Source organism: Amia ocellicauda, chromosome 14, assembly GCF_036373705.1.
Source record: "Amia ocellicauda isolate fAmiCal2 chromosome 14, fAmiCal2.hap1, whole genome shotgun sequence".
NCBI lineage: Eukaryota > Metazoa > Chordata > Actinopteri > Amiiformes > Amiidae > Amia > Amia ocellicauda.
This window is the reverse complement of record NC_089863.1, coordinates 30,330,218-30,402,306: the sequence shown is the minus strand read 5'-3', so window position 1 is coordinate 30,402,306 and position 72,089 is coordinate 30,330,218. Positions and strand designations below refer to the sequence as shown.

Below are 72,089 nucleotides of genomic sequence, written 5' to 3'. Positions count from 1 at the left end.
GATAAACACATGAAATTGACCCCAGAAAAACCTATCAGCAAAATTTAAAAAATCACCAAATTCTGTTACATTATGTCACTTATGACAGCAAATATCTTCAGAACTATAGCCTAATGTACATAAATTGTCAGTGATTAAACTAGTAGAAAGATCTCTCAAAGTTGATGAAGCCAAGTTGATAGGACACAAAACCTGGCTCCTGTACACCAACCAAAATGACAGCTTCACATGTCAGCCACATCATGACATTCCTCATGTAGACCTCTACTTCCATCATGTGGCCAAACTTGGGAATTGCATTCTGCATCTTGAATGACACAATGAAAACTTCACATATATGCTAGAATTAAGTGAAAAATACAATGCTACCTTACATGATTGATGCATGCAATCAATAGATTAATATTATACTTCACTGAAATTGAAATACAATCTTCAAGTGACAAAAGACTGAAAACCTCAAATGTATACTACATTGGATTAGAATTGAAAATTACACATTTAATAACACATGCATTTAAACTACAAATGCTTGCTCAAATCTGAAACCTACTGATACAACATGGAAGCCTTAAAAGTTGCATGCAACTTCTAGTTTTAATGTTAAAATTCTGATGTTCTTTTTCAAAATAAATGTTGTGCCTCTCAATAATTGTTAAAGGTTTGCATCGGAGAAGGCATTTGGTTGCATGAAGAACAATGGAGATGGTTATCTAAATCAAGCAAAGATTTGATTTTTGCAAAGAGCTTGCTGTAGCAGTATGGGGTTCAGAAGTGCTAAAGGACCGGAACACAGAGGGCAAAATCTGCAGTAGATTTGAAAGTATGGGAGCAGTTGTAAAACCACCACTTACTCCAGTGAAATATCAGGCTGTAAAGAGTAAGTATTTAGCCAACTACAAATATTTTTACATTGTCTGTGGTGTCAGATGTTTATAGATTAATATGATTAATATTAATTTTTAATGTCAATTACCATGTAAGTATATTTGAACATAACTAAATATGCATAGTGTGTAACAAGTTGGAAACATCTGTATATAAATTCCACTTGAATTGAATTAAAATATGTATGAAGCATAAATATCTGTCTACAGAACAATGTGTGTGTAACATATTATATATTACATACTATTTGGAAAATAATGTGATAAGGCCCGTTACATCAGAAGAAATACAGTTCCACTGAAGACTCAGTCAACTGCTGTGCCCATAACCACAGGAGTTGCTGTTGTGCTGTGAGACTAGGATTACCCTGCAAATTTAAACCCTCCCTGCTTGGGGGGCTCAGCCACAATATAATGTTTGTATATTAAACATTGTGACCAAGTATCTTTTTGTTTGTTTGTTTTTCTCCCTTTCACCGGTGGCTAATAGAGAAATGCGTTGTTGAGGACAAGCTAAAAAAATGACACAGTAAAATAGGGCAATACATATCTGAAAAAATCATGGATATGATATGAAGATCAAGAAAAGGAATGATCATGACACAAAAGGATCTGAGCGACTTTGACAAGGGCCAAATTGTAATGGCTAGACGACTGGGTCTGAGCATCTCCAAAACTGCAGCTCTTGTGGGGTGTTCCCGGACAGTGGTCACTACCTATGAAAAGTGTTCCAAGGAAGCAAAAGCGGTGAACCGGTGACAGGGTCATGGGCGCCCAAGGCTCATTGATGCACATGGGGAGCGAAGGCTGGTCTGTGTGGTCCGATCCAACAGACGAGCTACTGTGGCTCAATTTGCTGAAAAAGTGAATGTTGGTTCTGATAGAAAGGTGTCAGAACACACAGTGCATCGCAGTTTGTTGCGTATGGGGCTGCATAGCCGAAGACCAGTCAGGGTGCCCATGCTGACCCCTGTCCACTGCCAAAAGTGCCTACAATGGGCACGTGAGAATCAGAACTGGACCACAGAGCAATGGAAGAAGGTGGCCTGGTCTGATGAATCACAAGTTCAAGGTATTGACTTGGCCTCCAAATTCCCCAGATCTGAATCCAATCGAGCATCTTTGGGATGAACTGGACAAACAAGTCCGATCCATGGAGGCCCCACCTCACAACTTACAGGAATGAAAGGATCTGCTGCTAATATAGGGTACTTTTTCGGAAGAAGGGCTGCGGGGGATTTGACCTTTGACCTGAACTTGAGTTGAACTCGGGGGGGTGGGGGGGGCGCGTTCCTAGGGGTGCGGGGGGGTGTTTGTACCGCGTCACAGAATAATTACCATATTGATGGATTCCAAAGGAATGTGCAGGGATGGTGGGGGTCTTCAACTGTTTTTCAAACCCACCAAAAGATTTGTCTTTAAGCCAGACTGATTCTTTAGTAAAATAGCTATTTTTCTCTATACGTGTGAAGCTCCAAAAGAGCGCTATGTACACCCTTCAGATTCTTTAGATAACATAGATATTTTTCCCTACGCGAGTGAAGCTCCAAAAGAGCTCTATTAAAGCCCTCCCGATTCTTTAGTAACATAGATACTTCTACTTAAGCGAGATCTGCAAGGCTGTCTCTTCAACAGGGCCACAGTGGTTACCTCTTTCAAATGGACAAGGGTTATGTCGGTCTGGAGCTTTTTGAGCTAGTGGGGGTGGCGAGGAGATGTCTACGTCTTTAGTAACCTCGGATCGGTGAAGAATTAGAATATTTGGGGGCGGAGTTGACAGGGCACTGAAGAAATAGCCTATCACGTTAGACTTTGGTTTGAAGAATTTAAATAGTTGGGGGCGGAGTTAACAGGGCACTGATGACAGGTGGGGTCTGTTTTCAATTTAAGAAGCGGCTCTGTTTACATTTGAGGCGATGGGCCCCCCTAGCTCCGGATAATGGAATGTGGCAAGAGATAGCGATCTGTAGAAGCGGTGGGGGCTGTGGGACAGCTTGAGAGACACAAGATGGACTGAACTTTAGAAAATCCTGAATATGAGCAAAATGAAAAGAAATGTAATACAGAAAATGTAAATTAAAACTTTCAGTAATCTTGCATTTCAGAATATATCAAACGTATTACTTAAAGAACAGATACAATGTAAAGGTTGAATAAATACAATTATGAAGTTTTAAAGGTGTGTGTGTGTGTGTGTGTATTCACAACAGCGTGCAATGTAAATGAAATGTAATGTTACTAAATTAAAAAATCCTTAAATATAGAAGAGTTATAGAATATATATGTTATATAAGAAGCATAGACTATATATGTAGAAACTGGGAAATTTCAATACAACTCAATAAAATCAGCATTTGTAATAATATTAGTAACCAAACATCAAATTATTTTAAATAAATATGTAATATAATCCATTCATAGGCCAGAGGGAGCAGCAACCTTAGAGACCACAGCAAAAGAAAAGCGCAGGGAGACACAGTCACACTAGAGTCACACCGGATCATGCGTGAATCCAGCAGGTCTGTAGTGAGATAGGGTTAACACAAAACAATCAGGCACAGAAAAGAGAGAATGGCTAGAAATAGAGAAAACCGATACAAAATAAATACATAATAACAGGGTGAGTTATAAAGACCAAACCGACACAGCTGAATATTTGAACATTTTATTAAGAATTTGCTTCACCAAAACAGTTTACACAGTCACTCCACTGATGCCCTGACAGGATCACACGGCAGTGGAGGGGCTTCACAAGCAGCACGTCCTGCTCTCAGGCACCGCGGTGGGGGTTTGCAGGGAGCTGTATGGTTATATCAACAACACAAAACTAGCCCCCCTAATAACTGAGAATTTATCACAAGAAAACCTGTACACATCCATCACATGTATCACATACTGATGTGATAGAGTTGACTATTTTGCTACAAACGTTAAAATTTGGGAAATGCTCTATTATTATTATTATTATTATTATTATTATTATTATTATTATTATTATTATTATTTTTTTTTTTTTTCGGTAGACGCCCTTATCCAGGGCAACTTACAACATCAGTGCAATATAAAATGTATTTTCTATATCAAAGTCAATTCCGGTTGTAACAAAGCACACATAGCAAACAGAAATAGTCTATACGTTATATTCAAAATACTTTGTGGGCTTATTGCATATATCAATTTTATTATTTTTATTACACATAGGTCTCCTCAAGAGGAGTTTAAGCGGCTCTGTATATGTTGGGTTGGGGGTCTGAGCTCAGGCATATCCAGAAGCCTTAATGTCCTGCTCTGTTTCAAGAGCCAAGTTTAGCCATTTGGCATTCCTTTTAAGTGTATGTAGTCTGGTGATAACATAAAGCTGTTTTGTTCTTTACACATGGTGACAGACTGACAGACAGACACAGCATCACCCTGAACAAACCTGTCAAATCAACAGCTAGGACCTAACAGCATATAGCTTAAGCATCTGGGGTTTAAAACGGCATCGCAGATTTTCATTCACCCGGCCAATAGTTCACTGATTATCTTTGAAACGTGAGCAGAAACAGGACCAGCGCAATTCAGATTAATATTCTATACATTGAGCTGATGTAGCATCATTTCCTTCCTTCCTTCCCACCTTGTGTATGTTATTAACAATAAAGAAGCATTTCATAAAATAGATACCTCTCTGATACTTATTTTGTACAAAAACATGTTCTTACCGGCTTGTGTCTCTCTCTACTAAATCTGATTTCGCTTTACTGTACAACTCGTACCCCAAATAACGTTCAAAATAAGTAAAGTAGTTAAAAAGACAAAAGTTACGCACATCAACGTGTTCGATGTGTCCCTTTATAAAAAATAAAATTGGTATTGTTTTAATCACCTCCTTGACTCCTGTACACTCAACCAACGTTTTGCTAAAAAGGGCTGATCTGACCGCGCTGGGGAGACAGCGGTGGGGGAGGAGAGTCCAGATAAGAAAACAAAAAAAAAGCTCCGGCCTCTGAGGAGAGCCGTCTGAAAAGCTGCGAGGAATGCGGCCCGTACATTCACAGTTCCTCTCTGATCTGAACCCCCTGACACAGATCCTCCAGAGCAGACCGGATAGCACAATGTCACATTACAGCGGTGCAAACGCAGGGTGTCTGTCTAGTTAGTTAGATAGTTGTATGAATTCTCAGCATTGACACTGTTAAGGCTGTACAGAAACGCATGAGAACTGCAAGGTCTTGATGTTTTTATTTTTCCTTACTAAGGTATTATCATTTCCAGACAGGATCAGTAAACTAAAGGAAAATAAAATGAAATGTTTGTGCTTTAAAATATTCATTTCACTTTACATTTGTATTGATTTGTATTACAATTAACTTCAATAATAACTAAACTGACCACCCACCACCGCCTGTCTGTAGAGCGCACTAAATACAAATTAAACTTTCCAAATAGTGACATTAAAAATACACTAACTTGAAAGTGTAAAGATTGCATCTAACAGGGGTTTAAAATTAAATGATTGAGATTTAACAGATTAGTAACTGTAAGAATAAGTAGCATCTTAATGGTTACCTTGAATTCAGGGCAACACAGTTAATGAACGGGCAGGGCTATTAAGCCTGGTTGAACATTATTCAAAATACAACACTAATGATCGTCTGGAGCGTTACACAAATTGGGGGACAGGATTTCTCAGGCTTTAAAGGGGTTGAACCACCGTCACACGTTCCACAGCATAGGACATTGACTGTCGTACCCCGTCATCTGTCTGCATTACCACTGAAATGAAAAGTACAGCCTCAACCGCATCAGTTTTTCTGGTCTGTCAAGAAGTATGGTGCCATGTGTATCGCCTTTTAACAGCATGTTTAATAAAATCTTATTGATTTGTTGTTTTATTCAGCACATGTATTTTAAATCACATGAACACAGTTTTTATACTGGTGGACATATTTGGCTTTTGGGCCCAATGTAAAAGGTATTTTTAAGCGGGGTTTGACTTATCAGTAAAATACAGGCTAAAGACAAAGGTTCATTTTAACAAAGATCAAGATTTTATTTTATTTTATTGTTTTGGATTTATTCAACCTTAATCAAATGCATTATTATAAATCACAATGCTGAATACAAACAGGGAGCCTATGACAAATACTCAGGGGGAATCTGCTTTAGATTAGTATGTAATTTCAAATAACTAGACCAAATACCTCAAACACATCAGAAATAATTGTTTACAAAGACTTTCCGTCTTTATGACATTTTTTGGCTGAAAAAGGTTTTCAAAGTAAGATAAGAGAAACAAATGTGTAACTTTAAATAATAAAACAACAACATTTTACTCATTTGTGACAATAAAGAAAACTAAGTTGAGGCCCTAAAACAGAGACCTAATAAATGCTTAGAAACAACAACACATTTGTGTCGTTCAAATAAGAAAACTGAATAGCGGGTGATCACAGCCCGGGTGGAAGGGATCTAACTGTGTCTCTGTGTTAAAAAGTCACGAAACATGATTGTGAAAACTCTGACTCATTACATAAGTTTGAATTACTATTTATTTATTTGTTTTCTATACAGTTTTCTTTCTGGTTGAGCATCCTGAAAAGAACTGCACATTCATATCAGATCAGGGGTTTGATATGAGAGAGCTGTGAACTCAGCGATCGGTAATAAGCATCAGTCACAGGCTAGGGGCCCCAACCAGGGGTGGAGCTGCTTATCAAAACCCCTGCAGGGGCAGAGCAGGCACCTCTAAGAGCTCCTCTGGTTGGTAGCACAGACCGAGGCCCTAGGTAGTAGGGGTGCTTTTTTGTTTAGTTGTATCATTGACTATATACCAAATTTTCTTTTACGGATATCGAGTGTCAAGATTTTTTAATAGACAAATATTCAAATAATAGAGGAAAGTCAGACAATAGAATTAATTGTAACATTTTGAATTGCCCAATAGGAGGTATTTATGAGGTGGATTATAGCCTTAAATAGATCAAATGAAAACATATATATATATATATATATATATATATACACTCACCTAAAGGATTATTAGGAACACCATACTAATACTGTGTTTGACCCCCTTTCGCCTTCAGAACTGCCTTAATTCTACGTGGCATTGATTCAACAAGGTGCTGAAAGCATTCTTTAGAAATGTTGGCCCATATTGATAGGATAGCATCTTGCAGTTGATGGAGATTTGTGGGATGCACATCCAGGGCACGAAGCTCCCGTTCCACCACATCCCAAAGATGCTCTATTGGGTTGAGATCTGGTGACTGTGGGGGCCAGTTTAGTACAGTGAACTCATTGTCATGTTCAAGAAACCAATTTGAAATGATTCGACCTTTGTGACATGGTGCATTATCCTGCTGGAAGTAGCCATCAGACAATGGGTACATGGTGGTCATAAAGGGATGGACATGGTCAGAAACAATGCTCAGGTAGGCCGTGGCATTTAAACGATGCCCAATTGGCACTAAGGGGCCTAAAGTGTGCCAAGAAAACATCCCCCACACCATTACACCACCACCACCAGCCTGCACAGTGGTAACAAGGCATGATGGATCCATGTTCTCATTCTGTTTACACCAAATTCTGACTCTACCATCTGAATGTCTCAACAGAAATCGAGACTCATCAGACCAGGCAACATTTTTCCAGTCTTCAACTGTCCAATTTTGGTGAGCTTGTGCAAATTGTAGCCTCTTTTTCCTATTTGTAGTGGAGATGAGTGGTATCCGGTGGGGTCTTCTGCTGTTGTAGCCCATCCGCCTCAAGGTTGTACGTGTTGTGGCTTCACAAATGCTTTGCTGCATACCTCGGTTGTAACAAGTGGTTATTTCAGTCAAAGCTGCTCTTCTATCAGCTTGAATCAGTCGGCCCATTCTCCTCTGACCTCTAGCATCAACAAGGCATTTTCGCCCACAGGACTGCCACATACTGGATGTTTTTCCCTTTTCACACCATTCTTTGTAAACCCTAGAAATGGTTGTGCGTGAAAATCCCAGTAACTGAGCAGATTGTGAAATACTCAGACCGGCCCGTCTGGCACCAACAACCATGCCACGCTCAAAATTGCTTAAATCACCTTTCTTTCCCATTCAGACATTCAGTTTGGAGTTCAGGAGATTGTCTTGACCAGGACCACACCCCTAAATGCATTGAAGCAACTGCCATGTGATTGGTTGGTTAGATAATTGCATTAATGAGAAATTGAACAGGTGTTCCTAATAATCCTTTAGATGAGTGTATATATATATGTTTATATTCCCATGTAATCTATATGTAAAAATGTTCCATTCTTAAACTTTTTATCGCCATATTTTGGAGCGTCTGTAAACATTTGGCACATCTCACCGGCTTTGTTTTTAAATGGAGTTATTATTGTGTACTTGATTAAAGCACAGGGATCCGGTGTATTGTGAGTCTACAAGGCTGTTTGTTTTGTCTTTCCACCTCTATACAAACAAAACATGTATTTAGTTATTTCACCTACAGGTGGCCCATTTATAGCATCAAACACCTTAAACATGATTACATATTTCAACGACCGTGTTTATATTGAGGTATTCACAGAGGGATCTAGCTTAGGCACTTTTATACCTTTGAACCTATAAACAGGTTCTGAAAACAAATAACACCGTACAATGTATTCCGATGCTTTCTGGATTTTAACCCCAAATAATAACATACACAAGGTGGGAAGGAAGGAAGGAAATCCAAGCAAAAACATTGTAGTTCTTTAACATTAATAAATAAACCCTATTTCACAGGATAAGACCATGAACATGTTTATTAACCAAGCAAAACGTGTCATTTGTATTTTATATCGGGGGATGAGGCTTCGGGGGTCCGCAGGTGTATTAAAGCCTGGAGCGTAGGCCCAGGGGCTAGCCGGGGAGGGAAGAGGTTCGCGGCCCCTGGCGGCCTCCGCGGTTTTTGGAGAAGACATTTTCTTTGTCTTCTGACCCGAGTCACGCCCCGCGGCGCTCTTAGAAGAGGACGTGACCGTACACGTCCACACGCCGCCAACCGCCTTCACATCTCTGCCGCACTTCACGGCGGAAGCACAGTCTCTTTTTAACAGATTCCAGCTCCACGCATTTCTTCAAGGCCTCAAAACCCTCATTAATTTCGCTTATGATCTCTTTCAACCCCGGCCAATCTGTTCCATCAAAATTAATGATGGTAACCTGTGTTACTTCCTCCTCTATCTCTTGAAACACAGGCTCCCCTCCTCTATAACAGGCGATAGGTTGTGTAATCCGGGCCCTCTTGAACACAATTAGGTTGTCATCGGACATAGTTAGACTCATCACAGCTCTTCCAAACCTCTGGAGTAGCGCACTGTCCCAGTCATGACTTTCAAATTTCATAGCCTTAGGCGGGATATCAGGGTCTCTTTTCCTGTATTTCAGCGCTTCTAGAGTCTTATCCATATAGCTGCTGTCTCTCCAATCAACCACATTCCACCAATCCTCGTAAGGGTATTCAATTCTGGGTAAAAAAGGTGTAGACATATCATCATGATCTCCTAGTCCATAAAGCTCCACACCGATACATCCCTTGTCCCTTTTAAAGCGATAACCCCGTCTTGCACCACCAATCAACTCCCAGATCCGTTCGAGCTTCAAATCGCAGAGCGAAGGACCCCTTAACCCGGGTTTTCTTCCCACAGGTTCTGTCTTTTTTTTATACAGGGACACATCGAACAGGTTGATGTGCATAACTTTTGTCTTTTTAACTACTTTACTTATTTTGAACGTTATTTGGGGTACGAGTTGTACAGTAAAGTGAAATCAGATTTAGTAGAGAGAGACACAAGCTGGTAAGAACATGTTTTTGTACAAAATAAGTATCAGAGAGGTATATATCTTATGAAATGCTTCTTTATTGTTAATAACATACACAAGGTGAGAAGGAAGGAAGGAAATGATGCTACATCAGCTCAATGTATAGAATATTAATCTGAATTGCGCTGGTCCTGTTTCTGTTCACGTTTCAAAGATAATCAGTGAACTATTGGCCGGGTAAATGAGAATCTGCGATGCCGTTTTAAACCCCAGATGCTTAAGCTATATGCTGTTAGGTCCTAGCTGTTGATTTGACAGGTTTGTTCAGGGTGATGCTGTGTCTGTCTGTCAGTCTGTCACCATGTGTAAACAAAAAAACAGCTTTATGTTATCACCAGACTACATACACTTAAAAGGAATGCCAAATGGCTAAACAGAGCAGGACATTAAGGCTTCTGGATATGCCTGAGCTCAGACCCCCACCCCAACCCATACAGAGCCGCTTTGTTACAACCGGAATTGACTTTGATATAGAAAATACATTTTATATTGCACTGATGTTGTAAGTTGCCCTGGATAAGGGCGTCTACCGAAAAATAATAATAATAATAATAATAATAATAATAATAATAATAATAATAATAATAATAATAGAGCATTTCCCAAATTTTAACGTTTGTAGCAAAATAGTCAACTCTATCACATCAGTATGTGATACATGTGATGGATGTGTACAGGTTTTCTTGTGATAAATTCTCAGTCATTAGGGGGGCTAGTTTTGTGTTGTTGATATAACCATACAGCTCCCTGCAAACCCCCACCGCGGTGCTGAGAGCAGGACGTGCTGCTTGTGAAGCCCCTCCACTGCAGTGTGATCCTGTCAGGGCATCAGTGGAGTGACTGTGTAAACTGTTTTGGTGAAGCAAATTCTTAATAAAACGTTCAAATATTCAACTGTGTCGGTTTGGTCTTTATAACTCACCCTGTTATTATGGTTATTTATTTATTTATGTATGTATGTATTTATTTTGTATCGGTTTTCTCTATTTCTAGCCATTCTCTCTTTTCTGTGCCTGATTGTTTTGTGTTAACCCTATCTCACTACAGACCTGCTGGATCCACGCATGATCCGGTGTGACTCTAGTGTGACTGTGTCTCCCTGCGCTTTTCTTTTGCTGTGGTCTCTAAGGTTGCTGCTCCCTCTGGCCTATGAATGGATTATATTGCATATTTATTTAAAATAATTTGATGTTTGGTTACTAATATTATTACAAATGCTGATTTTATTGAGTTGTATTGAAATTTCCCAGTTTCTACATATATAGTCTATGCTTCTTATATAACATATGTATTCTAAAAATCTTCTATATTTAAGGATTTCTTAATTTAGTAACATTACATTTCATTTACATTGCACGCTGTTGTGAATACACACACACACACACACCTTTAAAACTTCATAATTGTATTTATTCAATCTTTACATTGTATCTGTTCTTTAAGTAATACGTTTGATATATTCTGAAATGCAAGATTACTGAAAGTTTTAATTTACATTTTCTGTATTACATTTCTTTTCATTTTGCTCATATTCAGGATTTTCTAAAGTTCAGTCCATCTTGTGTCTCTCAAGCTGTCCCACAGCCCCCACCGCTTCTACAGATCGCTATCTCTTGCCACATTCCATTATCCGGGGCTAGGGGGGCCCATCGCCTCAAATGTAAACAGAGCCGCTTCTTAAATTGAAAACAGACCCCACCTGTCATCAGTGCCCTGTTAACTCCGCCCCCAACTATTTAAATTCTTCAAACCAAAGTCTAACGTGATAGGCTATTTCTTCAGTGCCTTGTCAACTCCACCCCCAAATATTCTAATTCTTCACCGATCCGAGGTTACTAAAGACGTAGACATCTCCTCACCACCCCCACTAGCTCAAAAAGCTCCAGACCGACATAACCCTTGTCCATTTGAAAGAGGTAACCACTTTGGCCCTGTTGAAGAGACAGCCTTGCAGATCTCGCTTAAGTAGAAGTAGGGCTTTAATAGAGCTCTTTTGGAGCTTCACTCGCGTAGGGAAAAATAGCTATTCTACTAAATAAATCGGGAGGAATTAAATACAACTCTTTTGGAGCTTCACTAGCGCAGGGAAAAATATCTATGTTTTCTAAAGAAACTGAAGGGTATACATAGCGCTCTTTTGGAGCTTCACACGTATAGAGAAAAATAGCTATTTTACTAAAGAATCAGTCTGGCTTAAAGACAAATCTTTTGGAGGGTTTGAAAAACAGTTGAAGAAACAAACCTCCCCCCCCCCCGCACCCCTATGAAGCCCCCCCCCCACCCCCCCGAGTTAAACTCAAGTTCAAGGTCAAAAGGTCAAATCCCCCTTAACCCCCCCTAGGAAGGGCCCCCCCACCCCCTAGGAAGTTCAACTCAAGATCAGGTCAAAGGTCAAATCCCCCGCAGCCCCCCTTCCGATAAAGTGCCCTATATTACTACTGCCAGATACCACAGCACAGCTTCAGAGGTCTATTGGAGTCCATGCCACGATGGGTCAGGGCTGTTTTGGTGGCAAAAGGGGGACCTACACAATATTAGGCAGGTCATAATGTTGTGGCTGTTTGGTGTGTATAGTTTTAAATAGTTTTAACTTTTGCTCCAATCTTACTTTAATTATAATAGCAGTAAAAAATAATCAATAAAATAATAAAAAATAAATCCTATTACATTTTCAATTGTTTTGATGAAGCAATTGAAAACAATATTGTATTTAATGTTCTACCAGTAAAATATTGCCAATATGGCAAAAAACAAATACAGTTGTGAGTAAAATTATTCAACCCCCATTGCAAATCAGGTTTATGGTCAAAATGTACAGACTGTCAGCTGTTTGCAATGAACAAATCAAACAAAACCAATTAAAATAGCTCAACACAACGAATGCTTCAAATGGTTTCCGCAAATTCAACTGGAAATGCAACTTCTCCAGTCTCAAAATTATTCAACCCCCTGAATATAATACCTCACAACTGTCATGGTCTCCTTGCGCTCCCCCTCTATCCCCACCAGGGGCCGCCATTTCCCTGCCTTCTCCCTGCTTTCTTCACTCTGTCAATTAACATTCCGGTCACCCATGTGCACTCCTGTTCTATCCCTCTGTTCACATTCACCCTGCACCTCCCAAGCCTGGTTCCTGCTCCCCTTTATAATCCCCTCACTTCCCTCAGTCGGGGCGAAGTTTTGTCAGTTCCATCTGCATTACCTAGCCTATTCCCTGTGCCTGTTCCAGTTCCAGTCTTGTTCCTCCGAGCCTTTGTTCCCTCGAGCCCCGTATCTATCTTGCTCCTGCCTGTCTTCACTACCACGACTCCGTCTCGCCTTTGCCTGCTCTGTTCGCCCGATTGCCTGACCATTGCCTGTTCCCACGACCACCCCTTGTTTGCCCGGATCCGCCGGTACCCAACCCACGCTTGTCCGACCATCCCGCGATCCAGCACTGCATTTGGGTCCCCTGTTCCCGAGCCCCTGAGGCAAATGTGACAACAACAGCACAAATATGTAAAACAGGTGTTGTCTCAAGCACACGTGATGCAACTAATCAAGGGCTTCATTAGTTGCACCAGGTATGCTTGAGCTAGAACACATGAAATACCTGAACTGGCTAGGGGTTTTTTGAGTGTCACGTTTGACTGCATGTTAGAAATATAAGTTAAAAGACTTAAGATCCAAAAACTTAAGAGAAGAGATCATCGCCCTTCAAAAACAAGGAACAGGAAAAAAAAAAGATACAATAGCGAAGGCATTGAATGTTCCTAGAGACACCATTGGAAGCATAGTTCACAAGTTCAAAGTGAAAGGAACAGTGGTTACACTACCTGGACGGGGCAGAAAAAGGAAGCTATCAACAGCTGCAAGCAGATGGCTGAAAAACCCTCAAGTGCCTGCAAAAGACCTGCACCAAGACTTGGTGGCAACAAGCACTGAGGTTTCAGTGAACAGTAAGGCGTGTACGAAACGCAGAAGGTTTCCATGGCAGAATTCCAAGACGTACACCACTACTGACTGAAAAGCACAAGAAAAGTCGCCTCCAATATGCTCAAAATCATATAAATAAGCCACAGAAGTTTTGGGATTCTGTTCTGTGGAGCGATGAAACAAAACCGGAACTTTTCGTCACGATGGATCAGCGGTATGTCTGGAGGAAGAAGAATGAAGCATACACTGAAAAGAACACTCTGCCCACAGTTAAGCATGGTGGCTTGGTGATGCTCTGTGGCTACTTTGCATCCTCTGGCACTGGAAACCTGCAGCGTGTGGAAGGCAAGATGGATTAATTGAAGTATCATGAAATCCTATGAGAAAACGTCATGACGTCTGTGAGGAAGCTGAAGCTTGGACGTCATTGGACCTTCCAACAGGACAATGATCCAAAGCATACCTCAAATTCCACCAAGGCTTGGTTGCAGAAGAAGTCCTGGAAGATTCTGCAGTGGCCATCACAGTCACCTGACTTGAATCCCATAGAAAATATCTGGTGGGATTTGAAGAAGGCGGTTGCAGCACGCAAACCCAAGAATATTACTGAACTGGAGGCCATTGCTCATGAAGAATGGGCTAAGATTCCTCTGGAACACTGCCAGAAGCTGGTGTCTGGCTATGCATCTTGTTTGCAGCAAATCATAACAGCAAAAGGGTGCTCTACTAAGTACTAAAGATGCTTGCATGAAGGGGTTGAATAATTTTGAGACTGGAGAAGACATTATAAGTTGCATTTTCAGTTGAATTTGTGGAAACCACTTTCATTGTATTGAGCTTTTTTAATTGCTTTTGTTTGATCTTTTCATTGCAAACAGCTGACAGTCTGTACATTTTTACAATAAACCTGATTTGCAATGGGGGTTGAATAATTTTGCTCACAACTGTACAAGATTTATATTCCATAACTTCTGTATCTTATATCTGTTATTGTTAATAGTTTTTATTTTATTCCACTAAATAAAAGTAATACCTCAAATAAAAATATTAATATGTCAATCCAGAGTTGTAAAATTTCTTATTTCTTCTCACCCACTGTCAGAACCAGAACTAGTAGAGACCAACTAGAACTAGTAGAGAACTACTGGGAGGCCAATATAAGTAAACCAAGAGAGGGAAACTAGTTGCAGTATCGACAAACCAATAGCTCCTGGGAGACTATTACCAGTACTTTATTATTATTATTATTGTTATTGTTATTGTAGGGGTACTGGGAGATCAGTACCAGTAGAGACCAGTAGATCTACCGGATGACACTAAAATAACAAGCACATACTAAAATAGCATTGTTCCTACAGTACTTAACATTTACCACCAGATTGCATCAATTTGCCATCTTACACAGATAACAGTTTCCATCCATTATTAGTTTTGAAGCCAATACGCAATTGCCGCTGGGAAATTAAGTTTAAAAATTAAACATGTGCAGCATTGCGTAGAAACCTAAGAGACGTAATGGCAAGGGAGCTGGGAACTTATGTATGGTCAGAAACTATTGTATTCTACATCCATATAGTCTCTCCCAGAGGACCTTTAATATTAGTGCTTCTTACGTTTCACTTTGAAAAGCAGTGAATCCTTACATCCGATGTCTTTGTTTAAGAGGATTAATCAGGATTGTGAACAATGTGAAGAGCACGTGAGGCTCGTTTATATGGGCAGGTGGAGAAGAGCCCCCCTATAAGATGAATGCACCTAAAAACATAGTTCTTTCTCATAAACTCATTATCCACATCAATACATCATAAGTAATACATCATTTAGTAATAAATATACACATATATACAGTGTGTGTGTATATCATGGCCAGCGCTGACAAATGTGACACCCTAGGAAAGATTTTAGCTGGTGCCCCTTGCATCGCAAGCCAATTCCACCACTGAAACTGCATAGCTTCATGTCTTTGAGATTTTCTTTATTTTAGAAACAACAACAAATCCCCACAAAGTAAAAACAGTATTAAAGAAACAAGTGACATAAAACGAATAATAAATACAATATAAATAAGAGTATTGCACAAAAAAACTATATTACAGAAACCTTAATGAAATATGCATAATATAGCATTGTTCTACAGCCTTAGTCGCCTTGCCTTTCTTGCAGCAAACAAATTACATAAAACAAATTATAGATAAGTGGATGGTTCGTGCAGCGCACTTGAAAGAAAAAAGTGTATTTCTCAAAATTATGTCATAGGTTAGGTTATTCCCCAAACACCTGAATAGTCTTTCCAACATTCCCTAATGAATTTAAGGTCAGCCCTTCCATTTGAATTCAAATGAATGAATTAATGAATGATTGAATTAATAATAAAAATAATAATAATAATAATAATAATAATAATAATAATAATAATAATAATAATAATAATAAACTTTATTTGTACAGCATGAATGGGGCTGGAGAAAAGTAGATTAACACAAAAAATCTGTTGTAATTCATAGATGTTTTAGCTACAGATTATACATTTATCAACATAGTGGATACATCCTAGATTTGTGAGCTACTAATTGCAGATGAGATGTGAAGCATAATTAAGAGCTATAGGGAAAGGGACATAGGGGCAATCAATATAAACAACATGAGTACTAGCAATGTAAAAGCAAGTTTTACTATGAAAACTATAGATATAAATTGCAATTTAACAGGAGAGTTGAGGGAAGAGGGAATCAGCTGCATTAAAATGTAAAGAGAAACCATGGGATATGATGAGGGGGCCCAGGTAGTGTGTGTAGAGAGAGAACAGGAGCGGGCCCAGGGCGGAGCCTTGAGGTATGCCTGTGAGGAGAGGTTGAGGAGTGGATGAAGAACCTCCCCATGTCATTGAGGTTCCAGAGATTCCAAGGTCAGCGAGGCAGGAGAGGAGGATGGAGTGATTGACTGCAGATAGATCAAGGAGGATGAGGACTGTGGAAAGGGAGGCGCATGAGCACAGTTGAGGGAATCAGTGAGCTTGTGTGGAAGCCAGATTGCAGAGGAAATATTTGGCTTATTATTTGCTACTCAGACATTGTGTGATCAGTGATAAATGTAGCTGCCTCTGCTTTTGTGTTGAATCTGAAGTCTTTACACTCAGCCCCATTTTCGCCTGTTTTTAACTTTTGAACTTCTTATACGTCGAAGTTTTTAATGTGGACATTATAAGGAATACAGTTTTGTGACACCAAGCATATGGAAATATGTACCAGAATGTACCAGAAGTGTACAGCTTTGAATACAATGAACGAAATTCAGAATTTATCAAAGATGCATCTTTGATAAATTCTGCATTTCGTTCATTGTATTCAAAGCTGTATACTGATACACTATCTGGCATCTAGTATTTGTAATAGAACAAATATTAGCAAGGCTTTAAGGTGACTCGATCTACTGACGTTAAAATAATAATTCTGCCAAGCTCTATGGATAAAGAAATCTGCACGCCATCTTAGTAAGATATAGCTCCTTTCATGTAATATCTGAAAAAGGTTTCAGAGGTTGATTTCTTTAGAATGTGTCCAAGAAGGGCAAGTTTGGATTCCAGCTCCAAAATTTTGCACACATGGGATTTATTCAGATTAGAGGCGAATAGAGTAGTAGAAGTCCTAATAAAGCCTTTTACTGCATCACATAAATTACGAGGGTCACTTACTGAACCGCGATTAAAGACGAACAATTAAATCTAATTGGGACTGAAGTGAAATGAGATTCATTATTCAATAACGTGGTGTTTTGTCTCCACCGTGTGGCCTTTTTCGGGATATCTGGGAATGTTACAATTGCACAGACGGTGCTTTGATCTGATAAACTCAGCGGTAGAAAAGCACAGAATCCTATAATGCGAACTCGACCTGTGGCAGCAGCTCACAGAGACACCGAAAGAGAAGAAAATATAAATACCCTTTACTCAGCCTGCTTCACCTGAAGCAGTCTTCCCTCAAGGGACACGAATACAACAAGTCCTTTCTTTCACCTTCGCTCTCCTATTTACTGAGAGGAGGAGGAGCCGCCAGCTCTACTGAAAAAAACCCCAGCTTAAACCAGCTAAGACATCGAATGCTGTTTTAGCTGGTGACCAGTAGATTAACACAAAAAATCTGTTGTAATTCATAGATGTTTTAGCTACAGATTATACATTTATCAACATAGTGGATACATCCTAGATTTGTGAGCTACTAATTGCAGATGAGATGTGAAGCATAATTAAGAGCTATAGGGAAAGGGACATAGGGGCAATCAATATAAACAACATGAGTACTAGCAATGTAAAAGCAAGTTTTACTATGAAAACTATAGATATAAATTGCAATTTAACAGGAGAGTTGAGGGAAGAGGGAATCAGCTGCATTAAAATGTAAAGAGAAACCATGGGATATGATGAGGGGGCCCAGGTAGTGTGTGTAGAGAGAGAACAGGAGCGGGCCCAGGGCGGAGCCTTGAGGTATGCCTGTGAGGAGAGGTTGAGGAGTGGATGAAGAACCTCCCCATGTCATTGAGGTTCCAGAGATTCCAAGGTCAGCGAGGCAGGAGAGGAGGATGGAGTGATTGACTGCAGATAGATCAAGGAGGATGAGGACTGTGGAAAGGGAGGCGCATGAGCACAGTTGAGGGAATCAGTGAGCTTGTGTGGAAGCCAGATTGCAGAGGAAATATTTGGCGTATTATTTGCTACTCAGACATTGTGTGATCAGTGATAAATGTAGCTGCCTCTGCTTTTGTGTTGAATCTGAAGTCTTTACACTCAGCCCCATTTTCGCCTGTTTTTAACTTTTGAACTTCTTATACGTCGAAGTTTTTAATGTGGACATTATAAGGAATACAGTTTTGTGACACCAAGCATATGGAAATATGTACCAGAATGTACCAGAAGTGTACAGCTTTGAATACAATGAACGAAATTCAGAATTTATCAAAGATGCATCTTTGATAAATTCTGCATTTCGTTCATTGTATTCAAAGCTGTATACTGATACACTATCTGGCATCTAGTATTTGTAATAGAACAAATATTAGCAATGCTTTAAGGTGACTCGATCTACTGACGTTAAAATAATAATTCTGCCAAGCTCTATGGATAAAGAAATCTGCACGCCATCTTAGTAAGATATAGCTCCTTTCATGTAATATCTGAAAAAGGTTTCAGAGGTTGATTTCTTTAGAATGTGTCCAAGAAGGGCAAGTTTGGATTCCAGCTCCAAAATTTTGCACACATGGGATTTATTCAGATTAGAGGCGAATAGAGTAGTAGAAGTCCTAATAAAGCCTTTTACTGCATCACATAAATTACGAGGGTCACTTACTGAACCGCGATTAAAGACGAACAATTAAATCTAATTGGGACTGAAGTGAAATGAGATTCATTATTCAATAACGTGGTGTTTTGTCTCCACCGTGTGGCCTTTTTCGGGATATCTGGGAATGTTACAATTGCACAGACGGTGCTTTGATCTGATAAACTCAGCGGTAGAAAAGCACAGAATCCTATAATGCGAACTCGACCTGTGGCAGCAGCTCACAGAGACACCGAAAGAGAAGAAAATATAAATACCCTTTACTCAGCCTGCTTCACCTGAAGCAGTCTTCCCTCAAGGGACACGAATACAACAAGTCCTTTCTTTCACCTTCGCTCTCCTATTTACTGAGAGGAGGAGGAGCCGCCAGCTCTACTGAAAAAAACCCCAGCTTAAACCAGCTAAGACATCGAATGCTGTTTTAGCTGGTGACCAGTAGATTAACACAAAAAATCTGTTGTAATTCATAGATGTTTTAGCTACAGATTATACATTTATCAACATAGTGGATACATCCTAGATTTGTGAGCTACTAATTGCAGATGAGATGTGAAGCATAATTAAGAGCTATAGGGAAAGGGACATAGGGGCAATCAATATAAACAACATGAGTACTAGCAATGTAAAAGCAAGTTTTACTATGAAAACTATAGATATAAATTGCAATTTAACAGGAGAGTTGAGGGAAGAGGGAATCAGCTGCATTAAAATGTAAAGAGAAACCATGGGATATGATGAGGGGGCCCAGGTAGTGTGTGTAGAGAGAGAACAGGAGCGGGCCCAGGGCGGAGCCTTGAGGTATGCCTGTGAGGAGAGGTTGAGGAGTGGATGAAGAACCTCCCCATGTCATTGAGGTTCCAGAGATTCCAAGGTCAGCGAGGCAGGAGAGGAGGATGGAGTGATTGACTGCAGATAGATCAAGGAGGATGAGGACTGTGGAAAGGGAGGCGCATGAGCACAGTTGAGGGAATCAGTGAGCTTGTGTGGAAGCCAGATTGCAGAGGAAATATTTGGCGTATTATTTGCTACTCAGACATTGTGTGATCAGTGATAAATGTAGCTGCCTCTGCTTTTGTGTTGAATCTGAAGTCTTTACACTCAGCCCCATTTTCGCCTGTTTTTAACTTTTGAACTTCTTATACGTCGAAGTTTTTAATGTGGACATTATAAGGAATACAGTTTTGTGACACCAAGCATATGGAAATATGTACCAGAATGTACCAGAAGTGTACAGCTTTGAATACAATGAACGAAATTCAGAATTTATCAAAGATGCATCTTTGATAAATTCTGCATTTCGTTCATTGTATTCAAAGCTGTATACTGATACACTATCTGGCATCTAGTATTTGTAATAGAACAAATATTAGCAAGGCTTTAAGGTGACTCGATCTACTGACGTTAAAATAATAATTCTGCCAAGCTCTATGGATAAAGAAATCTGCACGCCATCTTAGTAAGATATAGCTCCTTTCATGTAATATCTGAAAAAGGTTTCAGAGGTTGATTTCTTTAGAATGTGTCCAAGAAGGGCAAGTTTGGATTCCAGCTCCAAAATTTTGCACACATGGGATTTATTCAGATTAGAGGCGAATAGAGTAGTAGAAGTCCTAATAAAGCCTTTTACTGCATCACATAAATTACGAGGGTCACTTACTGAACCGCGATTAAAGACGAACAATTAAATCTAATTGGGACTGAAGTGAAATGAGATTCATTATTCAATAACGTGGTGTTTTGTCTCCACCGTGTGGCCTTTTTCGGGATATCTGGGAATGTTACAATTGCACAGACGGTGCTTTGATCTGATAAACTCAGCGGTAGAAAAGCACAGAATCCTATAATGCGAACTCGACCTGTGGCAGCAGCTCACAGAGACACCGAAAGAGAAGAAAATATAAATACCCTTTACTCAGCCTGCTTCACCTGAAGCAGTCTTCCCTCAAGGGACACGAATACAACAAGTCCTTTCTTTCACCTTCGCTCTCCTATTTACTGAGAGGAGGAGGAGCCGCCAGCTCTACTGAAAAAAACCCCAGCTTAAACCAGCTAAGACATCGAATGCTGTTTTAGCTGGTGACCAGTAGATTAACACAAAAAATCTGTTGTAATTCATAGATGTTTTAGCTACAGATTATACATTTATCAACATAGTGGATACATCCTAGATTTGTGAGCTACTAATTGCAGATGAGATGTGAAGCATAATTAAGAGCTATAGGGAAAGGGACATAGGGGCAATCAATATAAACAACATGAGTACTAGCAATGTAAAAGCAAGTTTTACTATGAAAACTATAGATATAAATTGCAATTTAACAGGAGAGTTGAGGGAAGAGGGAATCAGCTGCATTAAAATGTAAAGAGAAACCATGGGATATGATGAGGGGGCCCAGGTAGTGTGTGTAGAGAGAGAACAGGAGCGGGCCCAGGGCGGAGCCTTGAGGTATGCCTGTGAGGAGAGGTTGAGGAGTGGATGAAGAACCTCCCCATGTCATTGAGGTTCCAGAGATTCCAAGGTCAGCGAGGCAGGAGAGGAGGATGGAGTGATTGACTGCAGATAGATCAAGGAGGATGAGGACTGTGGAAAGGGAGGCGCATGAGCACAGTTGAGGGAATCAGTGAGCTTGTGTGGAAGCCAGATTGCAGAGGAAATATTTGGCGTATTATTTGCTACTCAGACATTGTGTGATCAGTGATAAATGTAGCTGCCTCTGCTTTTGTGTTGAATCTGAAGTCTTTACACTCAGCCCCATTTTCGCCTGTTTTTAACTTTTGAACTTCTTATACGTCGAAGTTTTTAATGTGGACATTATAAGGAATACAGTTTTGTGACACCAAGCATATGGAAATATGTACCAGAATGTACCAGAAGTGTACAGCTTTGAATACAATGAACGAAATTCAGAATTTATCAAAGATGCATCTTTGATAAATTCTGCATTTCGTTCATTGTATTCAAAGCTGTATACTGATACACTATCTGGCATCTAGTATTTGTAATAGAACAAATATTAGCAAGGCTTTAAGGTGACTCGATCTACTGACGTTAAAATAATAATTCTGCCAAGCTCTATGGATAAAGAAATCTGCACGCCATCTTAGTAAGATATAGCTCCTTTCATGTAATATCTGAAAAAGGTTTCAGAGGTTGATTTCTTTAGAATGTGTCCAAGAAGGGCAAGTTTGGATTCCAGCTCCAAAATTTTGCACACATGGGATTTATTCAGATTAGAGGCGAATAGAGTAGTAGAAGTCCTAATAAAGCCTTTTACTGCATCACATAAATTACGAGGGTCACTTACTGAACCGCGATTAAAGACGAACAATTAAATCTAATTGGGACTGAAGTGAAATGAGATTCATTATTCAATAACGTGGTGTTTTGTCTCCACCGTGTGGCCTTTTTCGGGATATCTGGGAATGTTACAATTGCACAGACGGTGCTTTGATCTGATAAACTCAGCGGTAGAAAAGCACAGAATCCTATAATGCGAACTCGACCTGTGGCAGCAGCTCACAGAGACACCGAAAGAGAAGAAAATATAAATACCCTTTACTCAGCCTGCTTCACCTGAAGCAGTCTTCCCTCAAGGGACACGAATACAACAAGTCCTTTCTTTCACCTTCGCTCTCCTATTTACTGAGAGGAGGAGGAGCCGCCAGCTCTACTGAAAAAAACCCCAGCTTAAACCAGCTAAGACATCGAATGCTGTTTTAGCTGGTGACCAGTAGATTAACACAAAAAATCTGTTGTAATTCATAGATGTTTTAGCTACAGATTATACATTTATCAACATAGTGGATACATCCTAGATTTGTGAGCTACTAATTGCAGATGAGATGTGAAGCATAATTAAGAGCTATAGGGAAAGGGACATAGGGGCAATCAATATAAACAACATGAGTACTAGCAATGTAAAAGCAAGTTTTACTATGAAAACTATAGATATAAATTGCAATTTAACAGGAGAGTTGAGGGAAGAGGGAATCAGCTGCATTAAAATGTAAAGAGAAACCATGGGATATGATGAGGGGGCCCAGGTAGTGTGTGTAGAGAGAGAACAGGAGCGGGCCCAGGGCGGAGCCTTGAGGTATGCCTGTGAGGAGAGGTTGAGGAGTGGATGAAGAACCTCCCCATGTCATTGAGGTTCCAGAGATTCCAAGGTCAGCGAGGCAGGAGAGGAGGATGGAGTGATTGACTGCAGATAGATCAAGGAGGATGAGGACTGTGGAAAGGGAGGCGCATGAGCACAGTTGAGGGAATCAGTGAGCTTGTGTGGAAGCCAGATTGCAGAGGAAATATTTGGCGTATTATTTGCTACTCAGACATTGTGTGATCAGTGATAAATGTAGCTGCCTCTGCTTTTGTGTTGAATCTGAAGTCTTTACACTCAGCCCCATTTTCGCCTGTTTTTAACTTTTGAACTTCTTATACGTCGAAGTTTTTAATGTGGACATTATAAGGAATACAGTTTTGTGACACCAAGCATATGGAAATATGTACCAGAATGTACCAGAAGTGTACAGCTTTGAATACAATGAACGAAATTCAGAATTTATCAAAGATGCATCTTTGATAAATTCTGCATTTCGTTCATTGTATTCAAAGCTGTATACTGATACACTATCTGGCATCTAGTATTTGTAATAGAACAAATATTAGCAAGGCTTTAAGGTGACTCGATCTACTGACGTTAAAATAATAATTCTGCCAAGCTCTATGGATAAAGAAATCTGCACGCCATCTTAGTAAGATATAGCTCCTTTCATGTAATATCTGAAAAAGGTTTCAGAGGTTGATTTCTTTAGAATGTGTCCAAGAAGGGCAAGTTTGGATTCCAGCTCCAAAATTTTGCACACATGGGATTTATTCAGATTAGAGGCGAATAGAGTAGTAGAAGTCCTAATAAAGCCTTTTACTGCATCACATAAATTACGAGGGTCACTTACTGAACCGCGATTAAAGACGAACAATTAAATCTAATTGGGACTGAAGTGAAATGAGATTCATTATTCAATAACGTGGTGTTTTGTCTCCACCGTGTGGCCTTTTTCGGGATATCTGGGAATGTTACAATTGCACAGACGGTGCTTTGATCTGATAAACTCAGCGGTAGAAAAGCACAGAATCCTATAATGCGAACTCGACCTGTGGCAGCAGCTCACAGAGACACCGAAAGAGAAGAAAATATAAATACCCTTTACTCAGCCTGCTTCACCTGAAGCAGTCTTCCCTCAAGGGACACGAATACAACAAGTCCTTTCTTTCACCTTCGCTCTCCTATTTACTGAGAGGAGGAGGAGCCGCCAGCTCTACTGAAAAAAACCCCAGCTTAAACCAGCTAAGACATCGAATGCTGTTTTAGCTGGTGACCAGTTATGGTAAAAATCAATCAATAAAACCAGACAAAATGTAGGCAACAAATGCAAAACTAAAATTAACATTAATTGCAATTACATCTTATTACATTGATGAATAACACACACACGTGCCCAATCACTTATTTCGCTTGCAAATGTCCATTATTTTTTGTGAAAAATAGTGTCCTACTTGCATCGTTATTTTTAAAATGTCTGCTTCCTGCACTTTCTGCTCCTGTAGCCAACACATGCAGTCCTGGGGACAGCGGTGAATCTGTCTGCTGGTCAATTGCTGTCGTCTCTGGAGATGTAGATGCAGCAGCAGCAACTATAGTCTATAGGAAACAAGCTGTACTATATAAACCTTATATTCTAATTCGTCAGATATGTATTATTATTAATATTATTATTATTATTATTATTATTATTATTATTATTATTATTATTATTATTTGTAGAAGGTATGAATCACAATAGGCTATGCAATTCCTAGCATATATACCACATCTGGGACATTTTCCCAAACCTGTCCTATACATATTTAACGCATCCAATACTTTATATATATATACATATATAACCCAGCACTTTAGAGTGTAGACTCAGAGTATAAAGCCTGCTCTCCATTATGCTGGGAAAGGCTGAGAACAAGGAGTGCTTTACTCTATTAAATTAAATGTAATATTCATTGACTGGGCCGGCAGCGAATGATCCCGAGATAGTACCGTACTAGCTACTACGCAATGAAGTACAGAGCAAAGTACTAACTCTCAGACTCAAAACTTAAACTTCGTTTAAGAGCTGTCCATGGTACTCATTATTTGAGATATATATTTACTCCGTTGAAAACGAGATTGCAGTAATTACAAAATGGCAGTGCCCTTTAATCCCATTATCACAGGTCATAAATAATGATATTGACAATGATGATAATTAAATCTGCATTAACGATCCTGAAACATTATTGAATTCTGTAGTTTTTCTGTGTTTGTGGAGAAGTAAAAAAACAAACAAAAAAAAAACACACCAGACATTCTTCAACAGTGCCTGGAGTCTAGTAAATGGAAAACTGTATTGATCATTCAGATCTGGAGCTGACTGTGAAAACTGACTTGAAGATGTCAAGAGATGTGACTTTTGTTTTTTGTTCCATTGGCCCTCCAGAACTAGGGTTCCTCACCACTTGTCTGTGGAAATGCCTTGTTCTTCAAATGAAATTAGAAGTATTATTAACACCTAATTTGTTTGTTTGTTTGTTTTATAATTGTATTTGAGTGTATTTTCTCATGGTGAGTCGGCTCAGGCTGCAGTGAAATGATTTTGATAATTGAATATAAACAAACTGTACTCAGGTGTATCACAAAGGATGAGAATACAGAAGGGACGGAAAACAAAATATTTGTTGCAATACAATTGCATTCTGCAAAATTGTTTATTTTGTTCAAAGCTTCATAATATCCTTTCAAACTTGGAATATAACCAGGATAACAAAACAGAAAACTTCCTGTATTCATTGTTTTTATTAAAATACTAAGAAAGCACAGTGGCCTTATATGTGTTGATTGCAATCAGCTCAGAATCAATTATCCTATTACCAAGCAGAAATTAACCTTTACTAGAGAGCAATTTGGTTTCAATTATTAGGTAGGTTAGCTACTTGAAAAAATACATCTTTTGTATTAAAGCTGAATTTGATCTGATTTCAACACAGAAAGATTTTGCAACATATATACAAGATTGTGATGCAACTTGTACTTAAAATAAGTTAAAAATCTAATTGATCCATCACAAAACATTTTAAAGCCACTCCTGAAGTTTAGCACATACACATCAGATAAAATTCTTGGTTCATTTTTTTGCTTTTTTAACACCATTTCCCTCCCCATTGAATACAAATGTGCATAATAATTTGAGCAAAAGGTACAGTTGGATTCTGTAACATCGGATCAGACTTATACAGTGAGGGAAAAAAGTATTTGATCCCCTACTGATTTTGTACATTTGCCCACTGACAAAGAAATTATCAGTCTATAATTTTAATGGTAGGTGTATTTTAACAGTGAGAGACAGAATAACAACAAAAAAATCCAGAAAAATCTATTTCAAAACAGTTATACATTGATTTGCATGTTAATGAGGGAAATAAGTATTTGATCCCCTATCAATCAGCAAGATTTCTGGCTCCCAGCTGTCTTTTATACAGGTAACGAGCTGAGATTAGGAGCACTCTCTTAAAGGGAGTGCTCCTAATCTCAGCTCGTTACCTGTATAAAAGACACCTGTCCACAGAAGCAATCAATCAATCAGATTCCAAACTCTCCACCATGGCCAAGACCAAAGAGCTGTCCAAGGATGTCAGGGACAAGACTGTAGACCTACACAAGGCTGGAATGGGCTACAAAACCATCGCCAAGCAGCTTGGTGAGAAGGTGACAACAGTTGGTGCGATTATTCGCAAATGGAAGAAACACAAAATAACCGTCAGTCTCCCTCGGTCTGGGGCTCCATACAAGATCTCACCTCGTGGAGTTTCAATGATCATGAGAACGGTGAGGAATCAGCCCAGAACTACACAGGAGGATCTTGTTAATGATCTCAAGGCAGCTGGGACCATAGTCACCAAGAAAACAATTGGTAACACACTACGTCGTGAAGGACTGAAATCCTGCAGCGCCCGCAAGGTCCCCCTGCTCAAGAAAGCACATGTACAGGCCCGTCTGAAGTTTGCCAATGAACATCTGAATGATTCAGAGGAGAACTGGGTGAAAGTGTTGTGGTCAGATGAGACCAAAATCGAGCTCTTTGGCATCAACTCAACTCGCCGTGTTTGGAGGAGGAGGAATGACCCCAAGAACACCATCCCCACCGTCAAACATGGAGGTGGAAACATTATGCTTTGGGGGTGTTTTTCTGCTAAGGGGACAGGACAACTGCACCGCATCAAATGGACGATGGACAGGGCCATGTACCATCAAATCTTGGGTGAGAACCTCCTTTCCTCAGCCAGGGCATTGAAAATGGGTCATGGATGGGTATTCCAGCATGACAATGACCCAAAACACACAGCCAAGGCAACAAAGAAGTGGCTCAAGAAGAAGCACATTGAGGTCCTGGAGTGGCCTAGCCAGTGTCCAGACCTTAATCCCATAGAAAATCTGTGGAGGGAGCTGAAGGTTCGAGTTGCCAAACGTCAGAGTCGAAACCTTAATGACTTGGAGAGGATCTGCAAAGAGGAGTGGGACAAAATCCCTCCTGAGATGTGTGCAAACCTGGTGGCCAACTACAAGAAACATCTGACCTCTGTGATTGCCAACAAGGGTTTTGCCACCAAGTACTAAGTCGAAGGGGTCAAATACTTATTTCCCTCATTAACATGCAAATCAATTTATAACTTTTTTGAAATGCGTTTTTCTGGATTTTTTTGTTGTTATTCTGTCTCTCACTGTTAAAATACACCTACCATTAAAATTATAGACTGATCATTTCTTTGTCAGTTGGCAAACGTACAAAATTAGCAGGGGATCAAATACTTTTTTTCCTCACTGTATTTTACCACCTCTCACACTGCTGGATTTAGTTGAAACAGTGGGTTGATGGGTGGCGTGAATGCAGACAAACACTTTATCGTGATGCTCTATGTACTGCAGCTCATCAGTGAAGCTCCAGGAGTAGGCGAGATCTTTGGGATTTTTAATGATGTGGATGACACTGGGGCTCAGATTACTAGAGAGCTTCTCAGCCAGTGATTCCAGTTTGGACTTCTCCTCAATCAGCTCTCTGATCTTAACCTTTTTGACTGGCTCCTGACTGGCACTGTAGGAAACCACCACATTGATGTTGCTGTCTTCTTCTGGCAACTTGAACATACTTTCCCCTTGAAAGTAATGGAACTTATTTGGGGTGTTGAAGATACGCACAGACCAGCTGACCCAGTAGTACTTATTCCTGAGGAATTCCAACACTTGGTTGGCCAGTTGCTGGTTGGTCTTGTTTCCCTTGGACTTCATCATCTTGCCAGTGTCGATCTTGGCCTGCTCGGGGAAGCTGTTGATGCAGTCTTCCACAACAGCATTCAACCTCACCTGCACCACCTTCATCTTCTCCCCCCACTCCTTCAGCAGCGATTCCTTGAGGTCCCCCTTCAGGGCAGCATGACCAAGTAAGGCAATGATGCCCACACTGAAGAGCTTCTCCATCCCCTTACAGTATTCTTCCAAGGGTTTCCGACTCTTATTCTCATATTGGAGCACAGTGTCCAGAATGGAACCCAGATTATCATACAGAGTGTGGAGGTTTTTCTCCCCCTGCACTTCACTGAAGTGTGTCAGGAAGAGGTCCTTCCTTGTGTCTTTGGTCTCAGGTGAGGCGTACAGGAATTCCATGTACTTGCGAAACTGGTTGATCAGATTTTGCTCCACCTGGAAGAAGCGCACATCCATGTAACTCTTTTTTGCCTCCATGCCGATCTCCTCATAAATGACCTCCAGCCTGTCCATGACCTTCTTAAGCTCCTCCTTTGCAAACTTTCCTTTTACATTCTGCTCGCCATTCAGGGCCAGTGTAACCATCTCCAGCATCTTGTCACAGCTGAAGCTTAAAAACTCTTTGCCATAGTTTAGAAACACATCTTCCACTAGTTGTTGTGCGGCCATTTGTGCTTCAACTGTAAATTTTATCAGGCAGAAAAATGGTTTGTGGGAAGTCTGTATCTGTATAAAGAAAAATTCGCAATTAAAAAATACAATTATTTCTCAACCTATCTCAATGTTGGGCAGTATTAGAATGAAAGTGGGCTTCTTCCAAATGGTAAGAGATTATATTGCTAAAAGTTAAAATAAGGTCAGGTATTTCTCATATACATTGAATGGCCCCACGTTCATTTTCAGTACTTTACCCAAGTGAATTAGTTAATAAAATGGATATGAGCGCAGTTTGAGCCAGCAGTTTTATATTGTTATCCAAGCTGCTGCATCATGTCCAACCACACAGTCAAGAGACTGACGGAGGGATATTTATAAGCTCAAAGAGAAAAATACTCTTGTGTTCATTGGAAGTCTTGAAGTGGGCAGCATTTGTGGGGGTTTTGGCAGCTTTTATTGTATTATGATTTTATTGGTGTATTTTATATTGTGTATTTTATGGTTTGTGCTGGGTGAATCCCTATCCACATTTATTGAAGCCAATTCCAGTGCTCTTAGAACCCCTGCCTGTAGCGGGTAGTGGTGGTAATGCAGCCAAAATCTGTAGGTAGAATTGGATTTGAAAATAGGCGAAAAGCATGCATGGAGCACTGGAGGCGCCTAGAAAAGAGGAAGTGGGTTTAGGCGGTGGCTCAGTTACTTTTGCAGTGACTAGCCTGATTGATAGGGTGCTTCAGAGCCTAAATGTGTATCCCCTATATTTGACTGTTTTATTTTAATGGTTTTAATATTTCAATCTTTTATCATTTTAATTTGCAATCCCTTGTCCCTTTACTCACTGGAGTTTTAATTATTTCTTGGCAGACGCCCAAGAATCCAAATCCAGGCTTACAAAATATAAGTGCAAAATATACAAAGTGCAAAAAATAGGTATAAGGCATCAAACATTACAAATTCAGATTTGCATAATACATCTTACAAATTCCAGTTTACACAAGTGAATACAATAAAATAAACTTGTATTGTTATAGATTAACTTCCATTGTTTTGCCGTAACTCCAGTGTCACATTAAATAATAATACAAAATAAAATAATAATAATAATAAAAAAATAAAATGGACTTAACCTAAACTGAAGGTGGTGTCTTCAGTGGGGTAGTTGGCTACACAATTACCCAGTAGCCCTCGCTACACATGCGTTTGTGATCATCTAACCGACCCCATATGCGGCTACTGGGGGACCACACGGACCATTCAAATGGGGCTGAAGTGCAGTGATTACGGCGATTCTATGCACTGATTACAGTCTATGCTCACGTCTGCTTGTCTACAGGTGATCGGGCGTCTGTGAGCTCGGAGACAGACAGTTTGAGTCATTAAGGCTGCCCACGTCATTAAGACCCATTCACACTGAAATTTGAAATGTATTATACATTCATATAGATAATATAATGTATTTAAGTGTAATTCTTAATTTGTTTACAGCTTCTCCATTATGGCACATATTTACTAATGTATGCTAATTCATGTATATACAATCTTAACCTTCAACGCAAACACTGTATTAACTTTTGGAATTTAATTAGGATTGATTTGAAGAAAGACGTAAGAAAACTAAGCTTAATCATTTAATGTGTTTAACCATCATAATTATATTGAAAAAAATGACGTCGCATCGATTAAGGATAGCCCCCCTAAATCGGGTCTGCCCAAGTCTACAACATATTTTACAGAAAATGTTTTTTATGAGCTGTTTCCAAAAAAAAACTAAAAAAAAAAACATGCCAGTTTACTCTATGTGGTGTAGGCAACTGTGCAGAGGTCCGGACCACTTGGTCGCTGTAGTACGGACTTTGGACCACAAAATGCAAGCCTTACTGTGATGGACCTTAAAGTTTTAAATGTCCCAGGAAATATTGAAAAATTAAAAAATAGAAATATGTTATACTTTTTAAATGAAAATAATCAGTAAATACTTAATTATTTACTACAGTACTCAATGTGAAACGTGTTCAATATGTCCTGCTGTTGTGAATGGAGCTTCGAAGTCGAAATATGAAGCTATTACATTTCTGAGATTCAACACCGTCTTCCTTAATTTAATGATTAACATTTAGTCCTATGTAATGAATGCTTTTAGTACAATTTTATATGTTATGCCTAAATACTAGTTCAGTTTTGTGGCTTTAGCACTAACTAGGTATGTAAACTAGGGTATGTAAAAAAAGTAAAACATTTTTCATTATCTTTTGCCACCACCTTAAAAACGAATTCGGTTCCTATGTGTCAGGTATATATTGTATGAAGAAAAGTCAAGAACAATAAACCTCTTACCTTTGAGCTTCCAAAACTGTGCTGCGATTTTCAACTGAGATTGTCAGTATCAGCAGACACATCAATACATACACTTCAATATCTTCAATATGTCTGTGACCCCACCTCCTGACTTCTTCATGTCCGGTTTGAGTTCTAAATGACTCAAACACAGAGGAAGACATAGAGGTGGCACCTGCAAACATTTTCAAGAGAGCTTGTGGGGAAAAAAACATCCTCTACGTTTTCGTTGTTCAATTTATTTATGAAAAATATATATTTACATTGCTCGTGTCAGTTGACAAAGCCCAAACTGCAAACGTCTATGGCAGTGTAAGGACTTGAACATATTGACTGAAATCATTTCTTATTATTATTATTATAATTGGTATCTCCAAAATATAACCTCAGTGGACATATATAAATTATGTTCCACGGACTCTCCGAGGTTCCTTTTGCGCAAACGTCTGCCCTCAGTGATGTAAAACTTTCAAGTAAAGGTCAAATAGATCAATATACGTATTCTTACCACAATTATCAACTTTCAGACAACTGGAACGATGCAGTCAACTTGGGGTAAGTAAAAATAATACATTTTCCAAATACTTTTCAGAAATGTTTTCATACAGTCCAATACCATAGTGACAAATATTTGACTGTTAAATGTATGTAAGTGCCTTCAATATTTGCAATCACAATACGATTGATTTCACCAGATGGTTGCATTCTTTATGGTGTGGTTTTAAAATATTAAAAAGTGTTATAGATATGGTATATAGTATTATACAATGCATTGATACAGTATATTAACCAAATAAATGCCACGATGACAATTTCAAATGAACAGTATGAAAACCTTTATAACTCAGTATGATTACAGTAGCCCTAAAACAGTGATAATCCCATTACTGGTGTTTTTAGCAGAAGGCAGGTGATTTACAGTGTACCGGGTGTTAATCACGCTTAAGGAGTTCTGTATCCAACCAAACGTGCGATGCTTATTGACTGCACTGTGGTGCTGTGGTGTATTATAAGAGTGAGCTCAAGACTCACTAGTAAAATGTTGCTGTTCAGATGTTACACGCTGGCGTAATATTACAAGATAATTGTATTATTATTATTATTATTATTATTATTATTATTATTATTATTATTATTATTATTATTATTTGTAGAAGGTATGAATCACAATAGGCTATGCAATTCCTAGCATATATACCACATCTGGGACATTTTCCCAAACCTGTCCTATACATATTTAACGCATCCAATACTTTATATATATATACATATATAACCCAGCACTTTAGAGTGTAGACTCAGAGTATAAAGCCTGCTCTCCATTATGCTGGGAAAGGCTGAGAACAAGGAGTGCTTTACTCTATTAAATTAAATGTAATATTCATTGACTGGGCCGGCAGCGAATGATCCCGAGATAGTACCGTACTAGCTACTACGCAATGAAGTACAGAGCAAAGTACTAACTCTCAGACTCAAAACTTAAACTTCGTTTAAGAGCTGTCCATGGTACTCATTATTTGAGATATATATTTACTCCGTTGAAAACGAGATTGCAGTAATTACAAAATGGCAGTGCCCTTTAATCCCATTATCACAGGTCATAAATAATGATATTGAAAATGATGATAATTAAATCTGCATTAACGATCCTGAAACATTATTGAATTCTGTAGTTTTTCTGTGTTTGTGGAGAAGTAAAAAAACAAACAAAAAAAAAACACACCAGACATTCTTCAACAGTGCCTGGAGTCTAGTAAATGGAAAACTGTATTGATCATTCAGATCTGGAGCTGACTGTGAAAACTGACTTGAAGATGTCAAGAGATGTGACTTTTGTTTTTTGTTCCATTGGCCCTCCAGAACTAGGGTTCCTCACCACTTGTCTGTGGAAATGCCTTGTTCTTCAAATGAAATTAGAAGTATTATTAACACCTAATTTGTTTGTTTGTTTGTTTTATAATTGTATTTGAGTGTATTTTCTCATGGTGAGTCGGCTCAGGCTGCAGTGAAATGATTTTGATAATTGAATATAAACAAACTGTACTCAGGTGTATCACAAAGGATGAGAATACAGAAGGGACGGAAAACAAAATATTTGTTGCAATACAATTGCATTCTGCAAAATTGTTTATTTTGTTCAAAGCTTCATAATATCCTTTCAAACTTGGAATATAACCAGGATAACAAAACAGAAAACTTCCTGTATTCATTGTTTTTATTAAAATACTAAGAAAGCACAGTGGCCTTATATGTGTTGATTGCAATCAGCTCAGAATCAATTATCCTATTACCAAGCAGAAATTAACCTTTACTAGAGAGCAATTTGGTTTCAATTATTAGGTAGGTTAGCTACTTGAAAAAATACATCTTTTGTATTAAAGCTGAATTTGATCTGATTTCAACACAGAAAGATTTTGCAACATATATACAAGATTGTGATGCAACTTGTACTTAAAATAAGTTAAAAATCTAATTGATCCATCACAAAACATTTTAAAGCCACTCCTGAAGTTTAGCACATACACATCAGATAAAATTCTTGGTTCATTTTTTTGCTTTTTTAACACCATTTCCCTCCCCATTGAATACAAATGTGCATAATAATTTGAGCAAAAGGTACAGTTGGATTCTGTAACATCGGATCAGACTTATACAGTGAGGGAAAAAAGTATTTGATCCCCTACTGATTTTGTACATTTGCCCACTGACAAAGAAATTATCAGTCTATAATTTTAATGGTAGGTGTATTTTAACAGTGAGAGACAGAATAACAACAAAAAAATCCAGAAAAATCTATTTCAAAACAGTTATACATTGATTTGCATGTTAATGAGGGAAATAAGTATTTGATCCCCTATCAATCAGCAAGATTTCTGGCTCCCAGCTGTCTTTTATACAGGTAACGAGCTGAGATTAGGAGCACTCTCTTAAAGGGAGTGCTCCTAATCTCAGCTCGTTACCTGTATAAAAGACACCTGTCCACAGAAGCAATCAATCAATCAGATTCCAAACTCTCCACCATGGCCAAGACCAAAGAGCTGTCCAAGGATGTCAGGGACAAGACTGTAGACCTACACAAGGCTGGAATGGGCTACAAAACCATCGCCAAGCAGCTTGGTGAGAAGGTGACAACAGTTGGTGCGATTATTCGCAAATGGAAGAAACACAAAATAACCGTCAGTCTCCCTCGGTCTGGGGCTCCATACAAGATCTCACCTCGTGGAGTTTCAATGATCATGAGAACGGTGAGGAATCAGCCCAGAACTACACAGGAGGATCTTGTTAATGATCTCAAGGCAGCTGGGACCATAGTCACCAAGAAAACAATTGGTAACACACTACGTCGTGAAGGACTGAAATCCTGCAGCGCCCGCAAGGTCCCCCTGCTCAAGAAAGCACATGTACAGGCCCGTCTGAAGTTTGCCAATGAACATCTGAATGATTCAGAGGAGAACTGGGTGAAAGTGTTGTGGTCAGATGAGACCAAAATCGAGCTCTTTGGCATCAACTCAACTCGCCGTGTTTGGAGGAGGAGGAATGACCCCAAGAACACCATCCCCACCGTCAAACATGGAGGTGGAAACATTATGCTTTGGGGGTGTTTTTCTGCTAAGGGGACAGGACAACTGCACCGCATCAAATGGACGATGGACAGGGCCATGTACCATCAAATCTTGGGTGAGAACCTCCTTTCCTCAGCCAGGGCATTGAAAATGGGTCATGGATGGGTATTCCAGCATGACAATGACCCAAAACACACAGCCAAGGCAACAAAGAAGTGGCTCAAGAAGAAGCACATTGAGGTCCTGGAGTGGCCTAGCCAGTGTCCAGACCTTAATCCCATAGAAAATCTGTGGAGGGAGCTGAAGGTTCGAGTTGCCAAACGTCAGAGTCGAAACCTTAATGACTTGGAGAGGATCTGCAAAGAGGAGTGGGACAAAATCCCTCCTGAGATGTGTGCAAACCTGGTGGCCAACTACAAGAAACATCTGACCTCTGTGATTGCCAACAAGGGTTTTGCCACCAAGTACTAAGTCGAAGGGGTCAAATACTTATTTCCCTCATTAACATGCAAATCAATTTATAACTTTTTTGAAATGCGTTTTTCTGGATTTTTTTGTTGTTATTCTGTCTCTCACTGTTAAAATACACCTACCATTAAAATTATAGACTGATCATTTCTTTGTCAGTTGGCAAACGTACAAAATTAGCAGGGGATCAAATACTTTTTTTCCTCACTGTATTTTACCACCTCTCACACTGCTGGATTTAGTTGAAACAGTGGGTTGATGGGTGGCGTGAATGCAGACAAACACTTTATCGTGATGCTCTATGTACTGCAGCTCATCAGTGAAGCTCCAGGAGTAGGCGAGATCTTTGGGATTTTTAATGATGTGGATGACACTGGGGCTCAGATTACTAGAGAGCTTCTCAGCCAGTGATTCCAGTTTGGACTTCTCCTCAATCAGCTCTCTGATCTTAACCTTTTTGACTGGCTCCTGACTGGCACTGTAGGAAACCACCACATTGATGTTGCTGTCTTCTTCTGGCAACTTGAACATACTTTCCCCTTGAAAGTAATGGAACTTATTTGGGGTGTTGAAGATACGCACAGACCAGCTGACCCAGTAGTACTTATTCCTGAGGAATTCCAACACTTGGTTGGCCAGTTGCTGGTTGGTCTTGTTTCCCTTGGACTTCATCATCTTGCCAGTGTCGATCTTGGCCTGCTCGGGGAAGCTGTTGATGCAGTCTTCCACAACAGCATTCAACCTCACCTGCACCACCTTCATCTTCTCCCCCCACTCCTTCAGCAGCGATTCCTTGAGGTCCCCCTTCAGGGCAGCATGACCAAGTAAGGCAATGATGCCCACACTGAAGAGCTTCTCCATCCCCTTACAGTATTCTTCCAAGGGTTTCCGACTCTTATTCTCATATTGGAGCACAGTGTCCAGAATGGAACCCAGATTATCATACAGAGTGTGGAGGTTTTTCTCCCCCTGCACTTCACTGAAGTGTGTCAGGAAGAGGTCCTTCCTTGTGTCTTTGGTCTCAGGTGAGGCGTACAGGAATTCCATGTACTTGCGAAACTGGTTGATCAGATTTTGCTCCACCTGGAAGAAGCGCACATCCATGTAACTCTTTTTTGCCTCCATGCCGATCTCCTCATAAATGACCTCCAGCCTGTCCATGACCTTCTTAAGCTCCTCCTTTGCAAACTTTCCTTTTACATTCTGCTCGCCATTCAGGGCCAGTGTAACCATCTCCAGCATCTTGTCACAGCTGAAGCTTAAAAACTCTTTGCCATAGTTTAGAAACACATCTTCCACTAGTTGTTGTGCGGCCATTTGTGCTTCAACTGTAAATTTTATCAGGCAGAAAAATGGTTTGTGGGAAGTCTGTATCTGTATAAAGAAAAATTCGCAATTAAAAAATACAATTATTTCTCAACCTATCTCAATGTTGGGCAGTATTAGAATGAAAGTGGGCTTCTTCCAAATGGTAAGAGATTATATTGCTAAAAGTTAAAATAAGGTCAGGTATTTCTCATATACATTGAATGGCCCCACGTTCATTTTCAGTACTTTACCCAAGTGAATTAGTTAATAAAATGGATATGAGCGCAGTTTGAGCCAGCAGTTTTATATTGTTATCCAAGCTGCTGCATCATGTCCAACCACACAGTCAAGAGACTGACGGAGGGATATTTATAAGCTCAAAGAGAAAAATACTCTTGTGTTCATTGGAAGTCTTGAAGTGGGCAGCATTTGTGGGGGTTTTGGCAGCTTTTATTGTATTATGATTTTATTGGTGTATTTTATATTGTGTATTTTATGGTTTGTGCTGGGTGAATCCCTATCCACATTTATTGAAGCCAATTCCAGTGCTCTTAGAACCCCTGCCTGTAGCGGGTAGTGGTGGTAATGCAGCCAAAATCTGTAGGTAGAATTGGATTTGAAAATAGGCGAAAAGCATGCATGGAGCACTGGAGGCGCCTAGAAAAGAGGAAGTGGGTTTAGGCGGTGGCTCAGTTACTTTTGCAGTGACTAGCCTGATTGATAGGGTGCTTCAGAGCCTAAATGTGTATCCCCTATATTTGACTGTTTTATTTTAATGGTTTTAATATTTCAATCTTTTATCATTTTAATTTGCAATCCCTTGTCCCTTTACTCACTGGAGTTTTAATTATTTCTTGGCAGACGCCCAAGAATCCAAATCCAGGCTTACAAAATATAAGTGCAAAATATACAAAGTGCAAAAAATAGGTATAAGGCATCAAACATTACAAATTCAGATTTGCATAATACATCTTACAAATTCCAGTTTACACAAGTGAATACAATAAAATAAACTTGTATTGTTATAGATTAACTTCCATTGTTTTGCCGTAACTCCAGTGTCACATTAAATAATAATACAAAATAAAATAATAATAATAATAAAAAAATAAAATGGACTTAACCTAAACTGAAGGTGGTGTCTTCAGTGGGGTAGTTGGCTACACAATTACCCAGTAGCCCTCGCTACACATGCGTTTGTGATCATCTAACCGACCCCATATGCGGCTACTGGGGGACCACACGGACCATTCAAATGGGGCTGAAGTGCAGTGATTACGGCGATTCTATGCACTGATTACAGTCTATGCTCACGTCTGCTTGTCTACAGGTGATCGGGCGTCTGTGAGCTCGGAGACAGACAGTTTGAGTCATTAAGGCTGCCCACGTCATTAAGACCCATTCACACTGAAATTTGAAATGTATTATACATTCATATAGATAATATAATGTATTTAAGTGTAATTCTTAATTTGTTTACAGCTTCTCCATTATGGCACATATTTACTAATGTATGCTAATTCATGTATATACAATCTTAACCTTCAACGCAAACACTGTATTAACTTTTGGAATTTAATTAGGATTGATTTGAAGAAAGACGTAAGAAAACTAAGCTTAATCATTTAATGTGTTTAACCATCATAATTATATTGAAAAAAATGACGTCGCATCGATTAAGGATAGCCCCCCTAAATCGGGTCTGCCCAAGTCTACAACATATTTTACAGAAAATGTTTTTTATGAGCTGTTTCCAAAAAAAAACTAAAAAAAAAAACATGCCAGTTTACTCTATGTGGTGTAGGCAACTGTGCAGAGGTCCGGACCACTTGGTCGCTGTAGTACGGACTTTGGACCACAAAATGCAAGCCTTACTGTGATGGACCTTAAAGTTTTAAATGTCCCAGGAAATATTGAAAAATTAAAAAATAGAAATATGTTATACTTTTTAAATGAAAATAATCAGTAAATACTTAATTATTTACTACAGTACTCAATGTGAAACGTGTTCAATATGTCCTGCTGTTGTGAATGGAGCTTCGAAGTCGAAATATGAAGCTATTACATTTCTGAGATTCAACACCGTCTTCCTTAATTTAATGATTAACATTTAGTCCTATGTAATGAATGCTTTTAGTACAATTTTATATGTTATGCCTAAATACTAGTTCAGTTTTGTGGCTTTAGCACTAACTAGGTATGTAAACTAGGGTATGTAAAAAAAGTAAAACATTTTTCATTATCTTTTGCCACCACCTTAAAAACGAATTCGGTTCCTATGTGTCAGGTATATATTGTATGAAGAAAAGTCAAGAACAATAAACCTCTTACCTTTGAGCTTCCAAAACTGTGCTGCGATTTTCAACTGAGATTGTCAGTATCAGCAGACACATCAATACATACACTTCAATATCTTCAATATGTCTGTGACCCCACCTCCTGATTTCTTCATGTCCGGTTTGAGTTCTAAATGACTCAAACACAGAGGAAGACATAGAGGTGGCACCTGCAAACATTTTCAAGAGAGCTTGTGGGGAAAAAAACATCCTCTACGTTTTCGTTGTTCAATTTATTTATGAAAAATATATATTTACATTGCTCGTGTCAGTTGACAAAGCCCAAACTGCAAACGTCTATGGCAGTGTAAGGACTTGAACATATTGACTGAAATCATTTCTTATTATTATTATTATAATTGGTATCTCCAAAATATAACCTCAGTGGACATATATAAATTATGTTCCACGGACTCTCCGAGGTTCCTTTTGCGCAAACGTCTGCCCTCAGTGATGTAAAACTTTCAAGTAAAGGTCAAATAGATCAATATACGTATTCTTACCACAATTATCAACTTTCAGACAACTGGAACGATGCAGTCAACTTGGGGTAAGTAAAAATAATACATTTTCCAAATACTTTTCAGAAATGTTTTCATACAGTCCAATACCATAGTGACAAATATTTGACTGTTAAATGTATGTAAGTGCCTTCAATATTTGCAATCACAATACGATTGATTTCACCAGATGGTTGCATTCTTTATGGTGTGGTTTTAAAATATTAAAAAGTGTTATAGATATGGTATATAGTATTATACAATGCATTGATACAGTATATTAACCAAATAAATGCCACGATGACAATTTCAAATGAACAGTATGAAAACCTTTATAACTCAGTATGATTACAGTAGCCCTAAAACAGTGATAATCCCATTACTGGTGTTTTTAGCAGAAGGCAGGTGATTTACAGTGTACCGGGTGTTAATCACGCTTAAGGAGTTCTGTATCCAACCAAACGTGCGATGCTTATTGACTGCACTGTGGTGCTGTGGTGTATTATAAGAGTGAGCTCAAGACTCACTAGTAAAATGTTGCTGTTCAGATGTTACACGCTGGCGTAATATTACAAGATAATTGTATTATTATTATTATTATTATTATTATTATTATTATTATTATTATTATTATTATTATTATTATTTGTAGAAGGTATGAATCACAATAGGCTATGCAATTCCTAGCATATATACCACATCTGGGACATTTTCCCAAACCTGTCCTATACATATTTAACGCATCCAATACTTTATATATATATACATATATAACCCAGCACTTTAGAGTGTAGACTCAGAGTATAAAGCCTGCTCTCCATTATGCTGGGAAAGGCTGAGAACAAGGAGTGCTTTACTCTATTAAATTAAATGTAATATTCATTGACTGGGCCGGCAGCGAATGATCCCGAGATAGTACCGTACTAGCTACTACGCAATGAAGTACAGAGCAAAGTACTAACTCTCAGACTCAAAACTTAAACTTCGTTTAAGAGCTGTCCATGGTACTCATTATTTGAGATATATATTTACTCCGTTGAAAACGAGATTGCAGTAATTACAAAATGGCAGTGCCCTTTAATCCCATTATCACAGGTCATAAATAATGATATTGAAAATGATGATAATTAAATCTGCATTAACGATCCTGAAACATTATTGAATTCTGTAGTTTTTCTGTGTTTGTGGAGAAGTAAAAAAACAAACAAAAAAAAAACACACCAGACATTCTTCAACAGTGCCTGGAGTCTAGTAAATGGAAAACTGTATTGATCATTCAGATCTGGAGCTGACTGTGAAAACTGACTTGAAGATGTCAAGAGATGTGACTTTTGTTTTTTGTTCCATTGGCCCTCCAGAACTAGGGTTCCTCACCACTTGTCTGTGGAAATGCCTTGTTCTTCAAATGAAATTAGAAGTATTATTAACACCTAATTTGTTTGTTTGTTTGTTTTATAATTGTATTTGAGTGTATTTTCTCATGGTGAGTCGGCTCAGGCTGCAGTGAAATGATTTTGATAATTGAATATAAACAAACTGTACTCAGGTGTATCACAAAGGATGAGAATACAGAAGGGATGGAAAACAAAATATTTGTTGCAATACAATTGCATTCTGCAAAATTGTTTATTTTGTTCAAAGCTTCATAATATCCTTTCAAACTTGGAATATAACCAGGATAACAAAACAGAAAACTTCCTGTATTCATTGTTTTTATTAAAATACTAAGAAAGCACAGTGGCCTTATATGTGTTGATTGCAATCAGCTCAGAATCAATTATCCTATTACCAAGCAGAAATTAACCTTTACTAGAGAGCAATTTGGTTTCAATTATTAGGTAGGTTAGCTACTTGAAAAAATACATCTTTTGTATTAAAGCTGAATTTGATCTGATTTCAACACAGAAAGATTTTGCAACATATATACAAGATTGTGATGCAACTTGTACTTAAAATAAGTTAAAAATCTAATTGATCCATCACAAAACATTTTAAAGCCACTCCTGAAGTTTAGCACATACACATCAGATAAAATTCTTGGTTCATTTTTTTGCTTTTTTAACACCATTTCCCTCCCCATTGAATACAAATGTGCATAATAATTTGAGCAAAAGGTACAGTTGGATTCTGTAACATCGGATCAGACTTATACAGTGAGGGAAAAAAGTATTTGATCCCCTACTGATTTTGTACATTTGCCCACTGACAAAGAAATTATCAGTCTATAATTTTAATGGTAGGTGTATTTTAACAGTGAGAGACAGAATAACAACAAAAAAATCCAGAAAAATCTATTTCAAAACAGTTATACATTGATTTGCATGTTAATGAGGGAAATAAGTATTTGATCCCCTATCAATCAGCAAGATTTCTGGCTCCCAGCTGTCTTTTATACAGGTAACGAGCTGAGATTAGGAGCACTCTCTTAAAGGGAGTGCTCCTAATCTCAGCTCGTTACCTGTATAAAAGACACCTGTCCACAGAAGCAATCAATCAATCAGATTCCAAACTCTCCACCATGGCCAAGACCAAAGAGCTGTCCAAGGATGTCAGGGACAAGACTGTAGACCTACACAAGGCTGGAATGGGCTACAAAACCATCGCCAAGCAGCTTGGTGAGAAGGTGACAACAGTTGGTGCGATTATTCGCAAATGGAAGAAACACAAAATAACCGTCAGTCTCCCTCGGTCTGGGGCTCCATACAAGATCTCACCTCGTGGAGTTTCAATGATCATGAGAACGGTGAGGAATCAGCCCAGAACTACACAGGAGGATCTTGTTAATGATCTCAAGGCAGCTGGGACCATAGTCACCAAGAAAACAATTGGTAACACACTACGTCGTGAAGGACTGAAATCCTGCAGCGCCCGCAAGGTCCCCCTGCTCAAGAAAGCACATGTACAGGCCCGTCTGAAGTTTGCCAATGAACATCTGAATGATTCAGAGGAGAACTGGGTGAAAGTGTTGTGGTCAGATGAGACCAAAATCGAGCTCTTTGGCATCAACTCAACTCGCCGTGTTTGGAGGAGGAGGAATGACCCCAAGAACACCATCCCCACCGTCAAACATGGAGGTGGAAACATTATGCTTTGGGGGTGTTTTTCTGCTAAGGGGACAGGACAACTGCACCGCATCAAATGGACGATGGACAGGGCCATGTACCATCAAATCTTGGGTGAGAACCTCCTTTCTCAGCCAGGGCATTGAAAATGGGTCATGGATGGGTATTCCAGCATGACAATGACCCAAAACACACAGCCAAGGCAACAAAGAAGTGGCTCAAGAAGAAGCACATTGAGGTCCTGGAGTGGCCTAGCCAGTGTCCAGACCTTAATCCCATAGAAAATCTGTGGAGGGAGCTGAAGGTTCGAGTTGCCAAACGTCAGAGTCGAAACCTTAATGACTTGGAGAGGATCTGCAAAGAGGAGTGGGACAAAATCCCTCCTGAGATGTGTGCAAACCTGGTGGCCAACTACAAGAAACATCTGACCTCTGTGATTGCCAACAAGGGTTTTGCCACCAAGTACTAAGTCGAAGGGGTCAAATACTTATTTCCCTCATTAACATGCAAATCAATTTATAACTTTTTTGAAATGCGTTTTTCTGGATTTTTTTGTTGTTATTCTGTCTCTCACTGTTAAAATACACCTACCATTAAAATTATAGACTGATCATTTCTTTGTCAGTTGGCAAACGTACAAAATTAGCAGGGGATCAAATACTTTTTTTCCTCACTGTATTTTACCACCTCTCACACTGCTGGATTTAGTTGAAACAGTGGGTTGATGGGTGGCGTGAATGCAGACAAACACTTTATCGTGATGCTCTATGTACTGCAGCTCATCAGTGAAGCTCCAGGAGTAGGCGAGATCTTTGGGATTTTTAATGATGTGGATGACACTGGGGCTCAGATTACTAGAGAGCTTCTCAGCCAGTGATTCCAGTTTGGACTTCTCCTCAATCAGCTCTCTGATCTTAACCTTTTTGACTGGCTCCTGACTGGCACTGTAGGAAACCACCACATTGATGTTGCTGTCTTCTTCTGGCAACTTGAACATACTTTCCCCTTGAAAGTAATGGAACTTATTTGGGGTGTTGAAGATACGCACAGACCAGCTGACCCAGTAGTACTTATTCCTGAGGAATTCCAACACTTGGTTGGCCAGTTGCTGGTTGGTCTTGTTTCCCTTGGACTTCATCATCTTGCCAGTGTCGATCTTGGCCTGCTCGGGGAAGCTGTTGATGCAGTCTTCCACAACAGCATTCAACCTCACCTGCACCACCTTCATCTTCTCCCCCCACTCCTTCAGCAGCGATTCCTTGAGGTCCCCCTTCAGGGCAGCATGACCAAGTAAGGCAATGATGCCCACACTGAAGAGCTTCTCCATCCCCTTACAGTATTCTTCCAAGGGTTTCCGACTCTTATTCTCATATTGGAGCACAGTGTCCAGAATGGAACCCAGATTATCATACAGAGTGTGGAGGTTTTTCTCCCCCTGCACTTCACTGAAGTGTGTCAGGAAGAGGTCCTTCCTTGTGTCTTTGGTCTCAGGTGAGGCGTACAGGAATTCCATGTACTTGCGAAACTGGTTGATCAGATTTTGCTCCACCTGGAAGAAGCGCACATCCATGTAACTCTTTTTTGCCTCCATGCCGATCTCCTCATAAATGACCTCCAGCCTGTCCATGACCTTCTTAAGCTCCTCCTTTGCAAACTTTCCTTTTACATTCTGCTCGCCATTCAGGGCCAGTGTAACCATCTCCAGCATCTTGTCACAGCTGAAGCTTAAAAACTCTTTGCCATAGTTTAGAAACACATCTTCCACTAGTTGTTGTGCGGCCATTTGTGCTTCAACTGTAAATTTTATCAGGCAGAAAAATGGTTTGTGGGAAGTCTGTATCTGTATAAAGAAAAATTCGCAATTAAAAAATACAATTATTTCTCAACCTATCTCAATGTTGGGCAGTATTAGAATGAAAGTGGGCTTCTTCCAAATGGTAAGAGATTATATTGCTAAAAGTTAAAATAAGGTCAGGTATTTCTCATATACATTGAATGGCCCCACGTTCATTTTCAGTACTTTACCCAAGTGAATTAGTTAATAAAATGGATATGAGCGCAGTTTGAGCCAGCAGTTTTATATTGTTATCCAAGCTGCTGCATCATGTCCAACCACACAGTCAAGAGACTGACGGAGGGATATTTATAAGCTCAAAGAGAAAAATACTCTTGTGTTCATTGGAAGTCTTGAAGTGGGCAGCATTTGTGGGGGTTTTGGCAGCTTTTATTGTATTATGATTTTATTGGTGTATTTTATATTGTGTATTTTATGGTTTGTGCTGGGTGAATCCCTATCCACATTTATTGAAGCCAATTCCAGTGCTCTTAGAACCCCTGCCTGTAGCGGGTAGTGGTGGTAATGCAGCCAAAATCTGTAGGTAGAATTGGATTTGAAAATAGGCGAAAAGCATGCATGGAGCACTGGAGGCGCCTAGAAAAGAGGAAGTGGGTTTAGGCGGTGGCTCAGTTACTTTTGCAGTGACTAGCCTGATTGATAGGGTGCTTCAGAGCCTAAATGTGTATCCCCTATATTTGACTGTTTTATTTTAATGGTTTTAATATTTCAATCTTTTATCATTTTAATTTGCAATCCCTTGTCCCTTTACTCACTGGAGTTTTAATTATTTCTTGGCAGACGCCCAAGAATCCAAATCCAGGCTTACAAAATATAAGTGCAAAATATACAAAGTGCAAAAAATAGGTATAAGGCATCAAACATTACAAATTCAGATTTGCATAATACATCTTACAAATTCCAGTTTACACAAGTGAATACAATAAAATAAACTTGTATTGTTATAGATTAACTTCCATTGTTTTGCCGTAACTCCAGTGTCACATTAAATAATAATACAAAATAAAATAATAATAATAATAAAAAAATAAAATGGACTTAACCTAAACTGAAGGTGGTGTCTTCAGTGGGGTAGTTGGCTACACAATTACCCAGTAGCCCTCGCTACACATGCGTTTGTGATCATCTAACCGACCCCATATGCGGCTACTGGGGGACCACACGGACCATTCAAATGGGGCTGAAGTGCAGTGATTACGGCGATTCTATGCACTGATTACAGTCTATGCTCACGTCTGCTTGTCTACAGGTGATCGGGCGTCTGTGAGCTCGGAGACAGACAGTTTGAGTCATTAAGGCTGCCCACGTCATTAAGACCCATTCACACTGAAATTTGAAATGTATTATACATTCATATAGATAATATAATGTATTTAAGTGTAATTCTTAATTTGTTTACAGCTTCTCCATTATGGCACATATTTACTAATGTATGCTAATTCATGTATATACAATCTTAACCTTCAATGCAAACACTGTATTAACTTTTGGAATTTAATTAGGATTGATTTGAAGAAAGACGTAAGAAAACTAAGCTTAATCATTTAATGTGTTTAACCATCATAAGTATATTGAAAAAAATGACGTCGCATCGATTAAGGATAGCCCCCCTAAATCGGGTCTGCCCAAGTCTACAACATATTTTACAGAAAATGTTTTTTATGAGCTGTTTCCAAAAAAAAACTAAAAAAAAAAACATGCCAGTTTACTCTATGTGGTGTAGGCAACTGTGCAGAGGTCCGGACCACTTGGTCGCTGTAGTACGGACTTTGGACCACAAAATGCAAGCCTTACTGTGATGGACCTTAAAGTTTTAAATGTCCCAGGAAATATTGAAAAATTAAAAAATAGAAATATGTTATACTTTTTAAATGAAAATAATCAGTAAATACTTAATTATTTACTACAGTACTCAATGTGAAACGTGTTCAATATGTCCTGCTGTTGTGAATGGAGCTTCGAAGTCGAAATATGAAGCTATTACATTTCTGAGATTCAACACCGTCTTCCTTAATTTAATGATTAACATTTAGTCCTATGTAATGAATGCTTTTAGTACAATTTTATATGTTATGCCTAAATACTAGTTCAGTTTTGTGGCTTTAGCACTAACTAGGTATGTAAACTAGGGTATGTAAAAAAAGTAAAACATTTTTCATTATCTTTTGCCACCACCTTAAAAACGAATTCGGTTCCTATGTGTCAGGTATATATTGTATGAAGAAAAGTCAAGAACAATAAACCTCTTACCTTTGAGCTTCCAAAACTGTGCTGCGATTTTCAACTGAGATTGTCAGTATCAGCAGACACATCAATACATACACTTCAATATCTTCAATATGTCTGTGACCCCACCTCCTGACTTCTTCATGTCCGGTTTGAGTTCTAAATGACTCAAACACAGAGGAAGACATAGAGGTGGCACCTGCAAACATTTTCAAGAGAGCTTGTGGGGAAAAAAACATCCTCTACGTTTTCGTTGTTCAATTTATTTATGAAAAATATATATTTACATTGCTCGTGTCAGTTGACAAAGCCCAAACTGCAAACGTCTATGGCAGTGTAAGGACTTGAACATATTGACTGAAATCATTTCTTATTATTATTATTATAATTGGTATCTCCAAAATATAACCTCAGTGGACATATATAAATTATGTTCCACGGACTCTCCGAGGTTCCTTTTGCGCAAACGTCTGCCCTCAGTGATGTAAAACTTTCAAGTAAAGGTCAAATAGATCAATATACGTATTCTTACCACAATTATCAACTTTCAGACAACTGGAACGATGCAGTCAACTTGGGGTAAGTAAAAATAATACATTTTCCAAATACTTTTCAGAAATGTTTTCATACAGTCCAATACCATAGTGACAAATATTTGACTGTTAAATGTATGTAAGTGCCTTCAATATTTGCAATCACAATACGATTGATTTCACCAGATGGTTGCATTCTTTATGGTGTGGTTTTAAAATATTAAAAAGTGTTATAGATATGGTATATAGTATTATACAATGCATTGATACAGTATATTAACCAAATAAATGCCACGATGACAATTTCAAATGAACAGTATGAAAACCTTTATAACTCAGTATGATTACAGTAGCCCTAAAACAGTGATAATCCCATTACTGGTGTTTTTAGCAGAAGGCAGGTGATTTACAGTGTACCGGGTGTTAATCACGCTTAAGGAGTTCTGTATCCAACCAAACGTGCGATGCTTATTGACTGCACTGTGGTGCTGTGGTGTATTATAAGAGTGAGCTCAAGACTCACTAGTAAAATGTTGCTGTTCAGATGTTACACGCTGGCGTAATATTACAAGATAATTGTATTATTATTATTATTATTATTATTATTATTATTATTATTATTATTATTATTATTATTATTATTATTATTATTGTTGTTGTTGTTGTTGTTATTATTGTCAGTTGTGTAATGCACACATAGGACTGACCATGCAAATATCAGTGCGGTGTTGTACTGTATCAGGGATAGAAAATTAAATCAAATCTCATTATAGCGAGGGGGTGATTAGATCATTTCAGTGAAATGTCGATGTATGGAAATAGTGTTATTATTTGGAAATATGTTCGTTACAGTGAGAGTTTCGTAATTCAATTTAACGAGACCTCACCTGTATTTCACTTTAGTAACTTGTACTGATATTACTGACACCTTGTTGCAGTACAGGATGTGACAGGGTCTGGTTCTGATATCTGATATCAATGTATATAAATTGCTGCTCAGGCAATATATATATATATATATATATATATATATATATATATATATATATATATATATATATATATATATATATATATATTATTATTATTATTATTATTATTATTATTATTATTATTTGGCAGACGCCCTTATCCAGGGTGACTTACAAAATATAAGCACAATGCAAAGTACAAGAATGCAGTTCCGTACAAGGCATTAAACATTACAAGTTCAAATGTACATAATACAAAGCAATACATTGTACAAATTCCAATTTACACAAGTAAATACAATAAATGAGGTCTTACATCCTGTATATATAAATAAATAAATAAATACACATACATATACTCAGTGTGTTTAGTATTCGACAGTGATAAGAAAATATTTACTAGTAATTAAGGATGTTTTGGAAGCAGTCTTTCACAACTTCTTCAAGCCTTAGACACTCATTCTGATCAAATTCAGTACATTTAGTGACAAAATTGTTGAGCAAGCTCATATTATACAACAGGAAAAGTGTTTGTACTTGTATACACTGGAAATAATGCAACAATGATCTCAATCCAACACACAGCTCCTTTTCATCAGGTGCAACTTATCAGCACCTGATCCATTCTCTCCTTGACTTTCTTCATTTTCTCAGCCCACTCTGACCTCAGCTCGTCCTCATAAGCAGGGTTTCCCAGGATGGCTGCGTAGCCCATGAGCGCCATGAGCCCAATAGCAAATAAGTGGTTGAGGTCATTGCAGATGCACTGCATCTTTTGGCGGTCCTCCATGTACACCTCCAGGATGTTCTTGCCAAACATCATTTTAGTGCCTATCACACTGTTGAAGAGTGTATTCAGGTTGTCATCTAGCATCTCCTTTTCAAAAATCTTCTTGAATTCTTCACGTTTCTTCTTTGTGTCCTCCGGCTTGGCCTTCATCATCTCCATGAAGCTGCTGAATTGACGTTTGATGCGCTCCTTCACATTAAAGTACTGAGTGTTCATGGTCTCCTTCTTAATCTGCAGAAGGATATCATTGTGCTTACTGGAGATCTCATCCATGGCTTTATGGAGTTTGCTCATCTCCATCTGCAGGGTCTTGACCTCCTGGTTCTCAATGTGCTGCACCACCACCTTGGTGAGGGAGCCCACAAGGCCTACAATGGGGATGATCAGCTCTGCCATTGAGAAGAAGTTAGATGTACCTTGTGGATCGTGGATCATTCAGGGGTTACAGGTTTAGTACCTGTAAGAAAAGCAGGAAATGCAGGTGACAACTGAACTGTGTTGTGAGCCCAAACAGAAAGCAATTACTTCCAAAATGTACATATTACATGTAGCGATATTGAACTTCTCTGCAAATTGAAGTATTCTGCTGCTTCTGTCAAAGTCTCTGTTTCAATGAAAGTCAAAGAACACAATAAAGACCTATTAAGGAAAGGACTAAAGAAGAGTCTAGAATATTCCATTATCACAAAACAACTGTATTAATCTAAAAAAAAATCTTGAGTGCTTTTCAATATTGAAAGCTAGCAAAAAGCATATATTCACCACAGTAGCCGTGCTGCATTTGATCAGGCCATTCATTTGAACTGCTATCTCAGCCAAATTAACACAGCTCCCAACTAAGTATTAAACCCCTATACTGCATCAAAATATTGTTTCTTTGATCTCTATATTTTTGGCACTCTTCAAGTGCCGGGGAGTGATGTCACAATAGCACGCCCATAGACAATGAGGCATGCCAAATACTCCCCCTGTAACCCCTTTGTGCTTAGTGACGTCAATGTATATAATGTACACAATGAGCCCTGTTGCATTATTCACATTATATATGTCCACCTTCAGACAAACTGTAAAATTAATTTGATGTTGACATCCATCAGTCGTGAGAATATGGAATTGCGCCACTAGATGTTGTTGCTAAACAGTGTCTGTTGTGGCTATGGAGTCCAAGTGACATATACAATGACAGTCTCTGCCGCATTTGGTACAGGGGAAGACTGTAGCTGGTCTGCTTACTTGGAATTATGTGGAGCCTTTTCTCCTCTTCCTTTGTAGAATCACACTAATTCAAATTGCACACTGAGAACAGTTAAAGGTCAACTAAGCACTATTTATGAAAATAAGTCCTTACAAGAACACTACTTCCTTCCTTTCCTTGTCTACAGAGGTGCCACTGAAGACTTGTGCCTGTATTCATAAAGTGTCTGAGAGTGATAAATTGGTCCTAAGTGCCTGAAATATCTGAGTGATGTCAATTTGCTCCTACTTTTACTCTTAGGAGTAAAAGCTATTCGTAAAGATTTTTTAAATTTAAAGTACTTCTAACTTGATCAATATTTAGGAGACCTCACGAGGTCCCCTAACTAGTTAGGAGTTGGGAATTAATTGGAAAGGTGTTACAGTGGTGTGATGGTGAAGAATTATTAGGGTGATATATATTGGACAGAAATTGAATATTCTTCCTACTGAATAAATCAGAAATGCAGCAATAAGAAAATGATTGAGTGCACCTCCCGTGAAAGGAAAGGTGTTAAGCGATGTAATGATAAAGAGTTATTGCAACGATACAGATTGGACAGAAATTGAATATTGTTTGTTACTGAACAAGTCAGAAATGTAGTTTCTTCTGCCTCTGTCAGAAATGCGGCACCGTCAGCAGAGTGTTGTCTGGAAAACAGGGAAAATGCAACAATATAGCAGTGATGACTTGGGACCATTATCAAAGCAGTCAATAAGCAGAATCAGACCATATTGGCATTAACAGCACCCGAGATCAAACACTTTTTGATTAAAACAATTGATTTCCCCACTACAGCCTGACAAACATCCCCAAAACAATCCGCATTTATAATTAATGAATATCCCTAAATGACGCAAAATTAATGAAAAATTATCCACTATCCATTATCTACAAAGCATATTCCTAATAAAACATGTGCATGGTGACAAATGCAACTTTAACTTGTATTTTATTCAATACATAAGTGTCTGAAATAGCAAATCGGTGTAAAACCCTTCACCGGGCTTGATGGCCTGGGAAATGGTGCACAGGTTGAGCGTGCTGAAGCACAATACCCTGAGGCGGCAGTTCAAATGTCTCCAATCCAAGATGGGACGGAAACGGCTATTTGCTCTTCTGCAATATATTTCTACAACATCAAAAACGGGTTCTGAAAACACTGAAGGGTACAGGACGAGGACAGCAAAGGAATGAGCAACACTGGATACAGGATAAGAGCAAAGGATACTTTTTTGGGAATTAGCATTTGCAGGTAAAAACACAGATGGACGACTTTGGACCAATGTCGGGGCATCGGTGTTCTGAACATCGGGCTAAGGTGGGCACGATGACGTCAGGTCAACATTGGCCCCATGAGCAAAAAGACAATGACCCGACGTCAACTTCCAATTTTGGTCCGACCACTAATGATCATTCGGGCAATGTTGGCCCAACACTGCTGTGCTATCTGGGATGCTTGTCTACATGTGATCTCGTGTGTTTTTCTTTTTTTTTTTTTTTTTTTTTTTTCCAAAATGAAGAAAATACGTCACAGTGAGCCATATTCTAAAGTCATGAAACTTTGCTAAAAGTTATTTCTAGGATTGGATCCTACTCCCAGCTAAACGTAGGGGTAAGATACTTTATTACTGACGTCTACCTCCTACTCTGAGTGAGGAATAATCTTACTCCTAAAACCATGCAGTGAATTCTTACCTTCCACATTGCATTTCATCTGCCAGTTCAAATCCCTTTGAATAACCTGTGTTGCTGAGATGATATCTGCTGAGCCACTTATTTTAGTATCATCTGCAAATTTGAAAAGTTTGCGAACTATCCCAGAGTCCAGATCATTAATATAGATTAGAAAAAGCAAAGGCCCTAGTACTGATCCCCGTGGAACTCCACTAACAACCTCACTCCAGTTAGAAGCAACTCCTCTAATCAACACCCTCTGTTTCCTATACATCAACCGGTTCATCATCCATCTACTTACATTACCCTGAATGCCTAGAACTTCCAATTTGAGGATCAGTCTTTGGTGTGGAACCTTATCAAAGCTTATTAAGAATCTAAGTATATCATATCATATACTTTCATATAATCTACACTCTATAGCTGCAGTTGCATGTTCAAAAAACATGTCTAAACCCATGTTGACTATCTCCAAGGAGATGGTTTTCATTAAGATACTCTGTCTTATCATTTTTTCCAACATTTTACAATTGATGCAGTTGACACTGATTGGTCTCAGTTTTGTCCCCTTTCTTGTGGATTGGTATGACATTTGCTGTCTTCCAGTCAGTGGGCACATCCCCTGTTCTAAGTGTCATTTGGAATATTTGAGTTAGCGGCATACAAATAATTTCCCTAATTTCTTTAAGTACTGTTGGAAATATACCATCTGGCCCAGGTGATTTATTTGTTTTTAATTCTGCTAGTCCCTTTAGTACCTCCTCCTCATTTATCCTGTTCTCTCTTAGGGTTTGACTGCACTGGCTGTTAACCTGTGGCATGTTATCTGTTTTTTCTCCTGTAAAAACTTCTGTGAAATACTAATTTAGAACATTTGCCACATCTTGTTAGTTTTCTAAAATACTTCAATTTTTGTCCTTTATCGGTTTCACTTCCTCCTTGAGCTGTTGTAGTATTGAAAAATGTTCTTTGCATTAGTTTTAGCTCCACAAACTATGTTTCTTTCTATTTCCTTCTTTGCTTTCCTGATCCCTTTCTTTACATCTCTTTGCAGTTCAATATATTCTTTGTATTTTGTTTCATCTTTATCACTTTTGTATGTGCTATACAACATCTTCTTTCTCTTGATATTTTTTGCGTACTTCTATTAAAACATTTTGGCCAATGTTTTTTGGTCCTCAACTTGCTAAGTTTTGGTACAAATTTCTCCTGAGCCTCTAGTAGTATATTCTTAAATTATAATCATCCATGTTCGACAGAATCTGTATCCAGTGTGCTCCAGTCTACCTCTTCTAAGTGCCGCCTCATACCTTCAAGGTTTGCTTTTCTAAAATTGTAGACAATTGTTTTAGACTTTGTCTTTGTATTAAAAACATGCCTCAAAGCTAACCATATTGTGATCACAGTTTGCAATTGGTTCTCTAACTAGTGTCCCTCTGACTCTATCTTGGTCATTTGAAAATAGCAAATCAATGCATGCTCTCTTTCTGGTTGGTTCCCTGACGAATTGAGTTAGAAAGCAGTCATTTACCATCTCAACCATTTCTATTTCTGCTTGTGTAGTTCCAACTGGGCTTTCCCAGTCTATGTTTGGGAAATTGAAATCCCCCATGATAACAGCCACATCCTTGCTACATGCAGTCCTGATTACATTGTACAATGCAGCATCTTTCTGAATATCTGAGTTGGGTAGTCTGTAACACACTCCTACCACTAATCCTCTGGATCTTTGTTCCGTTACTAGGATTTAATTTTAGTTCTTCTGCCTCACATATAATGCTACCCCACCCCTCTTCGATTTTGCCTCTCCCCCCTAAACTGTGTGTATCCTTTCAACTTGTATTCATCCCCATCATTTTCTATAAGCCATATTTCTGTCACTCCTACAACATCATAGCCACATGCCAGCACTGTGGCTTCTAGTTCTAACATATTGTTCCTTATACTCCTGGCATTGAGGTACAAACATTTCAGCACGTTCCTGCTAGTAGTTTCCCTTGGTTTTCTTTCCTTAGTGGAACATGTCCCATTGTCTGAGCTCCCTGCCACCTGGTCCCTAGTTAAAAATATTTTAAATTACTCAGCACATACGGTCCCCCAATGCATTAGCCCCCCTTCTGTTTAGATGTAGACTGTCCGGTTTGTACAGGTCCCATCTACAGGTCCCACCTATCCCAGAAGAAAGACCAATGCTCCATAATTCTAAAACCCTCTTCCCTACACCAAGATTTCAACCACCTGTTAAACTTTCTAATCTCTGCCTGTCTCCCTGGCCATGCACGTGGTATTTAGGAGAAAGTATTTAGGAGAAAACTACCATGGAGGTTCTGCTGTTTAGTTTTTTCCTAATTCTTTAAATGTGTCTTGCAGAGCCTCTGCCCTACCTTTTCATATGTCATTGGACCATGAACAGTGGATGCTTGAATTATGCAAGATTTAGAACTTGAACTTTCAAAACTTAACCACATGATGGTGTAAGAGGTCTCTATAAGTAATTGCTGCATGTATTTGGCTCAATATGAAAAGCTATCATTTTGATTGGTCTATAGTTTCCATATTTGTTATCCTATCAACTTTGTTAGATCTTAATACTAATATTACTCATTGGAAATTTGAGCACTCTAGGCCTTCCGGTTCTGCAGAAGGATTTTGTAATTGTGTGATGCAACATGGCTGCCAAACTGTGTGTCTGATCGACTTGTCATGAACAAGTATGATAGGGTACCATACTAGTGTCATGTACACAAAATTGCAGCACAGTGGACCACACGGTTGTGGAGAAGAAGTCACCGGTCATTGAAGGCACAGCGTAATTTTGGACACCATACCATACAGTTGATAGACTTCCTATTAAAAAGTCTTACAGTACATCATAAGGGAAGTACCAGTACACATAATACGTTGTGCATGGGTAGTGTAAGTAGTTTTGGAAATACACACTTTCAAAATGTCTGTGCAAGACACAAAATGGCTGCCACGCAACATGACCAATGGCTAGACACTGAACACAATCAAGAGCCTGACATCACAATTTAGTATTGTACTAATTATGGTGCATTTTTGAATAGGGCTTATTAGTTTTGTTTGTGGTCAAATATGCATATTTTGCATATGTGCACAGTCATGGTGGACACATTTATGGCAGACATTTTTTTGCACACAGTCACTTGCATTTTGATTTAATAGATAGCAGTAGCTATGCAACATACACAAAGTTTCAGGCCACTGGACATTTTAATATGCTCATGCGAAGAAACATATTTTCCAATATGGCGGCTAAACCATGTACCCTATGAACTTCATTTTCTGGTTGTAGGTTCAAGGCATTGACATTAACTTATATGTGAAGATTCATGTGTGTACTGTATTGCAGTGTGCAGAAAATATGTCATGTGCATGGCACGGGCATTCGTTATTTTTCATTGGCACACAGTAGCCAATTTTTTAAGTGGAGCAACTCGCCTTGGTAGTACTCTGCAGCCAGAGATAGTCTGCAATGGATATAAGATCCTATCTTATCTACAGCTACCCTATCTTTCTGGTTATGTGCAGTATACCAATGTGTAAGTATCTACTTCTCAAGTAAAAAAAAAAAAGAAAGAAAGATATACATTTAAATATACATTCTCTTTTTATGTATTTACTTATACCATGCATCACACACTTAACAATCCATTTGATAAGACAATATTAATCAAAATATATATTTTGTTTTACAGAGTCTGTAGTTAAACTGTTTAACTGAGTTTCTAAGGAACTGGTATGAATTTGATTAATTGTGATGTAAAACACCACATTGTTTTACATTTTGGTGTGTTCAGGCTGCTGGTTGCAATACAGGGAATTGCAGAGAAAGACATTAGGTCTGCTGCATATTCAATTGAGAAGGTGACATAAAACTGTCTTTTACTAGAATTTTAGATAAATTTGCAGGCATCCATGTGATTTAGACTTACAGAATATACATAACTAGAAAACAGGTTTATGCAATATGAAAAACACTGTATGGCCAGTCCTGTAACACATAGTATGCAAATACACATGTACTGTACAGACCAAGAGTCATCAGTCCTGGTTTTTCCATTCCATATCATTTGCAACATGACTTGATTGGATTCTAAATAGACCATCACAACTGTAATCACTCCACTGATCCTGCTGCTAAAGGACTCCTAAGAATCTACTTCAAGGCTGGGTGGTTAGTTCCAGATCCACAAAGTCATTGTCTAAATAAGTGCCTCCTATTTTCAATCTACTAACTGATCTGATTTTCAATCATCTGAAACTTTTGTGTTAAATGAAACACTGTAAAAGTTAATTGAACAGTGGCATTTTTGTTGTGTGGTCCTTGTTTCAAACAACACATACAATGTACACTTCAATTCCCCTATTCTTATTCTCTAACATAACTCTCAATTTATAACAATCTCAATTCCTGTTGTCACTTTTCCTATATGAAATAAATAAATACTTAACTGGTATTATTAAAGTTTTACAGAGCTATGCTATCTTTCTAGATGTCTACCTTTATATGCTGTTTTTGGTTTGTTTCAAACACATATTTCACATCACAGAACATCACTTAATCAGGAATATATGTATTTTTGATTAACTTACCTGTATAATATGTGGTTCTTCACTTCTTTAGGTGCTGCTGTCCTTCCGGGTATCCACTCACCACTGTTCTCAGGAGTCTGCACCTCAGGTCTCATTTTTATACCCCACTGACAGCAGGGGGAGGGATTCACAAATGAGAAAAGTACTTCCTCTGCAACAATGGAGAGCTAAGTGTGAATAGCTTTAATGTGAATACCAGGAGCATAGATACACCAGTAATCCAATAGGACTCATGCATTGTAGTTGAAATAAGAAATGCAGAGATAGGTAAAGAAGAGTGAGACTGAAGCAGATTAAAGAACTGAATTAATGAAAGGTTGCTTATAAAAGATGATGCCTGCTGATGGTTTTCTGGGAACATTTCAGTGAACAGAGAGGAGAATGGTGAGATTCTTAACAGAGAGGTAATTTTAGAAGGGGCAGAGAGAGAGAGAGAGAATGAGAGAGAGAGAGAGAGAGAGAGAGAGAGAGAGAGGAATAATGGGTCCCAGTACTGAGCCTTGAGGAACACCTGCAGATAAATGGAGACATGGAAAAGATGGCTTAAGCATGAATGATTGTTTTATTGCTATACATTGCTTATTGTGAAGGTTTGTATGCTATTCTTCAATGCTGTTGGCACTTCATACATTTCATAATATGAATACTACTAATAATAAATAAAACAAATTATATTATTATTAAAGGATCATTGGGTGTCTTCTTCGATGACATAGATGATTTCCAGACATCCATGATCCTTTGTGTAAAGATGTCTCCTTTTTTGAGTTTTAAAAGGGCTTCCTCTTCATTTCCACAGGTATCCCCATTTCTGTTGATTATGCAGAAGTCAGTTGTCAGTTCATTCATCTTGAATACATGTATCAAGTTCTCTGGTAAATTTCTGATGTGGACAAAATAAATTAGATCTCCTACCTGTTGGTATTGGTCAACCAGTTAAGGTCAGGAATCAACACAGGGTGCTCTTATTTGAACCATTTCAAACTAGATAGTGGGGGATTGAAGAGAGCAACCTGAATAATACAGGGTAATATGTATTGGGAGGAATATGCCTTTCTCCTATAAGTCATGCATCCTATAAGGGATATTTTCTCTACCAGGTACCAGCCTGGCCCAACGCGGTTCCTAGTGGCAAAATGACTGGGAACATGCCAGATATGCCATTCTCCCAGCTCCTTATTTGCTGTGCTTCCTGTTCAGTGCAGAAATGTATCCTTACAAGTCACATATTTAGCAATGAATTAATGGGTTAATTCACCTTGGTCTACTTATTTCTCTGCAGATATCTTTTTGCAGGTAATTTTTCTACCAGGTTCAAGTGTATTTAACCTGGTCCAACATGGCTTTCATTGGCAAAACAGCACGTAATCATCCCACATTTGCCAACCTATCTGTCCATGTTAAGTAAAGGGTTAAATAATAGCCTAATTTTTTATTCATATTATTTGTTAAATCACATTTACTCATCCATGAAGTCTTAATATTTCAGATAATTATTTGTATTATGCCGTGTTTGTTTCCATCACAGTGTGTCCTACTTTATCATGCTAATTGATCTACTCTACTGATGTCATTCATTTAAATAAGAACATAAGAACATAAGAAAGATTACAAACGAGAGGAGGCCATTCAACCCATCATGGTCGTTTGGTGTCCATTAATTATGAGAAGCCAAATTATGATTTAGAGATATCTTTAATTAATTAAAGATATATTCACATATTTCAAGATAATAAAATAATAAAAAAGAATATTAAAACCTTTAAAAGATCTAAAATTGTAAACAAATAAAAATCTACCCCAGTCATAAGCAGCATGAATTCAACTCCCCACACACAACACGCCCTCATTGTAGTAGGTACTATAGTGTAAAACAGCGGTCTGCAGTAACCAACTATTCAAGTTTAAATAGAGTGCTAGCGTTTACTCACCCCAATTTCTGTCCTCTCCGTGTATATAAGAAATCTACTAATTATTCTTCACCCTTCTGAACTAAAATTAACTTGTCAGCCAACAATATTTAAAACAGTCCTATGAACAAGAGAGCTTCTAAAAGTAAAATAAACCCATGGGAAGAGACTTGTTGTGTGGTATCTTGATCGTGTGTTTGTCTGGTTTTCAAGGTTTTTCTATATTGTACTTTCTGTATTGTCATATTAGTCCCTGGTGCTCTTTGTCACTGTTACTTGTTTTGCATTGCATTCATTATACAAATAAAATTAAAAATATCTGAGAGCTGTATGAGATGTGCTGTGTTACTTTTTATTGATATATCAAAATACACCAATCAGCCATAACATTATAATCACTGACAGGTGAATTGAATAACACTGATAATCTCGTTATCATGGCACCTGTCAGTTGGTGGGATATATTAGGCAGCAAGTGAACATTTTGTCCTCAAAGTTGATGTGTTAGAAACAGGAAAAATGGGCAAGTGTAAGGATCTGAGCAACTTTGACAAGGGTCAAATTGTGATGGCTAGACGACTGGGTCAGAGCATCTCCAAAACTGCAGCTCTTGTGGGGTGTTCCCAGTCTGCAGTGGTCAGTACCTATCAAAAGTGATCCAAGGAAGGAAAAGCGGTGAACCGGCGAAAGGGTCATGAGTGGCCAAGGCTCATTGATGCATTTGAGGAGCAAAGCCTGGCCCGTGTGGTCCGATCCAACAGACGAGTTACTGTAGCTGAAATTGCTGAAAAACTGAATGCTGTTTCTGATAGAAAGGTGTCAGAACACACAGTGCATCATAGATTGTTGCGTATGGGGCTGTGTAGCCGCAGACCAGTCAGGGTGCCCATGCTGACCCCTGTCCACTGCCAAAAGCACCTACAATGGGCACATGAGCATCAGAACTGGACCGCGCAGCAATGGAAGAAGGTGGCCTGGTCTGATGAATCACAAGTTCAAGGTGTTAACTTGGCCTCCAAATTCCCCAGATCTCAATCCAATCGAGCATCTGTGGAATGTGCTGGACAAACGAGTATGATCCATGGAGGCCCCACCTCACAACTTACAGGACTTAAAGGATCTGCTGCTAATGTCTTGGTGCCAGATACCACAGCACACCTTCACAGGTCTAGTGGAGTCCATGCCACGATGGGTCAGGGCTGTTTTGGTGGCAAAAGGAGGACCTACACAATATTAGGCAGGTGGTCATAATGTTATGGCTGATCGGTTTAAATAGAGATAAGTGTCTTTAAACTGGAAAATAAAGATTAAGTAAGCATCACTCATTTAAACCACATCACAGTGTGTCTGTATCAGCCCATGAAGTATTGTCATATGTTATTGTATTGATGTGTTTGTAATGGTGTCCTATATGTCCATAAATTCGGAAACGGAAATAAGAGTAGCACTTTATAATAAGGTCCCCATATAAATACTTTATGAAGCCTTAACAGATGATGAAGGACTCATTTTTAAAGAATGAAAAAACAAGTTACAATCATGAACTGATACTTTATTAATGCCATTGTTTCAAGTTTATAAAGCATATTACTAAGGATTTAATTATCGTGTTATAACCACTAATAAATGCAGTTGTTGATGTTATAAAACCATTTATAAATGAGTATTAATTTAATAAAATCATCCACTTGTACTTGCAAGTTATAACTGTCATAATGCTCTGTAAACACTTTATTAACCCCTTCCTTCCCAAATAATAGTTTTTTATTGTACTGTTGCTCTAGGCATCTTATTTTAACCCAGCACTGAAATGCTGCTCCATTAGATTAATTCATATATGCATGGCTTTAATCAGCTACCAATATGCTGTAGAAACAACATGATTGTGACTGGATACTATTATTGTCCTATGTAGGTAAGGCCACAGTACACATGCTTAACATTAAAACCAAGAGCAGGGCAGAATAAGGGAAACTGAGTGGTATTGCTAGACCAGTTACAATCCTCTACCTTCAAATTCATCCAAAAACTATCACTGAATTCAGGACACCCACTGATCCTCTGTTTTCTGGGGGGTGCTGTGCGCACACGGGGGTGAAGGTTAGAACAGGAGTACGCTGGATTTAAGGTGGCCTAAAATAAGTAATGTAAGTAATGTACTACTAAACATGGATGTCCTAATAGATATATAAAGTCTCAATAAGGCAGTTATAGAATGTTTGTATATCCAAGTAGACATCTATAGTCTATATGTAAATCAGCTATAGCAGTGGTTCTCAAACCTGTCCTGGAGTACCACCTACCCTGCTGGATTTTGTTCCAATCAACCTCTCAAATACTTAATTGAACACTTAATTGAAGTGATTAGATTACATTTCACTCTTTAAATTGTGTAACTGATAAAAAGTTGTTTCCTTAATATTTCCTTTATACAATTTAATACTTAACTTAAAACCCCTACTGTTATAAATAATGTAAAGGCTCTGATTTAGGAAATTATTAGTTAATTTAAGGGTTCAATTAAGTAATTGAGAGCTTGGTTGGAACAAAAACCAGCAGGGTATGTGAAACTCCAGGACAGGTTTGAGAACGACTGAGGTATAGTGTTTTGCAGTACCCCATCTAAAGTGTGCAACTCTTCATCTACAATACATAATGACTATGTATAAGCCCTTAACAGACATATGCAAAGTCTGTGTAAAGCAGCTATAGAGGATTTTGCAGTACCCCAGTTAAAGTGTGCAACTTGTCATACCTACAATACATTAACAAAAAGGTATAAACCCTTAATAAACATGTATAGACATCACAAAATAAACTTCACAGTTGTGTTTGTGCAACAATAGAAAGAATGACAGACACCTTTTTTATTAATTAATTAATTTTTTAAATCCCAACAAAGGACATTTTGATTATTTTACATTTTGTTTTACTACCACTCCTTTGGCATCGAGGAAACAAACACACCCGTCCCACTGATAAGGTAGGAATAATTAATATTATACAGAATTAATCAATCATAAATGGTTGTCAAGTTTTATTTTAGCCGTTTGCATTTCTACTGTTTTTGATCTCAAAATGTATACTTCTGCAACTCATAGACTACTGATCTCTATATTGATCAAATCCCTTCTTTTTTATTCATGATTTTGCAACATATTGTTGTATTGTTCTAACTATGAGGAGGCACAGTAATTTGTTTTCCATGCTCAGGGAGAATCATTTTTGATAAAGTTTGAGAACCCCTGGTCTAATTAGACTGATATCTATTACACACTTTGCAGATTTAAATAAGTCAGGACCTTATTTGACTGACAGACTTCAGACTACACATGATAGTGGTGGTGATAACTATATATTTGTAAACCACTAAACCTATGTCATTGTAAAAAATTGAAATGTTGGTGTAACAGATGGGCCTGGCATTGGGACCACAGTACTTCCTTCATGATCTTGATGTGCCATACAGCTACAAATATGTTGTTTTCCACCTAAAGTTGTTATTATTGTATTTTTTTGTAAATCCGAAAACTGCTCTCTACCGCGACCAGAGGCCTTTCTTTCTACTCTGCCTGAAACTATCTGCCCATAATAGTCCACTCCAATCAGGACAGGCAGTTGATCATCATTGCTGTTTCCTGGATAGTCTGCTAGTTACAGTCCCCTTGTCTTTAGCTCATGTACTGTCTCCCTAGGAACTTTCATCACTGCAGTGGTTATCTCAGGAGTCTCTACTGTGTCAATATTAGTCCCAGATGTTCTCCAGTATTACCTTTACTGTGTTGCGTTTCACTGTCTTTGGTTGTGTGGATCCTAAAATGTGCAAGTTAAATGTCTCCTGGCCTGTCGCTGGTAGCTTCAAGCCTTTCACTATATCCTCACAAATGAAGCTTCTACGGCTCCCACCATCCAGCAAGCAATGGGCTATCATTGTCATCCTGGAAGAGACCACTCCCATTAGGATAGAAATGTGTCACCATAGGATAAAGGTGATCATTAGAATATAACCAGTTTGCACCTCGCAAACTCGCCGGCACCACTCATTTTCATACTCATCAAACCATTCAGTGAGCCCTCATGCCCTGTGGATGTTGGCATTATCATCCTGGAAGAGACCACTCTCATCAGGATAGAAATGTTTCACCATCACCAAGGTGATCACTCAGAATAACTTCGTAATGATTTGCAGTGACCCTTCCCTCTAAGGGGACAAGTGGACTCAAACCATGCCAGAAAAATGCCCCCCACAGCAGAACAGAGCCTCCGGACCCCCTCACTGTAGGGGTCAAACAGTCAGGCATGCACCTTTCTCTTGGTGTCGCCACACATGCACTTTCCCACTTGTCGAGAATATGGTGAAGGATGACTCGTCTGACCAGATCACTTTTTCCCACTTGGTTTTTGCACCACTGAACTCTCTAATGTGCATTTGTCTTTGTAATGGGGGTTTCTGCACGGCAACCCTACTATAATATCCCTCTCTGTGTCATTCTCGACGGACTGTTCTTGCTGAGAGTCTGATCACGTCCTGCATTGACATTCTCAGTCACCTGGGAAAGAGTTGCTCTTCTGTTTGTCCTTACATATCGCAGTAATGCACGAGCATCATGGTCATCGAATGTAGACCTTCCACCACAATTTCCAACCCTATTTACTGATGTCTTTCCCATAGATCTAAAAGCAGATGTAATTCCTATTGAAACACTAGCCAGTCTTTGTGACTGAAGCTCCTGCCATTTGTGCCCCCATAATGACCCATATTTCAAAGTCACTTAGATCCTTTCCTCTTTCCATCTTGATCCAAAATCAAGGTCAACTGGGCCTTCTCAGCATTTTCATACATGCCACAGAGCATGATAGGATGTTAATTGCTTAATTGTATCATGCAGTACACCTGTTTGGAGTCAAAGTTTTTCCTTTAATTTGTCACCTGTCTGTATATATATATATATATATATATATATAATTAGAAATTACACCTGGCATCAATCACTGTTCAGTGCACTCGAGTCTGGACACATCCTGAATGCACAACTCCTCAGTAATATAGTAGTGCACACCTCTATGCCATCGTCCTGACAGGGCAAACAACGAGGCTCATATGCATAAATATTGTGAATGTAGTAGTAATAAATATTACCCAATAACCATAATCATCTGTATGTATGTAGGTCATCACAGACTCAAACATAATCTTATTATGTACACCAGGGTCGGCCCTAACCAATTTGATGCCCTAGGCAAGATTTTAACTGGTGCCCCTTGCATCGCAGCCAATTCCACCACCAATCATTGTGTTCATACACTCACACAGAAACTGCATAGTTTTATGTCTTTGAGATTTTCTTTATTTTAGAAATAAAAAAACATAAAATAAAAACAGTATTAAAGAAACAAGTGACATAAAATGAATTATAAATACAATATAAATAAGATTATTGCACGAAACACTATATTACAGAAACCTTAGTGCAATATGCGTAATCTAGTAACACTACTCCAATGGTAACTATGCAATTAGATAAACTATTCATTCATGACATTACATTACCTTTGTTCTTATCCCATTTTTCCTCCTCTTCTCTTCTTCTTGTGCACCAGAGGGCTTTGGTCTTTTTGACATCGTTTGAAGTGACTACTGATGCTAATTGATCATGTTTCGCTTTCAGTGTCACTCACTGCTTCAGATAACTGAACTTGCCCATCAGCGTTGCCAGATTTCATTGACAGTATACCACCCAATCACAACATAAATGCTGCCAACTCCACTAAAAACCCGCCCAAATTCAATTGTTGATAGAAAAAAAAATTCTATATAGCGCAATAAAAACAGTACAACAAATGACTAAAGATAACATGGAAAATATTGCAACTCACAGCCCATGGCACATTCAAATATTTTATTAACGCTAGATTATTTATTAAATTAATACCAGTTAACTAATTTCCAATGTAATTGAACTTGTCTGTAAACACAATTCAGTCATGGTATAAAACGTAAATAAGAACTAATACAATGTAGATAATAAAAACATCCTTACCTTTATGATTAATCAATTGGTCTTCTTTTAAACATGTTTGATAAACTTGAACAAACTTGAACAGTCACGGAGTATAGTTATTTAATGTACTTTAATATAGTTCATATCATAAATAATATTGTATTATACCCACTGCACTGTTCTGTATTTGCACTGGAACCCCTTGTAGTTGCTCTGGCAAAACAGTTGTAACCATGTCATGCCAAGAAAGCTCTTTTCGAAATTTGAACTAGGGAATATCATTTCCAAACCAACTTGCAACATAAACAGGATACAGTTATACAAATATGTACTTAAAATACATTCATTGAGTTCCATCTGGTGGGGTTTCTTACTGTGAAATTAATATATGTAATGTAAAAAAAAAAAAAAAGCCTCAACGCCAGGCTTGCAGTGCTGTTCCTTAATCACTGTGCCAACAGAGATTAGAAGTTGAGTGTGAAACCTGTTATGGTTAAACCTGGCATGAAACCAGCCAACAGCTGTCTGAAGTAGGCTACTGGAATAAGTCACAAATAAATATATAAATTAGGAATTATGAAAAAATAAAAACAAATGTTTGTGTGTGTCACACCTGCCTAAAACATTTGCACAGTACTATATATATATATATATATATATATATATATATATATATACAGAAGGGTGACAAATTAAAGGACAAACCTGAATAAATGAGTGGAGGAACATAAGAGATGCAAATACTGCATGATACAATTAACAATATCATGGTCTGTGGCATGTATAAAAATGCTGAGCAGGCGCAATTGACCTCGATTTTGGATAAAGAAATAGGAACGGATCTAAGTTACTTTGAAAGAGGGGTCATTATTAGGGCACGAATGGCAGGAGCTTCAGTCACAAAGATGCTCAACTGGGTAGTGTTCTCACCAAGTGCATGTGTTAAGACACCAAGAGAACAGTACAGGCCTGACTGCTTGACCCCTACAGTGCTGTGGGGGTCATTTTCCTGGCTTAGGGTCCACTTGTTCCCTTAGAGGGAAGGGTCACTGCAATTCTTTACGAAGTTATTCTGAGTGATCACCTTACTGATGGTGAAACATTTCTATCTTGATGGGAGTGGTGATGTGATGGGGTCTCTTCCAGGATGACAATGCCAACATCCACAGGGCATGAGGGCTCACTGAATGGTTTGATGAGTATGAAAATGAGTGGTGCCGGCAGGTTTGCAAGGTGGCAAACTGGTTATATTCTAATGTTGCGCAAAGATTTACGCCACGTTTGAATATTTCTCCTTTTCTGGCCAAGTCGCAATGTTTTTGCACTGCACACATTTTGCGTGGAAAGTTTGAATATCGGGCCCAAGGAGCAGGTGAAACAGGCTACAGGCGTGGGAATGGTGGCAACGCCCAATGCAACATAGGTGTGTGCACCTGTATTGAACTCATTTCACAAACTGGGAGTGGTGAACTGAAACCTGGCAAGGTGTCAGCTTCTAGCATTTCTCATACAGACAAAGCACGATTGACTACGTTATTGAACTGTCTGGCAGTCTTCCCACCGATTACTTCAGATTTAGATATCTGAGAACAAATTCCAGTGTTTGAAAAGGTAACTCTAAATCTTTCAAACTAAGAGAATCACAAGTTATGGGATGGAGCCTATCTGGTCATCTTTCAATTCCGAAAGAGTTTCACAGGGAGTATGGGTAGTCACCATTGACACAGATATTCATGAATAGCCATCTAGCAAAGGTGTCGATAGGCCCCTGTGTGCAGTGACTCCCCTGGACTGCCCCCTATTACCGCCCAAGTATTCTGAATGCAGGCGGTGACTCATCTCATGCTTTTTAGTTGAGCATCCTTCGGCCCGCTCCTGGTTGGTGAATAGTGGCCAGCTGTGCTGATCTTTGTTCTGTTCTGTTCAGTCTTACAGGTTTAAATATCACCACCAACTTGGTAGTTCCTCCAAGGCTGATATCCCCTGGCTATAAACTTTGGTTCTTGACCATATTTTTCAACGGTCTTCATACCATATCTGATGATGACATTTTATTATAGAAATTTAGTTTTTATGAAGCAAAGATGCAATTGTACCCCACCCTGGACATTCTCTGTGGTAGCCTTCATAATCTAATGCAGCTACATTTTGAGCTATTGTGTTTTCTGCCATTTTTTGATCTGAAAAAAATGTCCAAGACATTTACAGAAATGTAGCAAAAACTTTAAATAAATGTTATAAACAGGCAGCCCATGATCAAACTCTCATTCTGATGATGTCCTTCTCCCCCACAATGTTTTTTTCTTTGTCTGTAAACATAAATATATGATCAATTAATGTAGGTATTAACATGCATTAAACCTTTTAACAAAGACTATTTATTGTGTAGTACTGTACACATTTCCAATTATTGCTTTCATCAACAAACATAACAAAAGTAATTGCTATTGCATTACATTATACATTATGTTTTTAGATTTGTTTTCAATATGAAAGTAGTAAAAGACAATCCTAAACAGGATTTAAGTTCATAGAAATTAAAACGTATCTTTCTATTGTTTGTAATGTAACACCCTTTTTAACTTACCAATGTTGTTTTTCTGTCTGCACATACATTTTATCTGGAAATAAATGTCCAAGACATTTATAGAAATTGAGCAAAAACTTTAAAAACTATAAAAATATATAGATAACATTGTCGGATTATATTTTACACACTTTTGACTCTTTAAAAAATGTTGAAAGTTTATCTTAATGTAAAACAAGCCAAAAACAAACATTGTATAGACTACTGAGAAATTATCAATTAAAAATAATTTGATATAGAAACGTAAGGATTTTTCTTTGTAGCAAATAATCTGTGCTTGGTTGCTGATCTCCCTTATTAGAGAATCATTGGGGATTCTCGATTTAAAAATGTTATATTGCAATGTTGTGCAAAGATTTGCGCCATGTTTGAATATTTCTCCTTTTTTGGACAAGTCGCAAATTTTTTGCATGGCACACATTTTGTGTGGAAAGTTTGAATATTGGGCCCAAGGAGCAGGTGAAACAGGCTACAGGCATGGGAATGCCAGCAACGCCCAATGCAGCACAAGTGTGTGCACCTGTTTTGAACTCATTTCACAAACTGGGAGTGGTTAATCGAAACCTGGCATGGTGTCAGCTTCTAGCATTTCTCATACAGACAAAGTAGGATTGACTACGTTATTGAACTGTCTGGCAGTCTTCACACCGGTGACTTCAGAATTAGATCTCTGAGAACAAATTCCAGTGTTTGAAAAGGTAACTCTAAACCTTTCAAACTAAAAGAATCACAAGTTATGGTTCCCCAGGGAGTATGGGTAGTCACCTTTGACACAGATATTCATGAATAGCCATCTAGCAAAGGTGCTGATAGGCCCCTGTGTTCAGTGACCCCCCTCATGCAGGCAGTGACTCATCTCAAGCTTTTTAGTTGAGCATCCTTCGGCCCGCTCCTGGTTGGTGAATGGTGGCCAGTTGTGCTGATCTTTGTTCTGTTCTGTTCAGTCTTTAAATTAAAATATCACCAACAACTAAAACAAAAATTAATTAATTTTTACCTTCTTCCAACAATATATATATATATATATATATATATATTTAAACAATGTAAACACTCCCTCCAATGGCTCCCAATTCTGGCACGCATTCAGTTCAAGACATTGCACCTCATCTACCACTGTCTCGACCACACTGCACCAGCTACCTGCAGTCCCTCGTCTCCCCATGCATCCCTTCCAGACCACTGCGCTCTTCAGGTGCCAGAAGACTAACTTTGCCTCCTCTCCACTCCTCTTCCTCCAGAGCCCGCTCTTTCTCATCCCTGGCCCCTAAATGGTGGAACGACCTTCCCACCAAAGTCAAAACAGCAGAGTCCCTAGAAACATCTTTTCAGACAGTACTTGTAATATTAGTCCTTTTAATAATCCCAGATAGATAGCACTTCATAGCATTTTTCATGCTTCTTGGGTTATTGATTGATTTCCTCCCTGCTCCCTTTCCTGTAACCCTTGACTGTGACCCTACATCTTGATGGCACTTAGCTTTACTTTCCAGGATGTATGTCCGCACTTTCTGTACTTAAATGTATAAATCGAAAGTTGTAATAATAAAAATTATAGTTCAGTTGGCAAAAATGGACAATCACATTGGAAGGCTGTTTGGATTGAAATCAGCAGTGACTTTTAAGATTTGGGGTTCACACTAAGCACAATATGCTAATGCTGTTGGAGGTTTTTCTCTCTCCTCTTGATCAAGTTAGAAAGATTGTGGGAAATGGGACAAAATTATTTAGTTCAGGAATTAAGTGGAAGTAACAACATATTTAGAGCAGGCGTGAGTCCCAGGTGATGAATGGCAAACTCCTCAGAAGACTACCTACCTGTGTATGTAACTACACTGACCTCAAACCTTGACAGCATACCTCCATGGTAGTTCCCTCTAAACTCACCAAATTCTTTAAGACCTTTTTTCTGCTTTTTTTTTTCAGAGGTCACAGAGTATTTAAGTCTTTGCTTATCCATGCCTTTGTATGTTTCTACATTATGATTGCTTTGCTTCGGTTTGGAATCACATTTTTGAAATTCACTATAGCTCTCATACTACTTCTTCCATTTTTTTTAGACCTGTGAAGAGAGGAATCAAAACGTGAAAGTGTTTCAATAGATCTATTTAACAGTATATATGCTTTCTTATGATTCTTTATATACCATCGGCGTTGTTAGAACCAGGCTTCCGGCTTCCCAGGATCTTTTGATCCAATTCTGATTTCTGCGCAATTATTTTATACTGACATGTGAAAATATAATACAAAAACACCATCAGCCTTCCGGGTCTTACCGGAGAAATCACCGTCAGCAACCCGCACCCCCGTGCTCGTACTGGAAGGAATCACTGTCAGCCCCAGGAGACCGGGCTCAAGACCTGAAGTCTAGCGACGCCCTGTTATATACCATAATGCAACAAACACAACCAGGGTTAGGCAATTCACCTTGGCCAATTGGTCCCTACCTTAAAAATGAAACTGTATGGCCTGACCCACACTACCAGTACCTATAGAAAGTCTACACCTACTTTTGAAATGTTTTGGTACCTTATAGCATTTTGTGTATTCTACACATCCTTGCCCACAACTTCCAAGTGAAGTTTTCCAAAGAAGGAAAAACCGAATTAGCTTAGTTGAACAAGTGTCCAACCCCTTGTAGTAGCAAGCCCAAATTAAATCAGTTGTAAGCAGTTACCTTCAAAATCACACACCAAGTTAAGCTGGCCAGATTACCGCACAGGCAAGTGGGGCAACTGCCCAGGGGCCTCTGAGCGCCAGGGACCCCCTGACCACACTGTTACAATGTATTTGTGCCACGCCAAAATAAATTATGATGAGAAACTCAATCGTCCCATGTTTAGGTGCTCACTGCAATATCAACATGATAGCTGTTAAATGAGAAAAACAATGGATTGACATACCCCTAGCGGGTACTTCAACCAAAATCAAAAAAAGGAGAAAGAGGCGAGAAAGGCAGTTCTTCTCTAAAGTCTACCACGTCCATCATGTATATCTTTTTAAAGGGGCTCACTGGCTGTTGTAATGCCAGCTCTGATATGTCTGCTAATGTTAGCATTTTCATAAATGGCAAGAATAAAAAATGAACTCAGAACCCACGTGTCAGAAGCGCCTTAGTCTGCTTTCATTAATCTTTGAGAGCTGGACTGTGATGACATACTACTGACTGAATTCTCGATGAAGAAAAAGGACAATCTATGGTAAGATGCACTTGTATTTATATTGAAATGATGTTATGCCCGCAGCTGGTATGTACTGTATGATTTAATTACATTTTTTATGAGACTGGGTTCAGAAGAATGCCACAAATGAATCTCATTATTTAGTTTTTGATCCAGTATAGTATCCTAAGACATCTTGTGCACCTGTAGTTGTATCAATAGTGATACTGGCCTTAGTTAAGAAAGTGATTACATCATTGCCTGGTAAATACTTCTTGGGTAGGGTACTTATTTGTGGTAATTGGCACTTGATAAAATGGGTAAAGTATACTTATAGTTTATCAGATTGCTTGAGCTGCAATTGATGGTTTTACAGGCTATTTGTTGATTTAGTTGTGTGATTTTAGTTGCAAGATTAGTTGTGTTGTTCTGGTGCAATGCTGTTGCTGCAGTTGTTTGATGCTAAAACCTACAGTGCTGTTCATTTTATATTGGCTGCTGTAGCCTATTAGCAATTATTTGAATTTTATATATAGTTTTTACTTATGTATAGCAGATCATTTTTGATATAATTTTTTTTTTAGTTTACGCTACATACGTTTACTTTGCTTGTATACTTTATATAAAGGGAAAGCGGTAGTTTGTGTTTAAAATAGAAGCCTTGGGGGGTTTACCTGTCGGGACATACAGGGAGAGAGCCAAGATAGAATTAGTGGAAAGCTGGACTGTAGTAAAAGAGACAGAGAAGTAAAACCCCGCAAAACTGATTTATGTTGATTCACATTTCCCATGCTTACACACACCAGAGCTGCATCAAATACCATTACATATTTGTATTTCTGTATTTTTAATTACAATTACCGTGTCAGTTTTGTATTTGAAGGATTACAAATTTTATTCTGTTTGACAATTACTAATTTACTGTTATTGAAAATACTTTTTGAAAGTATTGATATGTATTTACAAATACTTAAATTATGTATCTTCACTAGTATTTTATATTCTGCAATTTCAATCATTTGTATTTGAATCAATGTGTTGTGTTTGAAAACGTAATCTTATTTGTACATCACAACAACACAAATGTAGCACAACATTAACACAACATAAGAAGATGAAAGACATAATGTTAGATTCCTAACATATTCCCAACAAGGAGAGTGAAATAAACATGTAATGCCTGTCCCAAAAGTCTAAATTTGTCACTTTCATTAACACCTTGTTTCCTCCCTCCATCTCTTATCTATTAGCCAATGAGGGAGAAATGATGAGATGAGGAAAATATAGAAAAATTGGTTCATTAAATTGAGCTAGTGTGAGAACTGCTGGAAAAATAACTACCTTGCACACATAACACATATAATCAGCGCTAATCATAAACTGGTAAAACACAAATGTGTCCAAAAGATTAAAGAGAAGGTAGACTTCTGCAACTCAACATTTACTTTCAAATTGGAGAATTGATGTGTTGGTAACTTTAGACCATATTTGTTGTTATGCTGAGTATGTTGTGATGTACAATTGTATTTTAAACACAGAATATAAAATACTACATTCATTCAACTTGTAATTGTGAAACAGGATACAATTTATATTTTTTAAATGATATTTTGGAAAAATATTGTAAGTAATTGCAAACACAGAAAATATCTATTTGACCAAGGTCTGACACACACACACACACACACACTCATATATAACTAGCAGTTGAGGAGTCGGGGTAGAGGGGGGCCCAGGGGCCCAGAATTTTTTAATCCAGCCCTGAAGTTAACTGGTTAAATTGTAGTGATTTGCATGATTTCAGGATACATTTAGCAGCTCCTGTAGGTTCCCTCTGCTGGGTGTCACGGGCCGTAGAGCTGGGAAGACAGGAAGGTAGAGGACCAAAGTGTGGCATGTGGTAGAGGCGGTCACAAACAGGCTGAGGTCAAGTACTGGCAAGACAGGACAAACAAAGATATGGCAAAAGCCGTAGGCAAGGTCACAGG

At 38.5% G+C, this 72,089-nt stretch overlaps 4 protein-coding genes across 4 annotated transcripts; all 4 read right to left on the bottom strand.

The window, feature by feature from the left end:
- Positions 1–27,805: 27,805 nt before the first annotated feature.
- Positions 27,806–32,443, bottom strand: LOC136767672 (uncharacterized). The gene is made up of 2 exons (XM_066721603.1): positions 31,302–32,443; positions 27,806–29,036 (listed from the first exon to the last, which is right to left on the bottom strand). The coding sequence occupies exon 2, from the start codon at positions 28,977–28,979 to the stop codon at positions 27,867–27,869; it is 1,113 nt and encodes a 370-aa protein (XP_066577700.1). The 5' UTR covers positions 28,980–29,036; positions 31,302–32,443; the 3' UTR covers positions 27,806–27,866.
- A 3,028-nt stretch (positions 32,444–35,471) lies between these two features.
- On the bottom strand, positions 35,472–40,117 carry LOC136767673 (uncharacterized). Its single transcript, XM_066721605.1, has 2 exons — positions 38,972–40,117; positions 35,472–36,706 (listed from the first exon to the last, which is right to left on the bottom strand). Exon 2 carries the CDS (start codon positions 36,647–36,649, stop codon positions 35,537–35,539), a length of 1,113 nt encoding a protein of 370 aa, XP_066577702.1. The 5' UTR covers positions 36,650–36,706; positions 38,972–40,117; the 3' UTR covers positions 35,472–35,536.
- A 3,063-nt stretch (positions 40,118–43,180) lies between these two features.
- LOC136767671 (uncharacterized) lies at positions 43,181–46,711 on the bottom strand. The gene is made up of 2 exons (XM_066721602.1): positions 46,644–46,711; positions 43,181–44,378 (listed from the first exon to the last, which is right to left on the bottom strand). Exon 2 carries the CDS (start codon positions 44,319–44,321, stop codon positions 43,209–43,211), a length of 1,113 nt encoding a protein of 370 aa, XP_066577699.1. The 5' UTR covers positions 44,322–44,378; positions 46,644–46,711; the 3' UTR covers positions 43,181–43,208.
- Positions 46,712–46,862: 151 nt separating this feature from the next.
- Positions 46,863–56,518, bottom strand: LOC136767679 (protein rapunzel). Its single transcript, XM_066721625.1, has 2 exons — positions 56,442–56,518; positions 46,863–49,370 (listed from the first exon to the last, which is right to left on the bottom strand). Exon 2 carries the CDS (start codon positions 49,346–49,348, stop codon positions 48,719–48,721), a length of 630 nt encoding a protein of 209 aa, XP_066577722.1. The 5' UTR covers positions 49,349–49,370; positions 56,442–56,518; the 3' UTR covers positions 46,863–48,718.
- Positions 56,519–72,089: the final 15,571 nt, after the last annotated feature.

Coding starts and splice junctions, on each gene's coding strand:
- LOC136767673 (XM_066721605.1), bottom strand. CDS start 36,649: ATGGCCGCACAACAACTAGTGGAAGATGTGTTTCTAAACTATGGCAAA.
- LOC136767679 (XM_066721625.1), bottom strand. CDS start 49,348: ATGATCCACGATCCACAAGGTACATCTAACTTCTTCTCAATGGCAGAG.
- LOC136767672 (XM_066721603.1), bottom strand. CDS start 28,979: ATGGCCGCACAACAACTAGTGGAAGATGTGTTTCTAAACTATGGCAAA.
- LOC136767671 (XM_066721602.1), bottom strand. CDS start 44,321: ATGGCCGCACAACAACTAGTGGAAGATGTGTTTCTAAACTATGGCAAA.